This window comes from Condylostylus longicornis, unplaced genomic scaffold (genome assembly GCF_029603195.1).
Source record: "Condylostylus longicornis isolate FDR11 unplaced genomic scaffold, ASM2960319v2 ptg000010l, whole genome shotgun sequence".
Taxonomy (NCBI): domain Eukaryota; kingdom Metazoa; phylum Arthropoda; class Insecta; order Diptera; family Dolichopodidae; genus Condylostylus; species Condylostylus longicornis.
Window position 1 is genome coordinate 12,903,675 of NW_026577979.1, and position 72,089 is coordinate 12,975,763.

At 24.3% G+C, this 72,089-nt stretch overlaps 7 protein-coding genes and 1 pseudogene across 7 annotated transcripts; 3 read left to right on the forward strand and 5 right to left on the reverse strand.

The window, feature by feature from the left end:
* Positions 1–997: 997 nt before the first annotated feature.
* LOC129618702 (aminoacylase-1-like) lies at positions 998–15,933 on the reverse strand. The gene is made up of 7 exons (XM_055533634.1): positions 15,590–15,933; positions 8,851–9,195; positions 3,964–4,110; positions 3,596–3,879; positions 3,404–3,537; positions 3,281–3,341; positions 998–1,536 (listed from the first exon to the last, which is right to left on the reverse strand). Exons 1-7 carry the CDS (start codon positions 15,675–15,677, stop codon positions 1,390–1,392), a joined length of 1,206 nt encoding a protein of 401 aa, XP_055389609.1. The 5' UTR covers positions 15,678–15,933; the 3' UTR covers positions 998–1,389.
* A 9,608-nt stretch (positions 15,934–25,541) lies between these two features.
* Positions 25,542–29,158, reverse strand: LOC129618982 (DDB1- and CUL4-associated factor 7). Its single transcript, XM_055534026.1, has 7 exons — positions 28,913–29,158; positions 28,199–28,391; positions 28,053–28,138; positions 27,671–27,858; positions 27,320–27,505; positions 27,077–27,258; positions 25,542–27,014 (listed from the first exon to the last, which is right to left on the reverse strand). Exons 2-7 carry the CDS (start codon positions 28,387–28,389, stop codon positions 26,816–26,818), a joined length of 1,032 nt encoding a protein of 343 aa, XP_055390001.1. The 5' UTR covers positions 28,390–28,391; positions 28,913–29,158; the 3' UTR covers positions 25,542–26,815.
* Positions 29,159–30,674: 1,516 nt separating this feature from the next.
* LOC129619009 (uncharacterized) lies at positions 30,675–34,965 on the reverse strand (annotated as a pseudogene).
* Positions 34,966–36,979: 2,014 nt separating this feature from the next.
* Positions 36,980–38,913, forward strand: LOC129619010 (uncharacterized). The gene is made up of 4 exons (XM_055534054.1): positions 36,980–37,289; positions 38,049–38,284; positions 38,365–38,559; positions 38,627–38,913. The coding sequence occupies exons 1-4, from the start codon at positions 37,023–37,025 to the stop codon at positions 38,823–38,825; spliced, it is 897 nt and encodes a 298-aa protein (XP_055390029.1). The 5' UTR covers positions 36,980–37,022; the 3' UTR covers positions 38,826–38,913.
* A 400-nt stretch (positions 38,914–39,313) lies between these two features.
* LOC129618699 (protein disulfide-isomerase A3) lies at positions 39,314–41,269 on the forward strand. The gene has a single exon (XM_055533629.1). It carries the CDS (start codon positions 39,409–39,411, stop codon positions 40,882–40,884), a length of 1,476 nt encoding a protein of 491 aa, XP_055389604.1. The 5' UTR covers positions 39,314–39,408; the 3' UTR covers positions 40,885–41,269.
* A 1,053-nt stretch (positions 41,270–42,322) lies between these two features.
* On the reverse strand, positions 42,323–47,480 carry LOC129618816 (solute carrier family 35 member E1 homolog). The gene is made up of 6 exons (XM_055533828.1): positions 47,248–47,480; positions 46,942–47,167; positions 45,976–46,184; positions 45,783–45,908; positions 45,464–45,703; positions 42,323–44,195 (listed from the first exon to the last, which is right to left on the reverse strand). The coding sequence occupies exons 1-6, from the start codon at positions 47,347–47,349 to the stop codon at positions 43,923–43,925; spliced, it is 1,176 nt and encodes a 391-aa protein (XP_055389803.1). The 5' UTR covers positions 47,350–47,480; the 3' UTR covers positions 42,323–43,922.
* A 1,145-nt stretch (positions 47,481–48,625) lies between these two features.
* LOC129619079 (glucose-induced degradation protein 8-B homolog) lies at positions 48,626–49,893 on the forward strand. The gene is made up of 5 exons (XM_055534161.1): positions 48,626–48,829; positions 48,889–48,987; positions 49,043–49,166; positions 49,266–49,437; positions 49,504–49,893. Exons 1-5 carry the CDS (start codon positions 48,709–48,711, stop codon positions 49,675–49,677), a joined length of 690 nt encoding a protein of 229 aa, XP_055390136.1. The 5' UTR covers positions 48,626–48,708; the 3' UTR covers positions 49,678–49,893.
* A 328-nt stretch (positions 49,894–50,221) lies between these two features.
* On the reverse strand, positions 50,222–51,744 carry LOC129619088 (nucleoporin Nup35). Its single transcript, XM_055534172.1, has 5 exons — positions 51,479–51,744; positions 51,307–51,422; positions 51,083–51,246; positions 50,683–51,024; positions 50,222–50,622 (listed from the first exon to the last, which is right to left on the reverse strand). The coding sequence occupies exons 1-5, from the start codon at positions 51,627–51,629 to the stop codon at positions 50,484–50,486; spliced, it is 912 nt and encodes a 303-aa protein (XP_055390147.1). The 5' UTR covers positions 51,630–51,744; the 3' UTR covers positions 50,222–50,483.
* Between the last annotated feature and the right edge of the window lie 20,345 nt (positions 51,745–72,089).

Sequence of the window (72,089 nt, forward strand, 5' to 3'; positions counted from 1 at the left end):
TTAAATTGGTTATGATCGCGATATACAACTTCCAAATTTATTTGGCTATATCTCAGGAACTATATAAGGTGTGGTATTGAAATTTCGCACAAGCGAAAATATCAGTATGGCCAATATGTTTCATAAAAGTAATTGAAACTGTTTGGGTCCTTGTGGTAGCTGCCATGCAACTTCAAAAGTTATTTGGCATCATCTCAAAAATTACTGGAGCTATAAAATAGAAAATTCGTAAAACCAAATGTATTATTAAGGCTGTTATGTGTCATAGTCTTACGTCTTAGGACTGTTATGTGTCACAGTGTATTACGGCAACTTAAATTCATAGTATGTGCCATAGTCATGGCATATTTACTCGCACATATGATAACAAATTCGTGCAACACAAATAAAAATAAATAATTCGTTAACACAGTCAATTCTATTTTTTTTTCTTTGATTCTTAATTTCCATATAATCATTTTTAAACCACTTTCTTAAGAAGTTCTAGAAAACACCAAATTCTCTAACATAATAAAGAACAAGTTAAATGAATCAAACATATTGCAAAATCTAAAAAAAGCTATAAATTAAGAATTTTATGATTGGTCTAAGGTGTTGAATATTTTATGAATTTAGAGTTAAGTATAATTTAAATTTTTTTAAAAAAAACCTACGAGCAGTATACTTATAGGCGCAGATCTAACATGACATTAGCTTAATCCGTAATATAATTTTAAAGCCCCAGCTAAGAAAATATTATGAGATTTAATGAAAAGCAAAATATGTACATACTACCAGAATATTTAACATACCAATAAAATAAAAAATTAAAATCTAATTGATTCCTTCAAAACCAAGATTAACAACAATCAATGCCGCCATTAATTTTCCTAGTATTTCTGAATTTAATGCAACTTTATTAACACAAAAAATATCTACTTCGGCAATAAACTCTTAACGATTTTTAACATTATTCTAATTTATTTTTCTCATTTTTAAAAAATATATACATACATAGTTACATTTTTAATATATTTATTTATATTTAATAAATTCGGAATATTTGATCTAAGTTTACAAATTTTTCATTCTTTTATTCTTAAATTATTTACATAATTTTATAGTTAACAAATTACTAAAAAAAAACTATTATATTTAGTACAGGTCACAACCCATCACGAGCTAAATTCAGCTTACGTAAAAATTTATAACAATATTGTACATTTTTATTATTTTCATAAATTTTTAATAACTTTGTAATATAATTGTGTTTTTAAATTGTATACATATATTATTTGGTAACAAAATATTTGATTTTCAAATTTAACAAGGTAATTTAATTGTAAATTTTCTAAATTATTTTTTTCTATTTATATGTAATTATATAAAATGTTTTCGATTTTAAAAATATCACTCAAGATTGGCAACAGCTGGAATGAGTTTTTTATAAATTTCAATACCGTTAAGATAAGTATCAGCTTTTAAAAATTCATCATGATCATGTAATAAAATTGGTGTGTTATTCATTGGAGAAAATCCAATAGCTGGTATTCCAACCTAAAATGAAAGAAAATCGTTTGCATTAAAAAATTGTCATATTTAATTGAGCTGTAAAAATGTAAAAGTATATTTTATGAATTACACTATTATTGGGATCGCATTTATAAATTAAATTCTACATATAGTAATGTAGCGCTACTATATGATTACGAATTATGATATTAAAAAATTCCTTGATTTTTGTGTGCTCTTCATTATTTAATTCATTTTGAAATTTTTGACCCAAAAAAAACGAAGTTCGTTTCAAAATAACCAAGACTGTAACTTTCCAAAAATTTGATATTTTCAAAATTGCAATATTTGAAATAAATTTCGAATTCTTATATTTTTTACCTTTCAAATTTAATTTTTCAACATAGAAATATTCCAATTAAGGTTGGCCCGATTTTGACACAATAAAAATTGAATAATTTGCTCTCTATCAACTGAAATTGGCCTAAATTGAATTTTGAAATTTTAGCAAGATTCAATTGATGTTATCATCATATTATTGATAAGTATACTCGTAATAAAATAAGGGGTTATCATATAATTGCGTTATTTATCAGAATTTTTATACAAATATCTTAGGGAAAACTGAAAGTGCAACAGTAAGGATAAACTACTTCGTTTAGCAATTACGACATTCAACCAATTACACAAATTTGTATTTGCACCACATATAAAATTGTGGTTGAAAAGTGCAAATTTCAATTCAGTGACATCTACCATGAGAAAATAGAAATCACTCAATGACAAAGTACATTTTTTTTAAGGAAAAAGTGTGGTAAGATTTCTAAGTGTGGCTCTATATTTCTTAGAAAATATTTATTCTATTAGTTTTCGTCATAATAAATTTTTCTTATTCTAAGAAAGCCATAAAAATTAATTGTCAGATTCTTTTTTCGAAATTATTTAAATTTTTTATTTTATTTTTTTATTTTAAACAAGAAGCAGCAGGAAGGCTCATTACTAGAAATTTATGATAGTTTTTGGTTTGGCAAAAATAAAGCTAAAGAATTCTAAAACTACAAATGTAGTAGATTCTAATTTGATTAATCTTATTGCAACTGGAACGAAAATTACTATGTAAGATGATACACAGTCCTAGACTTGCAAATAATGAATTATAAGAGATAGGAGCAAATGCAATTTGTTCAAGTGAATGTATATGCAAATAAATTTAAAATGCTTGATGTGTAAAATAATGAAAAATATTTTCAGCTAATTTTGAATCCATTACGATGATCTATGAATATTGATTCACATCATGGAAATGAGGGCGGCTTGAAAAAATTTAAGGTAAGAAATAGTGTTACGTAAATTTTTTTATAAGTCAAAGTAACATAATTATATAATTTATATTTTGTGCAACACAATAACGTAATTAATACATATACTGGAAAACTGGTATATAAAGTAATGCTAATAACAACCAATCTATAGTGTGTTAGCAAATATTGTAACGAAATTTCATTAGAAATATTAGGCTCATATTTTCAGATTTTTAAAATTTGTAAACCTTTTACTACGAGTATAAATTTAATTAGCAACAAGGCAAACAAATTTCTCTTATTTCTCTTCGATTTTATGTAGGGACAAAATAGACATTTAATGTATAACAGCATGGTTTTTATATAAAAAATAATTTGACTTATTGCTTTAATATACACTTCCTATAGTCTACGGGCTATTAATTTTCAAATTTAAGGAATTAATAAATTTAACAAGCTTTAATATTTTTTTAAAGAATTGTTATTACCTCTCGAATATAACGACTGTCAGTGCCTCCAGGAAAAACTTGCGGTCTTGTTTTTAATCCACTTGAAAAAGAAATAAAATTTTATTACGATATTCACATAATTTATTTAAAAAAATAACTTACAGTTCATCAACAGTTTTTTTAAAAGCAACCCAAAATTTATTCGATGAATCTATTTTAGTTGGTTCAACACGAACTTCTTTTTGTTCATATTCTAATTCAATACCGCCACCAGCTTCTTCGCACCATTGTTTCAACTACAAATTCAATATTTATTGTGAAAAGTTTATACATAATTGATTATTTTGTATTTACTTGATTTTCAAATTTAATATGATCAACATCAATTGCAATACGAACATCAAAACAAGCAACAAATAATGGTGGTACTACATTACTTTGTACACCACCTTTTAATTGTGTCAAATTAATTGTTGTAACATCACCAATTGTTAATTCTGGATTATTTTCTAAACGTTTTACTTCATGATCACGTAAGGCAAACATTTTTTGCATAATATAATTTAATTTTTCACCAGCAGTATTTTTATGTAAAAGGGATCCATGACCGGTTGTACCAGATATTTTGAAGAAAACATCTAAAAAAATTTTTAAAATTATTTATTAAGTATAGATTTAAATTAAAAAAAAACCAGGAAATTGTAGTATCAATTATAACTTACGCCATATACTACGTTCGGCATAAAATACTGGATAAATTTCATCTGGGCCAGCAACACCTTCATCGAATGAAAAACCAGCATTTAAAGCTTTAAATTCATCTTTGTGTACAAACTTGCACATTCCCAATTTTCCTCCAATTTCTTCATCTATAAAATGTAACATAATAAAAATTAATGAATAAATTAATAATAAATACAAAATTCTTAATAATTATAACACTAAAGGATTGAGTTATTTTTTGTCACAAACATGTTCGCAGGTTGCAATGTATTATGTGAATATGAATAATATGATTTAAAGTTGCCCTTTGCAATATTTAGCTAAACCATGGAAGACCATGTTACTTTAATATATGTAAATAGAAACTTGAGGCATATTTACTTAGAACATGTTAATGCACAGGTTTTATTCCTCATTTAAGTATAGAGCATCTACCGTGAATAGAATTAAGTTCAAACTATTGATCAGTTGCGTTGTTTTTTTTCTACTTCTGAAAGTTTCGAGTGATTTGTATAAATAGTAAGTAATTATTGTTTAAATTTTAAGTAATTATATACTTCCCACAAATACTCCTCTCAACTCTTTTGTAAGGGCTGGCGAGAATCTGAGTGTTTTAAATAATTTGTCATATTTGAGTGTCATATATGTACTTTTACATATTAATCTACTTAAGTATGCATGAAGTTAATTTTTCAAATGCAAATAGGAATTCCAAATACAGTAAAACTAGATATTTTTTCTGTATTTAAAGTAAAACAAATCGCAAATTATTAGTGTATAATATTTTAATTCATGGGTCAGTTTTCCTTCTTATATATATATAATAGAAACACAATATGCTCTCAATAAATCCGGAACGTCACATACTAATAAACAGAATACTAGAAATAAGATGTATTTTTATCTACCTCTCCGGTGAGCTAGATTGTAAGCCCTGTCGTATTTCTTATCCCTTTGTCACACTGTTACTTAAAATAAGGGAACTCATCTACTCATTTTCAATTAGAATTTTAAAATTGTAAACTTTTTGAAATAAGCAAGATTTTATAAATTTTTCTAGCACTAAATTATTCATTTTATATACAGATTGCAATAAAAATTTAAATATTTATTATTTTCATAAATCAAACTGCATTAAAGTTTAATAACAATAATCTCACTATTTAAATATAAAAATGTCGCCATAAACGCTGTAAATTTTTTTACAAAAATAATTGTATGATATTGAAATAACCTCTATTATTTTGTATTGTAAATAACATAATCTTATTCTGTAGGCTTTTATATATGTATATACATATATATATATATATATAAATTTTAATAAGATAAACTCAAAACAAACAATTTAAGTTAATTTAAAAAAAACATAATGTAAAAGAGACAATAAATATTTAGATGAAAGTGTCAAGAGCCTATTTAACACCATATAATAAATATATGTACTTTAAATTATGTATATGTACATATAGTTTTTAAAACAATACTGTTAACATAATGATAAAGCTATTTTAGATATTCTACATTGCTATAATGGGCAAGTAAGAAATAACAAATATTAATGAACCTTGGGATAACTTGCACGACTACAAAATAGAATTTAGTTTTTTTAGTATCTAAAATGGAAATAAATTCAAATGTTGCAAATAGTTTACACTTTTATAAATTATCACATATACTTGCACTTAAATAAAATATTTGTCTTATATATTGTTATTTAAGGCAATAAATATAATGCACTAATATTTAATATAATAATTTAATGTTGCAAATAAATAATTATATTAAAATTAATTGAATCCTTTTTGGTTCATTACAATTGTAAAATACGTAATGTTTCAGCTTTATTCAAAACAACTACGTACTATCTATACGTGTATTTGTAGATTTCAATTTAATTTCATTAAAACATTTCATATACACCCTGTATAGCATATATTTTATACTAATGGAATCAAAATTCTAAGTAATTTATATCAATTATATACATATAAGACATAATTTTAGGCGCAATTCGTGGATTGAACACCATCTATATCTTTGTAGCAAAACTTAAACTATAATACCTATTCACATCCATACGAATGTTTGTTCATAAATTTGCAACTCCTTTTGTAAGAAATAGAATGTAAGCTAAAGAAATAATGGTTTGAGATATGGGCACAAATACATGTTTTTGATCAAAAGCCGAATGAACTAAATTTTAATTTTTATAAAATATTTATAATAATAAATGCCAAAACCCTATTTGAATTGAAAGTATTAACCTACAACTTCATAAGTGTAATATTATATGAGTTTATGGGCTAATCTTCCTTGTTTGTACAAATTAGCACTGTACATATAAAAAAACAAACGGTATATGAATCATTCTGGCAACTCTTAAAATCATTCATTTGTACGGATTAACTCTACCTAAGGGTGGCTACTCTACTTTAAGCTAACAAGGTTAACCCACCAATTATTGTGAGTTTAATTTTCAATAGTGAAAAACTAAAATGTTCCCTAGTCTCGCCTTTTGAAATATTCATTCACTCTTTTGAATGAATTTTTCTTAAATTTGTCAAATCATGTTAGAAATTACTCAAAATACCAAAATGAAAAACACTTCTAAAGACACATTTGCTTTGAAACAAAGCACACAGAATTGTGTTCATATTTAAAAAAAAATATATATATTTTTCAAATAAAATCAATAAAAATTATAAAATTTTGAATAACATTAGTTAAAAACTAAAAAAATACCACATAAGTCAAAATATTTCCAAATATATTAACCTGTAAGGGGTCCGTTATATACCGGTATATGTATGTATATGGTTTCAGTCCACTATGACGTCACTAATAATTAATATAAAATATTAAGTACATAATATGACTTGATTGCATAAATAAATATTTTAAAATATTTTATACACCTACGTAAATGTAAACTAAATAATTAAAGGGAAGCCACAAAATGTGTGAAAATCTAAATTCCACTGAATTTTGTACATAAGAAAATTCGTAATTTATATGTTTAAGTGTATATAAGTAAATAGTTTCGCTCACATTATTATTATTTTTCATCCGTAATATATTTCGTACTCATAAGTTATTGTGACCACCCATAATTATTGTTTACAAAAGGTCACTGAATTTTGCTTCCATATGTAAAGCCATAAAACTTTATAGGACCAACACATTATGATTTACGCTACACTTCTATTAACAACGTAATAACATTAACGGAAATGTAAGGAGTTCAAACAGTTTGATTTAAAGAAGACTAGATTGGAAAGTATATTGAAATTCTATGTATGACATTGTCTAATGTATTTCTTGAAACAAAAAATTTTTATATCAGAGGAGATGCGGAAAAATTTAAAAAAATTAACCGAAAACTTCGCCGGTAAAAATAATTGTTTAGGAATCTATAGGTTTATGTATGGCAAAGCGCTTTAATTCATCATTTCAAATATGTTCAAAAGTAATTAAGTATTTTGAATTACAATAATTAAATTGAATTTCTAGTTCCGACACAAAACTGCACTAAGTTTGAACTTAAAATTTTATGATACTTCCCCAACTAATCTTCCATTAAATTTACAAAAACATAATGAATTGTACGCCTACTATTTTATTTTTAACATAAACGCGTTGAAACAAAACAAAAACGATCAATATATTGTAGAAATAGAAACATAAAAAAATTCAAAGCCAAGCTCAAGACCATAAGAAAAAATCAATAGCAGCCGTTGTTATTTATAACTAGTTTGCAATAAAAATTTTAAAGTCGCAAAGTATTAAAAATAAAAATAATTTCAATTTCATAAGTTTTTATACGTTTTCTATTAAATAATAATTTTCTGGTAACAACTGAACAAAATATAATACCATTATAGCGAAAATTAAAAAATCATATTTTACTATAAATGTCATATACATAACACTTACATATTTATTACGGAGTGATTATTACAGAGTGATTCAATGCAGACAATAATATATTTTAAATAAAACTCAAAAAGCGAAATATTCAAAGCGAAAGCCGAGGCGTTTGTAATACTAAGTTTTGAGTTAAAAACTAAAAACTGCTATTAAAAAACCTTACCTTCTGAACATTTTTTACAATACCTATGTAGGTCAAATCTAATGTGCTCTGTCACAGAAACACCCTAATCTACGAAGTCTCAAACCTTAATATCAAAATTTTCTATTCTAATTGTTCATAACGAATAGTACTTTCAATTAATATGTTTCCGAAAACCGTAATTAGCTATTACTTAATTTTGCGGTTGGCGTATTTCAGTAATGACAGGAGTTCATAGTTTTAAAAAATTCAGTACCCTTCAGTATCGTATTGTTTACATATTTAATTTTAGAACTGCTAAAGGATTGTGTCCCTTTTTCTATTTTACATACATTTTCGAATGTAACCTCCAACATCGTTACTTTTAAACACGTCTGGTCTAAGTGGCAATGTAAAATATTTTATTTTTTACAAAATTACTCTATATATGCTTAATGCAACACAATATGTAAAATTAATTCACGGAAACAATAAACCTTAGAGTTCTATTCTGTGTATGCGACTTTGAAATATTCAAACGTGGGTATGAAAATTTTAAGACAATAATGTAAATGCATTGATCAGCAAAATAATTTTGCACTCAAGTTTTTCTAATAAACAATTTAAATTTCGTAATTTCAAACGAAGTGTAATTCGGATCTACTATATGTTATGATTTAGGATTTCATTGCGTAAATAATTGCCATCGCATTTTGTTTTTGTATTCACGTTGCATGACCCAATCATTTAAGTTAATTTTTCATATGTATATTTCTTTAGAAATTATAAAATAAAAGCTATAATGAACATAGAAAAGATGAAGTAAAAGTCTTACCAGGTACAAAAACAATATGAATTGTTCTTTTAAATTTGTGTCCTTCTTTTTTTAATGCTCTTATAGCTGCCAAATATTGCATTCCTACACATTTCATATCTTGTGATCCACGAGCAAATATTCTTCCTTCACTATCTATATCAGCACTGAATGGTGGATGAGTCCAATTTTCTTCAAAAACCGGTACAACATCCATATGAGAATTTAATATTATTGATGGTAATTCTGGTTTAATACCAGTCCATGTTATAATTGCAATCGGTTTCTTTGGATGAGCTGGATAATATATCTTCATTGGTAAATTTAAATTATCTGCTTGACTTTTAATAAATTTTAAACACGGATCTGAAATTAAATTTAATAAGTTTTATTAGTTGACTTAGTGATAAAAACAAACAGCTTATTATAAAAAAAGTTATAAGATATTTTGGAAATATGTAAAATTAATTCAATTAGGTTTATTTGTAGAGATTCATTTTTTTAAACATTTTAATAAAAATCTAAAAGTTGGTGACTCTGACGACACAACATGTTTCAAAATAATTTTATTGCTCTGCTTATCTATGTCCAAAGACGTAGATATAGTCATAGAGATTCTCCAGTTAATATTATAAACTGACTGCACCTTCCCTAATTTAATATCGTAATATTTTGATGAACTTTTTCAAATCTTTCGGATTGTAATCGCCAGGTTTATATTTTCTGATTTTTCCCAATTATAAATTTTCCTCACATTTTCCTTTTTCTGTTTGCCTGTATTTCTAGTTGAAATGTATGACATACAGAAAATATTTTAAAAATATCAAATTAAGTAATCAAAAATTCAAAACAAAATTCATCACCTCATAATTTTCCAAATATCTCATGTATTTTGGAATTTTATTTACAAAAAAAAATTTAAAATATTTTTAAGATGAGTTAATTTTGTGTACACCTATCCCCCATATTTAACACTCATTGACAAGTTTTGCGTTTTCAATTTTTAAAATTAAAAAATTTTTCGTTTTCAAACCAATTTTTACTTAATTTGGCCATCTTTTCTATTTGATAATAAAAATTTAACAAATGAAGCTTTTAAAATTTTCAAAGTATATGATCATATTATTTTTGACGCGTTGTTTGGAAACTATTATAGTAGCTTAACAATCAAATCCAATTTTTGTCGCAATATACTGGCTGAACTTCGAACTTATTGACATAACAGTAACATAGATATGGCTTGAAATTATTTTTGAAGTTTTTCATGAAAGCCATTTGCTCTTTCAATTAATGATAAATTAAATATGATTCGCGTGCTGTAATAAGATAACTATGTATAAATTATTTGTAAAAATTTCGATTAGCATTCTTCCCAATTTAATTGATTATACACTTTATCAACTAGCTTTAAGATTTTATTTAACTAATTTGAACAGTCTTACGCATGCGAATATTTACTTAACCAATCACAGCTTTGAAAATCACCCAACATATCATCATCTCCAAACGAGTGGTACAGGTGTGTTTATACCTCACATATATATAAACTTTTATACATATTTAATAACATATTTAATAAATGCATAAAAATACAATTTGAAAAACTTTAAAAAAATATTCAATATACCTAAAAACACACAAGGTATAGATAAAAATCTAAATTTAGGAAAGTAAAATTTAAAATTCAAAATATACCTATAGCTATAATATAACATCTTTAATATGTTGTACAATATACAATATACGTACATATGATTAAATTAGATCTATGTCACCCCCGACTATATAAGTTTTGATGACAGAGAGAGCACAATAAAAATTAAATTAAAGTTAAGTGTGGTATATTTTTTTCTTGTTTTTATTTTTATTAAATGCAATTGACCTAAGAACTCATTAAATAGATTTTACCTCACATATATATTGATCCAATTACAATTCTACATTTATATAATGTTGTGTTTTATACTAAAAGCATTGCATTGCAATATTTTTAAAAACTTAATTCTAGAACTTGAATGTATGTACTTATGTGCATTTTTGTATTTTGCTCGCATTAAATTGATTTTACAGAAAGCATTCATGGTGCATACTTTGCTATAACCTCCAAAGCATATAGATAATTAGTTTTAAATAAATTAACAAAATTAAATTTCAAGCATTATTAAATTATGAATTAAATTTTGAAAATTAATTTAAATAAAAATATTTTTAAAAATTTGAAGTATACAGGATGATTCAATAAAGCGTACAATATATAAATAAATCTTTAATTCGCAAAGTAACGGTTTTTACCAATGTCAACTGCATTAAGAATAAGTTTTATGATCAAAAATTAATAATAATTAAAAATTACAACACTTTAAATTAATAGAAATCAAAAATAACAACAATTTTTTAATTTATAAATTTTATTAATCTCTTTTAAGAACTTGGAATACAATTATGTTTTTTTTGCTGTGACTTAAATTAAAGCTTAAGAAATTGGGAAAATTCTAAAAGAAAAAGTTTTATTGATTCAAATATTTATACGAATGAAATCGGATTAGAGACAGTTATAAAAATTAAAAAAGGAAAAATTTGACTTTTCAAAATTAAAAAAATTCGGAATACCAACCATTCCAGTTTCTAAAATTAGAATGCTTGGTATTCCGAAAGAATAAAAATACATTGCCACGAAAAATGTTGCTTCCAAACTTTTTACAAGGCCTTTTAAACAAAAATGTTTTTTGTTTGAGGCTTCTATCTTTTTGGGAGTTGAAGTGACAATCTAAAAATCTTTGGTAAAAAGAATTTTTTTGAAAATTCATTTAAATGCCTATATATAGGAAATTGTTGAGTTTTGACATCTAATTACATACAAAATACCCATTTTCGATGCCTTTTCCGATGATGTATATTATGGAACTCTTTACTGAATCACCCTGTATAGAGTCAACATTGCTTATTAATTTATATAGTCAGTATATTCAGAACTATTTCTGTGTTAATATTTTTGAATTTAGATTTAACAAAAAGAAAAAATTCCCAACTTTTGCTATCTTATCTTAAATACCTCTAAGAACTCAATTTGTTGGTAACACAAAATAATATACATATTAATCAATATTTGTTAAGACATTGTTATCACATAAAATATTGTTTCATACAATTACATACTTAGGTATATTTAAGTACACTTTCATTTGTGATAATATTTATATTTTTGCCATTAAGATTAATATTTTTATTGAGAAAATTAAAATAATTAAAAATGTATAGAAAAATAAATATATACATACATGTGCAAACATATTAAGCATATTAAGACATAAATACTAAATTTCTGTTCTTAAATTATTAATATCATATTTTGCTGTAAGGTTGAAACTTTAGTCTTTCACCAGTTTAGAGATAATCTAATAACATTTTTTAAATATTTTGAATAACAGAGCTAATAAAAATTGAACGAGATTTTAGAGTTTAAAATTTCTTTATATAAATGGGAAATTAGAGATTTTTAAATAGACTTCTTAAGAAGTATATTATGGTAATTACCATAATGTGATTCCAGTAATCCATAGAGCATCAATAGTAGGTAACTAAGATATCTATTTATAGATGGCTGCTAATGTAAAGATGCTACTATATTTTAAAAAGTTTTTTCGATTTTTCAGTTTTTAGGTTGATATTTTGAAAATATTGAATTATAAAATACATATAGAATTCATCTAACGGAGTAAACGGATAACATATTTATTTCATGAACTAATTAATGGTAACATTTTTACTTAAATAACTAATCGCAGTGTTGCTTAAAGAGTTCAAAATAATGTAAGCAAAACTGGTATGCAAGAGGATGCGCGCGTATAATGTTCTTGATCAACTTTAATATATTATTTGAAATAACATTTTTTACATTTATTCACAATTTAAAAATTTACAAAAGAATCTGAAATGCTTCCCGCAAAAAAAAAATTATAAATTAAAAACAAATGTTTTCTAATAATTTATAATGAAAATTGCAATTGATGACAAAATATTGGCTTTAGTTTTTATTTTTTTCTTTTTATTTTCAATTTTTTACTGTCAATGAAATTATGAATTTGTAAAAATATAATATGTTAGATTAATTTAAAAATCAGCACCTCAAGATGCAAGTGCACAATATATTTTATTTCGATACTTAATTTTAGATCTTGTAGTATAATTAATCATAAAATGAGATAGGCATATGGAAATGAGGAAAAACAATGTTATTAATAAATTATAAGGTATACTTGCATATAATTTTTACAAAACCACAAATTGTAAATAATTTTCTTCAAATAAAAATTTATTAAATATTTGAATTTTTCTTTTTATTCAAGTAAACGATTGCCACCAGCTTATTGTTTCGAATTGAATAACTTTTCCAATTGCGAAGAAATTGATCAAGGCCATACGATAAATTGTAATTTTGAATGAACTTTTTTATAAATATAGAAAATTATTTAATTTAAAATTTTTAAAAAATTGCATTAATTTTAATTTTTTTATTAATATCTAAATTCTTTGTAAAAATTTTCGAAATGCACCTTTATGCACACCTTATATTTGAAATTGATAATAAACAAAAACTGAAGTTTCGTTTGAAATATAAATCAATATATGTATACTTATAAAGAGTGCAACAAAATAAAAATTACATTTACCTACACAGTATGTATAAGGATGTATATATAAATGGTGCTATTAAATTAAAATATTATACTATATTAGATATCTTTATTTGGTATGCGCTATTCGAAGAATTGCCTAAGCAAACAAATAATTTTACAATGTGAGCAGCACATAACAGAACTTATCATATTATGCCGGTATTATATTTGTACAGTAGAGTGAAATATTCTATATGCACTTATTTTAACCAGTAATTCCTTATTAGACCTCCTGTTGTCCCATATCTGTAGGTTTATTAAATAACTATTAATTAAATATGTCTTAAATATTATAGAAAATATAAGTAAAAAATAAAACCTAGATAAAGGCCGAATCTCAATTTTTTAAATCGTCATGGTGAATAGTTTCAGTTAAGAACCTAATAAAGTTCCATAGTTACTTAATTATTATAATTAAATTACTTAAAACCCAATTCACACAAACAGTTAACTAAATTGAAGAGTAAACAGAAATTTTTTATTTCAATGATTTTCTAAATCAATATTCATCTGACACTAGGGACAAGAGTGCATAAATAGAAAGGTCAGCAGATAGAACACTAATGATGCCCTGACGAGCACATCAAAATCTTAAACATTTAAAATGTAATTCTTTGCATTTCTCTATAACACACACTATAAAAAATGAATTTCAGTTTGGTGCAATAACAATACCTTCCTTTATTTGTATGCAATCCAGTCCAATATAAAAAAATTATTTCTCTTTCGTGATTTCGTAATTTCTTTCGTATAAATCAATATGAATTTTATAATTCAATAAATCCATTGATATAAAATGTGCAATATAAATTCAATTATAATTTGTAACTTTGTTATCTAAAAATTATTGATTTAGATTATGATTTGCAATATGAAAGGCTCTATAATCTAATTTTTTACTTACAATAATGATAAAATTTAAATTTATACCTACATATATGTATATATACATTCGTAGATTTTATACGATAGTTTTTGAATTTGGGTTCACAAAATTAAGGTCGTCTCTATGTTTAAAGAATATAATAACAAAATTAATTAACAAAACATACGTGTTTTCTACCCTACTATTAAACTCATTTTCTCTAATTCAATGCCATTTTGCAAACTTTAACTTAAACTTGACTTTTTAAAAACCATGGAATTTATTCAGAAATATTATGTTACATTCACTCAAATTACCTATTTTTTCTAGTTTTTTTTTTTATTTTAAAATCTTATTAAATAATTCATTTTATAATTTTTTTTTTATTTTTGGAATTTAGTCAAGGTTAATTGAATATTTTTATACTTTTAGTCTCTAATTTTACCATTTGATATTATTTCGAATTGAAACACAAAGTGGATATATACATATACACATTCATGTATGTTTAAAATTCAAGAATTCTGCAGTAAAATAAGAAAATTCTATAGGTCATAGTAAATAAATTGCAACATGAAAATAATCACAAAAACAAACATTTTATTCAGATTCATTTAAAATTTTCATATAAATGTAAAAAATTTCAACACTGCACTATGGAAATTTCCATAAAAATTTCCCTAACATAATAATACGAGTATACACATAATATACTATAGTATAATGGAAATTTCCTCAAGCATATCTACTTGCATATTATTATACAATTTTCATTGCAACAAGTTTACCATGTTACAAACAAAAAAAAACCTTTATTCACTTGAATTATTTCATTCAAAGTTTATTAATTACATTTCATTAATTATTATGTGCATAATATTATGATTGTATTATTTGTAACGAAAAAAAAAATTCATTCATAAAAATTTCATAAACACACAAATATTAACCTACAATTATATATTTTTTATATAAATAAAAACTGTACTCGTATATGTAATATTAGTGACGAAATTTTTCAATATCATCAAACAGAATTTCCTTAATTATAATATATACATAATTACATATGCGTATATATACAACTCACTCATAAATCAAATACACACACAAACATTTCTGTATTACATTGTATATAGTTGTTATTATGACATATTATTAATTTACGATAATGTAAACAAAAACAATATTATATCTGAAATTTTCTAATGAAACTCACCATAATCAACATCTGGATGAACACTCGGTATTCTTAAATATTCACGGAAGAATTGAATTTCTTCGTTATTTTCCCACTTGTTTGACATTATTTGAATTTTTTTTTTTAAATTATTTTAATTTTAAAATTTCTTTTTACTTAATTTAATAATTGTTTTATATAATTTTTAATATTATTTATTAATATTAATTTTTTTTAAATTTAAATTTTCTAATAAAAATTCAATATCAAAAAATAATAAATTGTTATAAATTTTGTATGTGTGGTAAATAGAAAAAAAAAATAATTCTTAAAAATTATTTTTAAAACAATAAAATAAATTTTTCCGCTAGTATGTATCTACCGTTTAGAGTCTTATACTAAAAAGTTAATTTATTTTACTGTTAGCTAGACGACTATACCGTTTTTCATTTTACTCAAAAAAAAAACAAAAAAAAAAAACAACTACAACTAAAACAAAACAACGTTTGTTTTAATTCAAAATGAGAAGCTTATCACAATTGACATTATTATAATATTATTTAAGCTTTTTATCGTTTGTTTTTATATTTTAAGAAATAGTGAAAATTTTATTGGCATTCGAAATTTGATATTTCGTTTGTCATATATTTTGCAAATTGAAATTTTTGAATAAAACAATTTTATATTCATTTAAGAATATTATAGTTTACAAATAATTTTCGAAGATGAAAATTTGTTAAGAATTAATAACGTGAATATTTAATAAATTTAATGACAAACAAACAATTATTCAAGGTTGGATTAATTTTGAAAATATTTAAAACTGGAAATAACACTTGCTTAATTTTAGAAGTTTTTGTAAGATTCTTAAAAATATTAATTTACTGCTTATCAAAAATTTAGGTTTTATGATTTTCGGAAAATTTTTTGTTTTCCGAGAATCGTGCAAACGTAAATAACAACATATTACTGATTTCAAAGAAAACTTTGCAATATCAATCTCTTAACTTCTCTAAACTTTTAAACGTTGTATATGAAACTTTGTCTTTGAAGGTTCTATTCATATAGTTTCTTATCCTATACCTAAGGCTATTAAGTCGCAAAACAGAAATCGATATCGAAAATATAGCAATACGACTTAATGGAAATGGGACGAAATCACAACTTTATTTTCTAATCTTCCAAAATAAGTGACTGATAGTACATAATTAGCAGATATTTTTGAATAAAAGCTATATTGCTATTATTATATTACTTATGATATTGTAACTAAAAAGGTATATTGTATATTGTAACTAAAATTTTCAGTATTATTGTAACTAGAAGCTGTTCCATGTAACACAAGATATTCTAACAGCCATAAAGAAAATTAGCAAAAGAATATATGAATGTAAGAAATCTGCAAATATTACTCAAGACTTATTAATTAGAACTATAATCCCCCGAAATCCATTTGAGTAACACCAAATACAAGAAGACATTGCAATGACAAATTTGATTAATTTAACAAAAAAAAAATTTAACAACAGTATAGTATCTTACAGTTAAGATGCTCAAATATTTTCACAATTTTGTTTATACATTTAAATACAAAATCGCGCTAACATTTCATTTTCAATTCATTTCTTTATTTTTTTTTTCGTTTTGTTTTGTCATTTTCACACTTTGGTTTTTATAACAAAATAACGTTACGCACACGATTTGATAATAGTTAGTACCATAAATAAGATCTTGTTTGTTCATTTGTATGTTGGTAGATTTTGTTTTTTAACATAATATGTACATATAGACTATAAATTATAATACATAGATACCTTCCCACTGATTATAGATTGTCTTTTTTATTAAAAAAAAAATAAAAAAGAAAAAACATAGATGATAAAACAAAAGAATAAATAGAAAAAAAATAATGTATAAATTAAAGAATAAAATTAATAAAAATGTATTAAAAATGTAACAATGTAAATTTAACACAACATTCTACAAAACGATGGAAATAAAATAATACAAACTCAATTTATTCTTTTGTATAATGTAAAAACAAAAAATAACTAGTGTAAATAATTTAATATGTATATTGGATACAGCAGCTTTGTACCTTATAATAGCCAATAGTTATAGTATAAACCATCCTACTTAAACTGAGATAAAAAGAATGTTTGAGTGCTTTGATAACATTATATTAAGCTTAAATCTGCCTAAGTATGTCGGTATAGCCTTGCAAATTAACTGTAATTTGAAACTGTATGCATTTAGATTTGAATAATTTTCTATAATGTTCCAACAAAGTATATGTAATGCTAAATTAAATTAAATAATATTAATTTTAGTTAAATTTCTATGATATTACTGCAAAACTCATATGTATATAGGTTACCAGGTGATACTAAAGGTCAACTTAATATAGCAATTATTGCAATCTTGAAAAGAGATTCAATTTTTTTTTTACTTACTGACTTGACTTGCTCTAAATTAAGACTTCGAATATACATAAGTAAGCTTTTTACTTCAATAAATTTTTAACAATTTTAAAAAAACTGAAGATTATTTTTCAGATTACTTGAATTACATTTTATATAAATATTCAATTTCCTTTTCAAATTTTAGCCCCCGACATGATGGCAGGCCTCTTTACTATTTTATTATGCATCTATTATAAGGTTAAGTCAAATTTAATAATATATTAGAAACCTATTTTATGATAATTGTATGGAAAAACATACAATAAATAAAAACAATAGTTTTTAAAGCAACTGACCTTTACAAATTAAAAAATAGAACAATTAAAAACTATATCTAATATCTAAGCTACGTAAAATAAATAATGAATCTTATAATAGCATTGTAAAGTCATAATTATATACGACACATTAAGATAATTTAAAATAAACCAACTTTGCTTAAGTAAAGCTTTATATGTTTCTATGATTATAAGGAATAACTGCTTAATAATAATAAACTTTTTCTAAAATCAAATTTCAAACAAAATTTTTAAAGCTAATCTAAATTTTGTAAAATTTCTTTCAAACATTTTTTGGTTCCAAAATTACGTGCTTTATTTGTGTTTATTAAATTAAGTTATAAAAAATATAATAATTCTTATGGTCAAGCTTGATTTTACTTTAAACAAGATTATTAGACTCAGAAAGTTTTCCCTTAACACCACAGATAAATCTTAATATTATATTTATATTTTATTAAATAAATTACCCTAGTTTTCAAAACAATTTTTTTTTCATATTTATCATCATTATCTAATTGGTTCTTTTAATCTATTTTTACATATTTGTTCCTTCTCTTCAAATATATTCAGAAGTATATAATATTATATAGTATAATAAGAAATATTACAAATTTTCCTTTTATAAGAAATTTATAATTAAAAGTTATAGTATTCAACTATAAAAGCTGTGGTATTGTGTGAAATTTCAATACCACAGCTTTTATAGTTTCTGAGATATAGTCAAATAAATTTTGAACTTGTATGGCTGCTACCCAAAGCAGTACCCAGATCATATCCAATTTAAATAGGGTTCTGGTATTTACTACACTGAATTATTTGTGAAAATTGGTTGAAATTCTCTCAATTAGTTTTTGAGTTATCGTTGGGACAGACTGACGGACGGACAGACAAAGCTAAGTCGACTCAGAGTTCGACGCTGATCAAAAACATACACTTGAGTCTATATCTCAGACCATTATTTCTCAGCGTTACAAACGGTAGGGCAAATTTAGTGTACCCTTCGAACATTCGCTCGTACGGGTATAAAAAGTATAGCCTACATGGATGTTACTCTTGAATATTACATTCCAAATTTCACTGTATGAAAAATTAAATGCTCATAAATAGTACCTTACTAAGAATGCAAAAAATCAACTTTTTTCGACTTCTACTTCAAATATTGAATAATTCTTACAATTTTTCTCTCATTTATAGAACCTACTGTATGTTTCAACAATTCTTGTTTAAATTAAGTAATTAAAATTGTTAAATTCTTAAGTTTTTTTTTAGAAAAAACTTTTTGAATAACAATTTTACTTTTTACCAATTTATGCATAATGTAACAAAAAAACTTGTTAAAAAACAATGCGTTAGCCTTATATTTTATAAGTTCCTTATGCTGTAACAAAAAATTTGCAATCGATTGACTTAACAAAGAAAAACATTAAATTGTTTGGTTTCTTTCAATTTCTTATTTGATTTAAAATATATATATTTACATATATTTTGATATTATTTCTTTAAGAATTTGTTGCTAAATTAGTGAAGTATAATTAAATTTTTCGTAAGTTGAAAAGTTTTTTATATTATAAAATTTAAATTCATCACAAAAATCGATTAACTTGATTTTTGCAAAAAATTTTTTGTGAAAGTGTTAAAATATGTGTATATATAGGCATATATGAAATTTATTTCCAAAAAATTAGAAATTTTGTATAGTAGGTTGAGCAAAATTCATATTACAATTTTAATTAAAGTATCTCATACTTACAAATAAAAAACTTCCAATATTTTTGTAATATTTAAACAAAGTAGTACCAATCCAACATCTCATTCCAAAGATTTTTTAAAATAATAAGAGCGGGGATTTATCAAAGCAATCAAGAGTGCAATATGAGAAACTTATTTAATTGAGAATAGCTATAATTTTATATCAAGTTAATCAAATTTTGTAGAATTTTTCATGCAAAACCAACTGTGTTTAAAAGAACATAACATAATTGTACCATTTCATATAAGTAAACATTTCAAAAAAATAAAAATCCCTAACTTAAATACTGGAATATTTATTTACTAAATAATTAAATATTGCAATATTTATATTTATATTTTACATTTTTAATAAATATTTAGTTTCCGGAATTTATTGTGCAGATTTCTAAAATTTAAATTAATTCATAATGTGTTTTTAAGATTTGTTTTAAGCTGCTAAGCACATAAAATCATTAATAGCATTTTATTTTTGCCGTAATACTATACAAGACGTTTAGTTAAATAAATTAATTTATATTTTACGAAGAAATCGAATAAAAATTCCCACTTACTATGTAAATAATTCATTTAAACGTATTATTTTGTAGTAATAAAAAATTATTTATTAGTTTGAAATAAATTATATATTTATATGAATGTAGAATGAAATCTTCATCATATAATAACGACCAGTAAAATTCAACAAATTTAATTTGCAACATAAAATTTAATTTACAAGTATGAAGTAAACTATCTGGAAACTAAGGATTATTAGTCATACAATTGTGGATTCGTTATTTAGAAATTCAGTTGTATTTAAAAAAGTCATGCTATCTAAATTTTACATAAACAACTATCACTGTTTATGTAAAATAAGTTTTGTTCATTCATCGAATGCGATTGATTACTTAATCAAATTTTCAAATACAAAGAGCCTTATTCTAGTTGTCGAAGTAGAGCGACAATTGTCGTCACGACTTGAATTTAATATTCTAAATGGCGATTAAAGTGATACGTGTAGAGTGACACATGTCGTAGTGAAACGACGTTTTTTGTCGAAAAGTATTAACAAGTGACAAGCGAGATGAATACACCAAAAATGTAAGTTTAAACAAAACAATTTAATAAAAATATAAAAAATAATAAATTTTGTAATTTAATACATAAATTAAACCAAATAATATATGGTTTGAAAGTCTGTAATAGCTTATAAATCTGTGAATAAAATAAAATGTTTGTAACTAATGTATTTGAAAAAATTATTATCTTACACTCCATTTGGCAAATCCAATGGATTAGAGCTGTCCCTAATCTTAAATCTTTTGATCCTTAATTGTTGTTTTTTTTTCAATTTCATCACTCTCGGAGTCTGATGAATCCATAAACCATAATGCAAATGACGACATTTTTTATTTCCCTCGTATTTAAAAAAATAAATATATACACCGAATTTTTTTTTTTAGTTTGAACTTTACTCGCCAAAATTTCTTTTTAAAATGTATCAATTTCACTTGAAACGTTTCATTTTCGTTTATTTCTCGCAGTCACGTCACTCGACAACTAGAATACCACATTTCAAATGATGTGACAACGACAACGACAAATGGCACGTAAGTGACGCGACAACTAGAATAAGGTTCAAAATTCCTGCTTATAGTATATAGTTCAAGATTATAGTTTAGGAACGTTGTCTGCGACAGAAATCGTATTCCGGCGTTTTGTCAAGTGACATGATTTTGTTTAATGGAGTGTTATGGAGTAAATGTTTTGAATAACATTAAAAATCTTTCACCTGATTTTAATTTTACTCATACGCTTTTAATATTCCAAATAAATTTTCAGTATTTTTAGGTGTCACACTACATTGTATAGTATAGTTACAGTACAGGGGTTGTAGTGAACTTATCTGCACGCACCATACTCACTTTTGTAGATTGTAAAAACATGAACTCAACCTTCTATTTAAGTTGAGGGCTTAAAGAATAATATTTGTTGCTGGAAAAGAATATTAAGAATACTTTAAATTTTGGTAAATAGAAAAGATTTTTGTTTATTTTCTCCTTTTTTTCCTTTTTTTTCTTGTATCTTTTTTGTTTCTTTTTTTTGTTTTAGATTACATTAAAAAATGATTTTTCTTTTTTTTTATTAATACATTATTTTGTAGCTATTTACAGGTTTGAATTTTTTTTATATTCATTTCTTTAATTTTATTTTCTTGTTTACTGTCATATTTTTTACTCATTTATTTTTTTTATTTGTTTTTATCTTCTTTTTTTTAATTTATGTTCTATATTATTTTAATCCTTATGAAATAATTTACCAATACACATCAGAAATGATAACCGATATTGATTTCTTAATATAAAAAAATTATTTAATCCAGTTCTGTTTTTTTCTATTTTTGTTTATTTTATTTTTTTTTTTAATATCTTGTAAATTAATATTTTATTTTCACTATTTTTTATGGCTATTTCCTTCCTATAATTAAAAAATATTATATTTTGTTTTTGTTTGAATTGTAGTAATATAAAAAAGAATTTGTTTTTTTTTTTATTTTATGTTTTTACCAAGACACCACTGAATGAAATTATGTTTTATGTATTTTTCTTAAGATTAAAAAATTTGAGGCAATTTATTTTACAATTTTCTGTTTCTATTTTTTCATTTATTTCTTTGTCAAAATGAATTTTGACCGAAAAATAGATGTTCTAAAATGTGATCTTAAATAAGTATATTTTAACTAATCTTTTTTCTTATTCAATATGAAAATATAAATGAAAAATAAAAAAAAATTATTCTTAATTTTATTTTCACTTTGAATAAATAAGATAAGTTAAATTATATTTAACAATTTAGAGCATTGTGAAAAAAACAAGTACAATATTGAGTAAAAAATGAAGAGAATTTTAAGAAAAATTAAACTAAAAAAACTGTTTTTATTAACTGCTATTTATAAAACCTACTTTTTTTCAATTTTAATAATTCTTATTTTTCTTCATTATTTTGTTTTTTTTTTCGAAAATATTTAAACTTTGAACAGGACTTTAATTTTTTAGTTTCTTTTGAATTTAAGCTTTATTCTATAATATAACTTATAATAAAAAAGCTAAAATCAAAAGATAAATTTTTAGATAATGCTCGTATTTTTTTAGCTTTAAGAAAAATTTTCAATTATATAAAAAAATTAATTAATTTAATATACATATATTATATTCCTTATCTGTTTATTGAACATTATTTTTAAGAATAATAAAAATTTTTATTTAATAAGCTGTAGTTTAAATTCCTGTAAAAAATTTTTAAGAATTTTAATCTGTAATCGCGATTAAGGTAAGGCATTAGATACAAAATTTTATTAGTATAAAAAAAATAAAAAAAATTGATATTTTATATTCTATAAAACTTATATAAAAAATCTACTGCAGTTTAATTATTTTCGAAAAAAATTTTCTTTTTTTTATAATTACTAGCAATTAAAATTTTATTATGAATAATAAAAGAGGACAGATATTATTTTATTTATAATTTATTTTAAATAAAAAAAAAAATATTTTGATATTTTTACAAATATAATAATAAATAATAATAAAAATAAGTTATGTACAAATTTAAAATTTTAAAATAAAAATAAGTAAATTTAATTCATATTAACATTTAAAAATTCATTAATTTGAACATAAAAAATATAACTAAATACATTTTGCTTTTTTTTTGCTTTTTGTCTTATTTTTTTTAATAAAATTTATTCCAAAATAATATTTTTCAAGTGAAAATTTCAAATAGTCAGTTGAGATTTCGTTTTTTTTTTGTATCGGTTTACACTTTCCAATCAACTTTTCTATCAATTTTTAAATTTTTTTTTTTAAATTATCTAAAACGTTCAACTACACTGAAATGTAATGAAACTAATTTCAAATTTTCGATTTCACTATTTATGACTATATAAATTTAAATTAATTTTCGAGAATTTAAAATGGTTTAAAAACATATTTCTTAAGACATAAATGAAAATTAATTTCAAAAATTTTAAAAATAACCATTTTAAATATATTTCGATCCTTCTTTTTTAAAAATTTTTTTAAATAACTCTATTTAAAAAAAAAAAAACAAAAATTGGATTTTTAAAAATATTCGAAATTTTATATGCGTTAATAAATCTTTCCAGTTTGAAAATATTTTAAAAAAGAAATCATATGTTTACAAATATATATATGTACAGATTTTGTTAGAAATCAAAAATCATCTATGTTATTAAAAATTTTTTATTAACTGTTTCAACTTCATATTAATGAAAAATTATATTATTTAAGTAAATGAAAAAATTAAATTTCTGAAATTCAAACTAAAAAAAAATACGTTCCCACTTTAAATCTACTATTTCCTTCTTAATTTCACGATAAACAAATCCATATTTAAATAATAAACAAGTTTGAATATTTCGAGCATATTTTCTCAATTGTGAAATACAAATACAGACAAGATAATTGTACATCTGCACAAATAATATTAAATCATTTTTTACTCATTTTTTGTGTCATTTTTAATACATCTTAAAGTTATTTAATAAATAATTTGGTTATTACTATTTTTTTTGTTGCATTTAAAAATAATTGTCAATATCTTCGTTTCAAAATATTATATAACATAGTAAGAAATTTAATAATGTATAATTATTTAATATTGGTTATTTTTTGATTGCTGATTATTTGAAAAAATTAATTTAAAACAAAAAATATTAAAATATTTGATCGAAAATAAGTCGCAAGTTTAAAATCGATTTAACCTTGTACCATTTTATTAGATTTTGCTTCATTAATTTATTTCTGATATATTTAAAATTCAGTTATGTATATTATATTATATTAAAAACAAAATATTCAAAAATATTTCGTAAATTGAGTAAACGTTGCTGGAATTAAAAAATATTTGATAAATTACGTTGAGAAAACAAAAAATATATAAAAAAAAAAGTTCGTTTATGCGTTTAAATAAAAATTTTACAGTAATTACTTAACTTTTTTTTAAAAATGTTGTTTTTCTTTCATAAAAAAATACTATTTTATTAAGTTTCACCTTCCGGTTTCATAAATACTTTTTATAAAGTAAAAAAATTATTCGTATTATTTTCGTCTTGTTGTTTTTTTGCTTATATATTTTGAGTCAAATATTAGTAAATTATTATTTCGTACAAAAAGAAAAATCGTTTTACATTACTTAAATTCTATTGTTTTAATTTAAGTCTTGTCTTATATGTATTTATCATAACATCTGTCTATATTTGTGTGATTTTTTCTAATTTCATTATTTAATGAAATATGTATGTGAATTTGTTTTTTTTTTATTTTTTATTCCTTAGTGAATATTAAAATAACATTTTTTTAACTTTATTTACAATGAAGAAAACCGACTTTAAGTTTTTAATGTTTATTTAAAATAAAATGTTGTTGGTTTTGTTTTTTTATATTTTAACAAATTCTAAAATTGCTTCTTCTTACTTAAGATATTTGATTTTCAATATCTTTGGTTGGTGTACTATTCTAAAAATTAAATGTATGATAGGAAATTTTATGAATAATATGTCTTTTTAATTTTTTTTTTATAAATATTTATATAAGGATAGCAATTCAATATTAAATTTAAAATGCTAATATAAGCGAATATTCGAAACATTTTTATTGAATAGTTATAGAAAACGTAAAATCTTGTTTGAAAATTAAAAAAATTCATTATGAAATTAGGAAAATTATTTAAGTACATTTGCAAGGATTTTCTGTAAAATATGGAATTCTTTAGAACTTCACATGAATATACAAAAAGTTATATATCCATTAAGAGCACACTGAAATGTTAAAGATCTCAAAAAAAACATTAAAAATTAAGAAATATCATACCGAAAAAAATATAAAAATTTGGAAAACAAAATATTTTTTGAAAATTATATTGAAAAAAATATTAAGATACATATTTTAGTATATTTAGAATGTTCTGCTTTAAATTCTGTCAAATTGACATGTACGAACGCTAATTTGGATATTATTTTCGATTTTGCTTTTATTAATTTATTAAAAAAAAAACTTTTTCTATCATTTTACATCAATTAGGAAACTAAAAATATTACAGAATATGTTATAATAATTTAATTTTATGTCTAAACATATAATATAATTATATACAAAATCATTTAAAATGTCAATTTAAGTGCATTTTATGTTTAAAAATAATCATATAGATTATATTTAATATTAAGAATTATAATGTGATAAAATATTTCTTCTAACGTTTTGAATAACAACTATGGTTAGTTGAATAGTTGCTAAACTACAGAAATATTTTGTAGCATTTTTCTATTTGTTAAATAAAATATTAAAAAATAAATTAATGGAAAACTACATTTAAAAAAAATCAACTTCCGTTTACTTAACGTACTTTTCAAAATTTCTTAAAATGTCCAAATATTAATGGTAACATTATTATTCACTATAACATGTCGCATTTCACTTTTGCATCTAAGATTAAATATGTTCTAATAATGGAAAAATTTTTTTTAAATGTGTATGATGTATGTGTAAAAAAATTTTTACAACAGTATGCATTTTTAAGCAAAATTAGAAATAAAAATATGAATTAAACTAAAATACTTATGTTATATAAATATAAGTTAGCAATGTAAACTAGAATTTTGTTACTAAATATAGTATGCTGTAAATATATACATATGTTTATATATATATATATATTATTTATTTTTTGTTGGTTTTCATATTTTGTTTTCTTTTCCTTTTAATAAAACTTTAAACTCGAAGAATTTCACACGCTTTATTATAGCAAATAGCAATCCAATCTGGTTGTGTAGCGCCCCATTGAATTTGATTAACTTCACCTTCGGCCGCTGTATAAGCTAATATTGGATCTTCAATTGCACGCGGCATTTGTTGAATATCCCATATTAGCGCTTGGTGATCATCACCGGCAGTGCATATATGACAGGAACTAAAACATAAAGTATATTTCAAATAGTAGTTATATACGTTTGCATTCATATACACTTTTACCTGTGCGGCGCCCACGCTATACCGTTAACGCACGCTCTGTGATTGCTCAGTCTTGCAACAGGTGTACAAGGAACTCGAACATCTAAAATAATAACTTCACAGGAATCCATTGCAACTGTTGCCAAATAATTCGGATCTTGTTTATTCCAAGCCAAACGTAACAATGGAGTATGTGCTGTGTCCTTTTCAAAATAGAAATATAAAAATAATATAGAAATTATTTAATAAATAAAGATTTATTACCTCATATATAATAGTAGAATGCTCTAAATGTCTTAAATCAAACATACGCACAGAACCATCTGCACCAACAGATGCAAACATATCACGACCGCCGCCAGCCCTTGAAAAAGCAATATCATAAACCTCTCTATCATGTGCTATCAGTTGAGTTTTCACATGGCCTGCTACATAAACTCGTCCATGAGGCTGTAAATATTAATTTTTTCTTTAAAAAAGAATACTTTAATTTTGTATGTAATAATATATTAATTATACAAAGTATGTGGAACTTTTTAATATTCGTTTTTTTTATAATATGTGCATACTATTTTATAACTTAGTTAAATAATTTGTATTAATAATGATATCTACTTGTCCTGTTTCTAATCCCCAAATTGTACAAGTTGTATCAATAGATGACGTTCCAACTAAATTAGGATCAACTTCATTCCAATCAAAAGACGTTAGAGGAGCACAAAAATCACTGTTTTTATTATTATTTAGAACACATTCCAGTCTTGTATCTGGTTCACCAGCACGCCAAACTCTTAAGTAATCGCCTTTCATTGAAAAAATATAATGCACAACTTAAATTCTTTTACCAATTATATCTTTGCATTTATGTATATATGTAAATATAAGTCACATATTTTAACGTAAACTAAACTCAAATTGCATTTTGAGAATTTTAATGTAATATGAAATAATATATTTACAAGGTATACCAATTTATTTTCAATTATATTAAACTTACCGCTGGTAGCTAGTAAATCTGGATAAATGCCTTTTGCATCTGGTATCCACATTATTTTAGTAGTAGGATACGGATGATCGAAAGTGCTGGTAATTAAATTTATAATGCCAAAATTTTTTTTTTTATAATTGCTTTTAAATATTCACCTTTTTGCACTAAATTCACTCGTATCCTCATCTAAACTAATTATTTGGACCTTATTATTGTACTCTTCAATAAAGCTTCCTAAGGCTAAACGAAATCTCTTGTCGGGACGTACACTCCAATTCATCGAGTACAAAGGCCATGGTGCCAAATACTTATAAATTTCTTTACGTTTGCTAGCGGTGGATGACATAACTAAAACATATGAGACTCATATTATTACAAAAAATATTTTATCTTCAACATTTTAATTCATTAATGTTATTTTTCAAACAATTCTTACTTAGTTTTCAAATTTATAGACAACTAAGTTTGAAGGGGGATGTAATTTTAGTTCAGGCGTATTAGCTGTCATTTAAAATGAGTATTAATATTAGGAGACAATTAATATTAAAAATGATACGTAATTCAAAATAAAAACTATTCCTTTTTTTCATTAATGAATGACACTAAAAATATTTTAAGGAAATTTTTTCGACACAATTTTTACTTCCTAGTTATTTTTACACATAGATATTTATAAGTATATTAGCACTTGTAGTGTTCCTAAACAAATGCAAATGTCCGGTCAATGGCATAGGTGACAAATAATTCTTACATACTTAAGTAGTAAATAACTCAAGCATCGAGACATTCCACATAATTGATTTGTTTAGAATCATAATAAAGTTTTTTTATATAAAATTTTTAATTCAAAGTGTATTTTTTTGTTTTACCTTTACTTTATGTAATATAAAGCTTAAATAATGGTTATATTTTAAACTAAAACTCCGATCGGATTTCTGGTTTTGTTTATACAAAATTTCTCACAACATGGTTTTTCTTTATAAAAATCTCATTAATATTTTGATATTTCTTTTATTTGAATAATTGTAAGTTTTCTTATAATTGTTTTACATATACTTCCTCGTTCTTTTAATCAAAAATTATAAAAAAAAATACTACGATTAAAATTAACAATCTTCTTTTATTGCAATTTCAAGTTTAGAGTAGGGATGAGTGCGGCAGGTCGCGATGTCATTTTCTTAATCATTGCCAATATCTTAAAAATAATAATATGTAGAAAAAGAGCGTGTGCTGTAAAGAAAATTTGCGTACGCAAATGCTAATAATTGCGCCGTTGCGTTAACAAAATCTAATAATGCGTAAAAAATAGAAATAAATATTGCATTAAATAAATTTGATAAAAAAAATATGTTTTACATATTTTTCTACTGTTCAATAATGTTTAGAAAAAAATTATTTTAAGGAATTCAATTTTCTTTGATACGGAACAACGAAGGAAAGGACTTGATGTATATACGAAACCAAATACTGAAGTAAGAACGTAACTGTTATGACGTTTACGCAAACTTTTTTAATTTACACTCTGTTGTACGTATTTAGTGCTAATGCAGGCTTCTGAGCAAAACATTTTTAAAAATGGTTAACAATTTTTGTACTTTATGTATAATTCTTCTTTGAAATAGGTATGAAAAATTCATTTATAAATTTGCTGTCAACCTATCAAAACACATTTAACTGTGGAACAATATCAAAAACAAGAAATTTTCTGACGGCAAATAATTGAATTTACTCTATTCTCATTAGATTTATTTTGATGGGAGTTTTGAACAGCGATCAGTTAATTTTAACTTTGTTTATAATTTTTTTGAACAAAATTGTTAAATTTTGACATCACGTCATAGCTCCATTAGATTATTTCAGTCTGATATTCTATAGAAAACTTTATCTTAGATATTATCCTGGATTTTTTCGAACATTACCTCGTATACGTACTTGCTTTGAAATCATCCCTAAACTCAAGCTGGGTTTCACGATGTCAGCTTGGATGCCCGAAAATTAGGTTTAGCTATTACATTTCAAGTCATTATTAACATTTCAAGTCAAGAAAGCAAAATTTCTTAATTAGCTTGAATGAAGCCGACTTGAAGTTAAATAACGTTTGTATAGGATTCAATTACGCCTGAAGACGCCAAATAAAAGAGGACCACAAGACAAAGATGAGACAGAAAAGTTTGATTAAGTTATATAGCTTATACATAATCCACTTCAATGCTTAAGCTGGATTCATTGGTTCTTTGTTTTTGAGCTGAGCTATTTGTAGTCGAACTATTTTTTTTCTTGATGGTTCATTGGTTCGTCTGAAAAAAGCTGATCGTTTTTTTTATTATGATGCATTTATTACTTTTTTGACAAGACTTTATGTAAATTTAATAGTTCTGTATACGTATTTTTGACGTTTTAAAAAATATCCGCACTAAAGTTGAAGTTGACTCAACTTCTTGAGAGAAAAAATGCTGCTTTAAAAATAAAGAGAATGTCAAAAATTAAAATTTTCATGCAAAACTAATCACCTCGTTGCGAAAACGACAAACCAGTGGAATCCAGCTTTAATGATATTTTTTAAATATGCTTTACATGTTTAAACATGTTTTAATCTAGTTTCATCAAATATTCGATAAATTGGTAAAAATAACATCCGATGTTTTTCCAAAATTAGTAAGCGATATTTGTCGATATCCGATAATATCGACGCATGTAGGCTAATCCTAATTTAATCTTTACAGGGTAAATTCAACGAGAATGATAATATAATAATACATGTATGTTATGTAGGTACACATGCACTCAAAGATAATTTTCTTATTTTCTTTTATGAAAAAAAAAACAGGATCTATGCGTTTAATATTTAATTTACCTATTGCTAAATGCACATGTGCATACTATAAATTTATATTTTATGTAACAATTTGTAATAAAACTAAATAAGAATATAAAAACAAAATGTTTTTGACATTAGTTTTTTTAGTGCAACTAAAGTGAAGAACAAATTTAGTCATCATGCTTTTACTTTACATCCATATTTTGTGTATTTTCTAATTGCATCCAATATGTAGACGTAACTCTGTGAAACCCAACACTTTTTAATAAATTTTGTGATTGTAAGTTATCATGAACTGTGAATGCTGAAATATCAATGTTTTCATCTGACAAAGCAATTTCTTTAATTAGCATCTGAGTTAATAGAGAAGCCAATCCTTTCCTTCGTTGTTCCGTTACAACGTGTAAAATTCTATATTAAATAAAAAATGCAATATTATTTATATGTACATAACCAAATCTGAAAATAAATACATAATTACATATGTATGTATGTTTTTACATATGCACATATTACCCTATTCCCAAAAATTCATTTTGAAAAATCCAAGCTATCAAAGTGTTTTCCAAAAAAATCCCAAAACTTTTATTTAAAAATATGAGACCAAGTAAAAAGTCAACGGATCCTTCTTTATTATTTGGCCACAAGTTATGAATTGTTTCCACATTTTCTTTTCTTATTGGTTGAACATTATACATGTCATTTATCCTAAAAAATCGGTACATACATATGTATGTACATATGTACGCAAATGATCCTTCAAATTAATTTGCAATTTTCGAATATTGAATCTACATACTTGCTTAAATTTTAATTCCTTCCTACATTATTTTCGATTAAATGAAATATACATTCTCGATTACGTTGTATAATAGATCCTTTTTCTAAAGCAATTTTTTCAACTGATTGCATAATGGAATTATGTAAACCGGCAAATAGTGGACCACATTTCCATGGTATAAGTTCAGTTTCTCTTAAACATTTTTCTAAATCACCCAGAGAGTCCTTGAAAGAATGGCACGATATAGTTATTTTCTGAAAAATAAGAAATATTGCATGATTTATAAAATTTTCTATATTAGTAGGTTAAATTATTTAAATTTATAAATTAAAAAGAAAATTTAAATAATAATTTTTAGCTGCTTGATAATTTTAACGATCTAAAGCACATTTGAAAAAGTTGCATTTCAATTTTCACCATTCTTAATTGTTTCTGTAGTTTTATCACATTTTTACAATATTGTTATATGGCTTGGAACTTAACATTGGTAAGTGTCGGGTCATGAGCTTCTCGCGTAGGAGGGAGTCTTCTACTGTCCGCCATGACTATTGCCTTGTAGGGTGGTATTGGAGAGGGTGAGCACTTTTTGTGATTGGGGTTATGCTTTTTGTGATCGCAGGCTGGATTTTGGTGCTCATTTGAATATGATCCTTGGTAGGGCTAATTCGAAGCCGGATTTCGTAATGAGGTGGGCTAGAGATCCGTTTATGGATCCGTATGTTGCGAAGCATTTGTATGTGTCCTTTGTTAGGCCAATTCTTGAGTATGCTTGTCAGGTTTGGGCGCCCTTTCGTGTTATGGATGTTTCTCGTATTCAATCTGTTCAGAAGAAATTTTTGTGTTTTGGTTTGAGGGGTTTGGGCTGGTCTGATCCTTTTAGGCTGCCGTCGTATGAGGCTAAGTTTTTTGTTAATCGTTATAGTTTTTTGTTGTTATTATTATTTTTATTATTATTGTGCTCGTCATTTATTTTACTTGCCCTTTTGCTCTTCCCCCTTTTGTCCTACATATTCCCCTTTTTTCTCCCTTCCTTTCCTGTAAATGATGACGCTGTTGCTTGATAACTGATAGTTGGATAGTTGCGACTAAATTATGTTTTTATTTGCGCCTGTTGGCGATATGCTTAATGCTTAATCTAAGCATTAATTAGTGGATGTCTGATATAAAATAAAGTCATTGTTTTTATTATTCACATTTTTGTGAAACTATCATTCATTTTTAATGTCGTCATCAAAAAAGGAACTATGTTTATATGGAAAGAATTTGGTGTCATCATTAAAAAATGATACAGCCTTCTATCGCTCATTAATTTTTCTTTTCATTCTTTTTTGTGACAATGATGATAGGGGCCAATGCCAAGTTAATTTTTAAATACGTCCATATCCACGTAATGTAATTATTTCCTATTGTACGTACAGACATATGTAGGATATAATAAAAATATGTATGTATCAATATTATAAATGTTAGAAATAAGAATCACATAATTGAAATTTGTTGATAATCCCATCATATCACTAAAAAAACCCATCGAGTATGAAATATAAAATACCATGTATAAAATATTTTTTATGATAAGTACTAATTATAAATTATAATTTTAACGAGTTTAATTAAGTATATGTATTATACAACATATTGTTAACAACATATTGATAAAAATATCAAAAAAATTGTTATTAAAACATTTATCTTTATTAAAAAGTGACGTATTAAATTTCAATTATACGATTATGATTCCGTTCAATAAGAAATTTCTTTCATTTAAAATATTTATGCATGCAACAAATTATATAAAAGGAAACGTACATAAGTACATTATGTAGATTTACGATTACGAAACTAATTGAAAAAATTTATGCAAGGTCAAAATTGTTAAAGAAATGCACTTTTTCACTTCTAGACTGTAAATTTTTCTCTACGAAATGTTTGTTGCATTTACTTAAATTAATTTTATACGATACGAAAATCTTAAGTTTACATATATTGTATAGATAGGTATGTACATATAACACAAATTAATTATACTAATTTATCAGTTTAATAGAATATGTATTTCTATATTTTGTACACAATTACTATAAAATGAGTATATATGTATGTTATATAAATTGTATGATTTTTCATAATTTCAAAATTATTAACGTAAATTCGCTAAGCTAATGAATTCTCTCGATTTATTACAAGCAGGGTTGCCGTTTTAGAATACTTCTTTGAAAACTAAATTATTTTGTTATACTCGGAAAGTCTTTCTTATTTTGTTTTATTTTGTAACTAATTTTTGTATCACATTTCATATCGTCCATTTTTAGTAATTTTTTTTAAATATTAGTAGCACAGGTATATAGTTATAACTTTTTATATATGTACTTCAAAAATGGTGTTTTTTTCATTTTCAGGACGCAACGATCAGCAGTTGTGAGCTTCTTTAATGTGACAATTAATTGTCAATCAATAGACAATGTCACTGACAAATGAATATGCTTATTCTCATAAGTTATGTACTGTAACTGTAAATTGTTTTCTTGTCAGTAGAGGTGCAGATAATTTGGAAAATATAATATGAAAAAAGCAACAGAATCGATTTTTGTTATAGGTAATATTAAAACCTTAACTTCTTGTAAAATGCATTACTTCTCGATTCGGATTAATTTTTTTTTTGGCGAAATGGTTTAAAAAGTTTTTTTTGACAAATATACTTAAAATACACATATTATATATGTATATTATTATTCTTTTGTGTGTATGTAGGTAGATCTTGTTTAAAGTTCAAAATATTCTTGATCATTCTCAATTCAATCACAATAACTCTTTTTATTAAGTATGTACATATATGCAAGTAATTAACTGTATATTATACGTTATAAAATGTATGTATACATATGTTTAAGCTATAAACAAGTACATATTTACAATTTATGTAGTTACACAATTATGTTTTTATAATTAAATCTTAAATATAAAATATATAATAAACATTTAATGAAATTTTATATAATATTTACACAATCAATAGCAAAACTAAAATATATTCCATTCATTTGAAAATTTCCATTTCGATATGTAAAAAACTTTTTACGTAAAGGTTTAAGATTAAAATCAAATTGCTTATTCTCGCTGTTCACACTTTTTCCTTTATCAATATCAATTAATTTTTTATCCCAAATTCTTTGATTATAGATTAATAGATAATGGTATTTTAAATCTTTGGATTGTTTTTTATATAAATTTTCTAATTCTAATAATTCTATTTCATTGAGCTCACGTAAAATATCATTTGTTTTTGATACGAAAATTAAATTATAATTCATCATAATTTCGCGCGCCAGTATCAAGCAGTAACTGAATGAATCTTAGAAACATAAAAACTATTATTATTATTACGATGTTTATAAATAAAAAAACTTTTTTTTTAAACTTGAAATTTTCAATATGCATATTGTATTATAACAATAATAATATAACGCTTTGTATATGTATGTACATGAGTACATACTTCATACATATATAAATATATTATAAGGCATATTATATTAAAATGTATTCCCGGGTGACAAAACTTTTAAGACTACGTGCCAATAATCTTTCAATAAATCTTTTTTTATTTAATCATAAATGTTTCAAGAGATTTTTAAAAATGCGACTTTCTTCAAACATTAGTTATTAACTACCTAAAATATTTATTTGTACTAGATACTTTTGCTATTTTCAAAAAGGGATGCGTTATTATATAAAGCGTTATTTTGAACAAAAATATTAAACTAAATAAATGCAAATTTTAGTTAAACAATTTACTAATTTAATAAATTTGCTTATTTTATATACGACTTGAATACAAAACTACCATTTATTGTGTGAACAAATCCCGCTTAGCGTAGCAAAAACTCTTTTTTTTTTAAATAAATTACAAAAGCTAAATATATATATTTTGTGGCAAGCTGTTATATGGCGCAGAATAAAAATGATTTTACCTGGTTTTGCTGTGTTAATTCAACTTTAAATTCCGTATTTTAAAAAATTATTATTACAAGAAAGGAACAATGAAATTTAAAATTTTATTCATGATATCTATTTTAAAATATAAAAAAAACGAAATGTAATTTTATACTTTATATGCCATGGATATTCTAGTTATAGATTTACTATTACTGAATGTGTCAATATGAGTATTTAAAGTAATAGAGATTTAAATGGTAATATGCGATGTTCTCATAGAAAGTAAATTCTATAAAAGATAAAATACAGAGTGTGTAACCAAATTCTTATCTAAAAAATAAAAAGCTTTAATGAAGTCGATTAAAAATAAAAAATGATTTTATGAGATCGACGATAGCAGCTTTTAGGTCGAAAAACCTTTAAAATTAAATGTAAAAAAAATTTTGAAACATATTTTTGACAATTTACAAATAAAGTGTTTTCTGATTACTAAGTTAAAGAATAATTACCTACTCCCTTAAGTCCAAAGTTTAGAATAAGTGATCATGAATTTACCACTTTTGTACTTAAACAGATTTTCATTTAAAAAATACTGGGGTTTCTGTCTACTGACGTAGACAGCGAAATTGTAAAAACAGAACCAAGGCGGTGATCGGCAACGGTGGACAATTTCCGTTATTAAGTCAGAACAACATCGGAGCGACAAAATCGTACAGTATTTTTTTTGTCGCAATACACATGCAAACAGATGATGTCAAAAAAATGGCAAGGAATAAAACAAGAATTTGGGCTATTTTATTGCCGGCGGTTACATTCACTTGATTCTAGGCAGTCGCATTTATGTATTCATGTTCTATATGAATGTCCAGATTTCGCTGTGGAAATTACTCTTGTTATAGTTTTTTCAGATGTTAACATAGGGATAGTTTTTTAAGTAGTAAACATAACGGCTTTACGTTTCTATCCGTAACTAAATTCTTACTGCTTCAACAAATTGAAATAACTTTATAAATTGTATTTGTAAGGTTTCGTGTAACTTTGCAATTCACCCTTTAGTTTAACCTTTAAATTCATAATTATTAAACTCATTTACTTCTAAAATGCAGTATTATTATTGAAACTCGTGCTAAAATGTGTATTATCTACCGAATATTCACTACCAAATTACAGGGTTATTCATATTTATGTATATTAAGAACATGTATATGAAAATGAGTATACAATTATTTATTAACAACTTGATACATAATAATATACACATTGCATCTATATCAGTATATGCACATATGTATGTCAGATATAGCTATGATGGTTAACGAAAGGCCATTCCGTTGCATATATTTTCAAAATTTATTATTTTGACGTTTTTTTTTAGATAATACGTACATACATATCTACACATTCAGGTTTTAATCCATCCAAATTAGTTCATAGGAACAGTATCATGGCTTTAGAGCCGAATACTACTGATGTACTTCAATTACTGTCGAAAAACGATTTAGAAAATATTTTTGAAATTTTAAAAGCGAATTTGCCGAGATCTATTCGGGATCATCATTATTTATTTCACTACTTAAAAAATTATAATGCTATAAAAGATCCATGTATTGCAAGGGACTTATCAGCCACTTTCAAACCTACATTTTACGGTCCTAGAAAACGTACCGTTGGAAATTGCACATTTATTGCCATTGGCGAAAAAACACCAACGGTAAGAAACATTAAAGATTATGTAACATCTTTGATTTTTAATTTATTTAAATTTTCAAATTAAAAATTCATAAAGTATAAACATTGACTTTGTAAAATTAGATGTTATAAAATTAAATCAACATTATTATTATTTATTCACAATTCATATGATTCATACTTCATACGTATCACATATACTTTATAATAAAGGGATGCACAATTTTCAATTTTTTGACGAATGTTTGACATTGGCTTGATTTATAGTTACGACATTTTAAAAGCTTCATGCATCATTCCGAAAAATTTCAAGCAAAGCATGTTCATAACGACTGTGTGATTTATTTAACCGTATTGTTATTTTACTAATATAACAAACAGAAAACAAAAATAGATGCAACAGAAATAAAGGAAAAATCGAGTAAAATTCTTATCAATAGAAAAATTGGACTATATCAATAAAAATTTATCAAGGTTGAATCTCCTCATTTGACATTTCAATCACTTTTGGATTTCGTTGAAAATAAATGTCATGAAAGCTTTACATGAGCTGCTTTTATAAAAATTTGATGAAACTTATAGTCTCGAAGAAATAAAGGTTTAAAAAAGAGTAAAAACTTATATTTTTCAAATTTTGAGTAAAACAACTTGACTAAGACTTTATAGACAAAGTAAAACAAAACAACACTTTTATTTGGTTAATGAAAATGAAAATTCGTTATAAATAAAATTCCAGTTAATAGTTAAAAATAATTTATAAAATAATCAACATTTATTTTAGGATTATTGGATATTTTTATCAACCCAGGAAGAGAATGGAGAAGAGCTTATCGACTGTTTAAAAAAAACTAAACTGATAGATTGGTTCGCTGAGCCCATATATTTTAGCTGTGATAAGAAATACTACGACAAAATCTACGAAATTTTAAAAATAAATTCCAACAAATGGATTGTTGAAGAACCTGAGGGCGTGTATTACCTGTCTAAATTTAAAGTTAATCTTTTTCCAGATGCAATGTATATACCTGTTCACAATACTATTACAATAGAGTTAGGTTGATCTATGGCAAAATAAAATTTTTATTTTTTTTTTGTAGAATTCCTAAAACTTATTGTATTAAAAAATTGAATGCAGAAAACGCAAATGTTATTGACGATAATTGGTCTGCAAAATATGCGGGATCTTTAAAACTAATAACTAGTTCAATACAGCTTAATGGTGGCTTAGGACTTTTCAATGAACGCGATGAGATGATAACATGGATGGTAACAAATGAACTGATGTGCCCAGGGTAAGAGTGATATTTATTGATAATAGTGAGATAAGATAATATTTATTAGAATAATTTGGTATCGTAGATTTTTGACAGTTATTGAAAGCGAACGGCGAAAAGGATTTGGAGAGCTAATAACTAAAGAAGAATTTAAAAGATTTGTATCGCAATACGATATTGACATATGCGTTCGCGTTCTTCGTAACAATCTGGTGTCATCCCATTTAATGCTAAAACTTGGATCTCAAAAAATTACTGAAGAAATTTGGATTGGAAAAACTTAATTTATAAATATTAGTTGTTTTAATGTATTTTTAACGGTTACAATGTCAGTTAACAAATAAAATGTTTAACAATATCCTTATTCCTAGTCCAAAACCGTTATTTTACATTAACGTTGTGACACCTTTCATTCTAGTGACATTATCACTCTAGTACTGCAATAATGATTTTATTAATTAAATATAAAAATATAAAAGAAAAAAATACCCTTTTTTATCTTTCAAGAATTTTTAATCGTTATATTTTCTTTTGAGTGGCAGGAATTTGAAGTCGGTACCTTTTTTACACTATAGTTTTCGAATAAATTTTAAAAATAATACTCAATATAACTGATTATAACGTATACTATCTTGGCTAAAACTACGAATTCACGTTTTTTTAACGCGCTTTGTGCTTCAGTTATATCAAAACCTCAATTTGCACATCGGAAAGACTTAATAATTTCATGTGTCAAAATTGAACGAAAGATCTTTATCGTCTTTCGGTTTTCGACATATTCTTGGCCACGTATTTTTTAATTCAGGTTCTCTTTTCAATTTCAAGAATTCATTCGGCGATACAAGTTTCACAATAATACATAAAAAAATGTTAAAATATTTGCTTTTGTTAAGTATATCTATATTTGCAGTTAACTCTGCAGAAAGTGATGTCCAAGAACTAGGTGATAATGATTTCGAAAGTAAAATTGCTGATCAAGAAACAACTTTGGTTATGTTTTACGCACCTTGGTGTGGTCATTGTAAAAGGCTGAAACCGGAATACGCAAAAGCTGCCGAATTATTAAAAGATAACGAAGACAAAATTATTTTGGCAAAAGTTGATTGTACTGAAGCCGGTAAAGAAACTTGTAACAAATTTTCTGTAAGTGGGTATCCAACATTGAAAATATTTCGAAATGGCGAATTTTCAAAGGACTATAATGGTCCTAGAGAAGCTGATGGAATAGTTAAATACATGAAAGCGCAGGTTGGACCCGCCTCACGGGAAATTTCTAAATTATCAGACTTCGAGAAATTCATTTCCAACAAAGAAGCTAGCATATTTGGTTTCTTTGAAAGCGATTCTGACTTGAAAAAGACTTTCTTTAAGTTTGCAGACAAAAAAAGGGAGAAACTTAGATTCGGTCACACTTCAGCTAAAGAAATTTTGGATAAACAAGGTGAAAAAGACGCTATATATATTTTCAGACCACATCATCTCAATAGTCAATTTGAGGACTCATTTGCTAAGTTTGAAGGCTCCACTTATTCTGAATTAAGCGACTTTGTAGCTGAAAAAATTCATGGTTTGGTTGGACATAGAACAAGAGAGTCAGCATCTGATTTTTCACATCCAATAATCATTGCTTATTATGAAGTAGATTATGTTAAAAACAATAAAGGAACTAATTACTGGAGAAACAGGATTTTGAAAGTAGCAAAAGAATTTGAAGAGTTAATTGATTCTAAAAAAATTAAATTTGCTATTAGTGCCAAAGCAGACTTCCAGCATGAGTTAAATGAATATGGATATGACTTTGTGGGTGTTAAGCCTGTTATCTTGGCTAGAGATGAAAAGAATCTTAAATATTCAATGAAAGAAGAATTCTCAGTAGAAAATTTACGAAACTTTGTGAACGCATTCTTAGAAGGTGAACTTGAGCCATATATAAAATCTGAACCACTTCCAGATAGTAATACCGCTCCAGTAAAAGTCGCTGTTGCTAAAAATTTCGATGAACTTGTATTAAATAATGGAAAAGATACTTTAGTTGAGTTTTACGCTCCATGGTGTGGACATTGTAAAAAATTAACTCCGATATATGAAGAAGTTGCCACAAAATTAATTGATGAAGATGTGGTTTTAGTAAAAATGGATGCAACTGCAAACGATGTCCCACCTCAGTTCGAAGTAAGTGGGTTCCCAACACTATTTTGGTTACCGAAAGATTCAAAGGACAGTCCAGTTTCTTATAGAGGAGGTCGTGAAGTTGATGATTTTATTAAATTTATTGCTAAGCACGCCACAAATGAACTTAAAGGTTTTGATCGGGATGGCAAAGCTAAAAAGACCGAGCTTTAAATTTGTTTAAAATGTGCGTTTATATTTTGCAAATAAAAAAATTTTATGTAAGAGGTTGCGAGAAAAGAAAAAAATTATTCTAAGTAGTAGTTTTTACAAATTTATTTTAAGTCATAATCAGCATTTAACAAATTGAAAAATTTGATCATTCCCCAAAAAAACAAAAACTGCTTAAATGGAAGATATTATATTTATTTTTAATTTTAAATATCAGATAAGCAGTAGATAACGTGTGCACGGAATTAAGTAAATTAAATAATTTGAGAAAATATACATAGTTAAAAGAATTCGATTTCTAAGCCTGTTTTTTTAATATTTAGAGAGTAAGCGATTCTTTTTTTATAGAAAACAGAAATATTGAATAAAACTTGAATTTTTGTCTGAATTTTATGTTTAATAATTTGAATAATTTTTGTTGGAATTTCTATTTACAGCAATTAAATTTATCATATCATAAAATCATGTGGAAAAATTGCCAATTAGAAATGGCAAATATTAGAGCTCTTGTGTTTTACCATGTATTTCATTCCTAGCTTTTAAATAGTATTAAAATCTGTATTGTGGCAAATTAAAAAAATTTTTTTTAATGACCGAATTTTATTGTTTTTTTTTTTTAATTTTATTTATTTGCAATATTTTTGCCCCTTGATAACAAGTACATAATTATGTACATACATATATTATTTCCGTTTCACTGCCTTTGGAGAATTCTTATCACTTTAATATTTGTGAATTGGCTAAAAAATTTTAGCTTAAAAGCTGTGCATAATATTTTTAAGAAATGGGGCCGGGGGGGTATTTTAGCATATATTCCATGTTGAAACATATTGTTTGTTATATAAAATGTGTAAATAAATAATATGTATGTATACTTAATTAATTTATGAATCATACAATTTTGCATGTACAATATTTGTGTAATAAAGAGATACTTATCTCAATATACTATCTCAAAAATCAATTTATTTGTTGAATTTTCACATTTAGTAAATTAGTTATCAAATTATAAAACGAAAAATAATTACACTTATTTGGGTTTAAAATTGATTCACTAATTAACAATTTTTTAATTTTTGTTGGTTTTTATTTGCTAAATCAAATAAAAAGTGACGATTTATTACTGTAAGAAATATTGAAAATGTGCTAATTTGAGAACACCATCTCCAAGAAATTTTATTTATCTCTTTTTGCTTTGTTTCTTATATTTTGTTTCCTCAACAACCCAACATTACTAGAATTTATTTAAATTCATAAAAAAATATTTCAAGAAGTTTGTTTTACCTTGATTGGCACATATTTTATTACTTATAAATTTTTATATTAATATTAATACAAATTAAAATATGTCGATATATGTAGGTATTTATATTTTTAAATACTATGTACAGGGGCAAATATTAGAAAAGCTATTTAGTTTCTATAAAATTTTCTATTATTTATTTTCTTTAAAAATAAACCTGTCCTTAAATATCTAATTTAATATTGTTTAATAAAAAGAAAAGATTTGTGATCTGATATATAAATAATTAATTTATTATGTTCTTTTTTTTATATATATATTTTGATATTGAAAATAAAAATATGTATTTTATTTAAGTTTATATTGTGAGATTTGTACAAAGAAAATTTACAAAATCAGTTTTAAAATTAAAAACAGACAACCCTAGTTAAAAACTAATTCCTTAATACATTTTAAACAATCATCATATTACTTAATCATCGTCCTATTGCACCAGCCATTTTTATTTTTGCCTTTACTTCATAACTTTTCAAAAAACTACATCTTTTATTAAAATAGTTCATCAGTCTTTCGATTGCTGGTGCAACAGAAACGCTAATTGGTCAAAAATAAAACATTGTTGGTGAAATAGGTGCCAACATAATTTATAATAACCAAATTCTAAATACAATAACGTATCATTTGTATGAATTTGCTTTTACTTTGTTCTTCTGTAACCAACAGAGTTGTCTGTCATATTTAATAATGCTATTAAAAGAATAATGTGATCAATTTTAGATATTTTTTCTTTAGCTTTTCTATAACTTCATTTTTACGTTTAAAAATCCGTTTTCTCTTTGTTATGTATTTTATGTACCACGTTTTTTATTGTTTACATAATAAAAATTTTCTAATTAAAAAAGAAAAGAATCACAGTTTGAAAGAAACCTTTACAATATTACATTAGTTATGAATTAAATTTAAAGTAAAAATAACATTCTGTAAATTAATTTATAAAAATATTTAACAATAATTTATTATATCATTTGTTTTTAACAATTAGAAGAAACGATAAATAAAATACAAATATATAATTATTTACGTAAAAAATAAAATATAGATGAAAGCTTTGTTCTAAACATATTTTATAGATTTATTCTTTGAATCAAATATAATTTGTAAACAAATTGTTAATTTTTAGCAAGTTCATTAATGAAACACAAAAAAAGTCTTCTTTGTTTTAATAGTATGGCATAAATAATTTACAGATTTTTATATAAAATCTTCCAAATCAAAACTTTATCCTGAATGAATATCATTCATAAAGTTAATATAATATGATTTATAAAACGTATTAAAAAAAATAATTTGCATTATCAACATTATAATCAAGAGAAGATAGTAGTTCTAAAATTATTTGTACACAATTAAAATTTTTATGTCTTAAGGATACTAATCCATCGACTAAAAAGTGTTTACTTCAACAAAAATAAATAAGTTTCTAAGTTATTTAGTTTTCCAAGATTAAGTTTTGATTTCAGAAGACTCAACATAATTTAACAAATTTTTTTCATTGCAAATCAATCCTCAACTTTAAAAAAATTTTCAATAAATTTAAAATAGTATTAGCTGTCTGAATCCAAGAAATAAAGGATGTTTATCATTTTAGTACAAACAATTTGTTTGGACTGTTTCGCTTTAATATTGCTTTATAATTTCTTTTTCATTTCAAAATCTATTTAGTTTTCGGTTTTTTTTTTGTTTCTTTATAAAATACTGTATCAAATTTCTGTATATTTTTTCTAATAATTATTTTGCATTAAACAAAAAATAATTTATTTGCTGGAGCTGTATTATTATTTAAATTCAATAGGATATTATTATTTCCAGATTCTGTTTTTGTTTTACTATGTTCATTTATTCCAATATTATTATAATAGCCATTTGAAATTTTTCCATTTACATTATTATGATTTATTTTATCATGATAATTTGGATCAATATTTTCCTGTAGTGGTGAATATTTTGTCCATGGTGAATTTGTAGCATATGGTAATATAGTTTCTTCGGTAAACCTTGATATATGTTTTGCCTGAAATAAATTTGATTGATTAAAGAAAATTATGAAAAATTTTATCTTTTACAATAAAATTATTTTTGAATTTTGTTTAAAAATTTAATTAAAATCTATAAACATATTTGACTGTGTAAAGTAAAAAAAAATGTTTTGTTATTAATTTTTTAACCTTCAATCGAAATTTACAATCAATTTTTTAATTTTAAAATTAATTAAAGTGATAGCAATAAGGAAGAGATAACAAAGTCTAATAATACTATACATTTATACATAAATAGTATAATATTTAAAGAAAAATAATTAACATTTTTTAATTTGCTGACAAAAAATGTGAAAGCAATTATATTTTTCATCTTCTTATATGATCATTTTTCAATAAAATTTTTTTTTCGAAATTTCGGCTTATCATTAAAATTTTATTACATACCTTTTAGCTTCTATATTTAATCTTTTTTTTTTAAAAACCAGTAAATTTGTGTACAATGATAAATGGAAATAATTGTATTGTTATAATATTTGAAAAATAATATTTACTTTTCTAATTCTTGAGCCTTTAATATTGTTAAATAATTTCTTTCAATTTTGATTAGGCGGCTATAAGGAATATTACAACCTAAACAATAATTAAAAAATGCAATTTTAAATATTATTTTCTGTTGTGGAAAGCACATACTTTTGAAGCAATTAAAGCAACAAGTACCTATATAAATAAAACTTTTACGATAAATATTTTAAATATTAAAGCTTACAAATATCTGATTTTTATTTTTTATATAAATCGAAGTCTTAAAATAATATTGTTGTAAAATGTAGATGAAAATAATTGATTTTATTTATTTAAAATGCAACACATTTACATTTTTAAGCACAAACAACGGATTAGCAGCACTTTCTGATTAGTTACATTAAAATCAATCGTTGCATTTTCTTTAATATATGTAATATATAAACTTTCTTTGTTTTACAATAATTGATAAAAATTGTGAGAAAACATATGTTTGTAATTATTTCCGGAAATCATTCAATTACAATATTTGAAAAAATTAACTTATTTTGGTATCAAAGTTACCTATACCGTGGGAAAACATTGCGATGGGTTTATAAGATAAATTTAGTTAAAAGATTAAAGTTTTATTATATAAAGTTAAATATAAATTTAGATCGATATTAAAGAACGATTAAAACAGAAGTGCATACATACATTATATTATCACACATAAAATAAATGTTAGGAATTTTTAAAAATAACATTGAATATATTTTTAGTAAATGTTTTCACTCACTCTATTATAGCATAGTACTCCTAAAATCGCTAATGTCATTCCAAAAACATTAATCCACGTTACAGGGTTGCCTAAAATGAATAGCGAAAGTGCAATAACAAATATTCGTTTAGAAGCACTTGCTACAGCATATGTTAAAGGTGTAACTAAAGACAACACACTAAACGCTATAATATTTTGTAGCCAATTTAGTATTCCATCAGTAAAGAGAAGCAAAATTGTTTTACTGTCAAGATTTGTCTAAAATATAAATAATTATAGAAATCATGTTTTCAACCTTTATATAAATAATAAAATTTGTAAATTGCTGTTTACTTACAATTACAGGATGGTGAAATATTGAAAAGGCATCAAAATAAAGCCAAATAGGTAAAAATATAAATAATGCTAACCGGCCTAATAAATAAAGAAGCCGTAAATGATGTATTCCCGTATCTTTAAGTACCTAAAATTAAAAAAAACTTCTTTTTATAAACCCTTAAACCGGCATAATATAATAAACAATTGTTTACCTTTTTTGAATATATATTTTGTAGAGAGAAACCCATTGTTGAAATAAGTGCTGCTATTAAACCAACTAAATCAAAAGATAATTCGGTCATTGTTGCAATTCCTACGCCACATATGATAGGTATTAAACTAAGATACACAAGTAATGATTGTTTCTCTTTGAAGAGTAAACGTGTCAAACAAACCGTAAAAAGCGGCATTGTAGCTTTTACTAGGAAAGAAAATTTGAAAAATAGAAAAAACAAATTATAAATTTAGAATATTTTCCAACTTTTTTATATAACATGCAACATCTAATAATGATTTAAGGCAATTAAATATCTATGTTAAAAATTTAATAAGAATAGAATACTGATTTTTAACAGGTTTTCCTCAAAAAACGATAATTAGATTAAATTTATGAAACCAGTCTATGAAATTAATGTATTTTAAAGCAAAATACATATATTTTTATAAGTTAAAATACATATATATTATCATTTGAAATAATAGCTAATTTTTAATTTCCAAGTACTTCTAATTTTCAAGTATGTACCTACTTAGGTAAATAGCTACCGAAGCTCTTAAAAAATATAGTGTTCTTTCATAGTGATTCATGTACACTTGTTTAAATAACATGAATACGAAGCGAACACAGAAGTTATATTAGACAAAAGCTATTACTGAAAATCTCTTACAAAAAATATTAAAGAAGTTTTTAAAATTATCTTAAACCTTATTAAGTGTTATCAAGTTTTATACCTAATAAGTTTTACGTAGGTATTTTTTAAAAGCTACTTTTTTTTTATAAACAAAACAGCTTTACGTTTGTCTGTTAGAGAACTTCAATTTCACTTCAACACTTATACGATTCTTCACCTATGCAAATTAGATATCGTAGATTAAGAATTTTAAAATGCCATGTGGACATTTATTATGATTACTTTTTATCAATTTTTTTCTTTTCTAATGTATAGAAATTTATTTACCTGTATGAGCATATGATACGGGAACTTTATAGATGCTTATATGAGATGTTAATGATGCTAAGAACTTCCCAAATGCCAAAGGTATAATGAATTTCAAGTAGTATGGCCAAGGAATGTCGGAAAACTTTCGTATGCCCCATAGATTAAAAAATGGTCCACTAAGGACTGTTATGCTTGTTAGTTGAACCATCGTTACCGTCATTGGATATGGAAAGTTATTTAGCACCTTGAAATTTAATTAAATAACAAATATATTTTTAGTGGATTCTTTTTATATGGAAAAACTTTTTAAAAATAGACACTTACCATTTTACCAACTACGTTATTACTTGATGACACAATATACCACAAAATACATAAGAAAAATACAACTAAAACTCCTCCGGAGCCTTTATTTGTTACAGCCATACTTATAAATTTTTAATTAATTATTAATTTACTAAAAAATTAAATTTTCCTAAAATATATGAATTTTTTTGCTTTTTTTTTTTGGGGTGAAAGTATTTCAGCCCCTCTTTATTAATAGCCAATTCCTTGAAACGTCATATCACTACTAGCACTCCAAGTTTATTTTTCTTATAGTTTTCTTGCTATTTGGAAATATTTTTTTTTTTTTTATTTTTATCTAAAAACAAAACAAGTCAAATGTCAAAAAAATAAATTCAGGTAGCGTTTTGTATTATGAAGTATTGAAAATTTAAAATGGACTTGCCACAATATTTTTTGTAGTATACAATTTTATATGCCAAAATTTTGTCTCATTTTAAAGGAGCAGAATTTAGTCGTTTTTATTTATTGTTTTCCTAATCACTGTGGAAGATGGCCTGTGGAAAATATGCCATATTATTTTATCTGTGACACGTTTACTCAAGATAAAAAAGGATTATTAGATTTTTAAAGCAGATAAAATAAAATATATATTTAATCGACTTGCAACTTAGTTTTTGACGTGTACAACTTTTTGTTTTGGTTCACTGATTTGTTGTTCGATACGAATGTTCATAATCGTCAAAAATTTCATTCGCTTCGCCAATCACAATAAGGACCTAAAATGTTTTTGTGTTATTTTTGTTGGCAATAAGTCATGTATAATTTTGTTTTCATATTGTTAGGTTTTTATTTCGACTCAAAATAAATTGTAACAAAATTAGGTGAAGTAATTCTGTACGAGAAAATTCTAAGCGACCTGCTTGGTTTTAAAAATTGTTGTAGTATTTGTAAAAGATTAGTTATTAGATAAACTTGTTATTCTTATAAATTTAGAGATATCGCAACACACCTAAAGTTACTTTATGTTCTATTTGATGATATTTTTTTTGCGTGTTTTGTTTTATTTTTTATTTAATGAAATCATATATTTTTACATACATATACTATTTGTGTAATTTGAAATGTCTAACTTGATAAGTTGATTGTATAACTTATTTTAAAGATTATCTTGAACAAATACTAATTATATTATTTAGAACGAAAATTTTCTCGAAAATATTTAACAATTTTCTTGATTCTTTTGAAATATTTCGAAATTTTGAAATTGCATTAAAAATATATTGATAAAGTTTAGTGATTTTCTCACTCTAAAGAGAATTCTTATTTACTGGCATTACGTTTGCGACATAGAAGACTTGGAGAAAGTTCTCTTTAATTGTCACTGTCAAAAATAAAATATTTCCAGACGAAAATTTGCTCACTTTGTTTTATGTATTCATTCTGGTTTTGCTTTTCTCAATAGTGTAATTTTTGAAAAGTTCAAGTTAAAGAATAACAATGAGTTTTAACAATGACAAAAATGAAAGCATTTCTGTGGACGATTGGAAAAGTCGTCTAGAAGAATTTCCATTTAAACATTCAGACATGAACAAATTAATAATGAATTATTTAGTAACAGGTAAATTGTTTATTTTCTTTTATGAGACATGATTAAGAGAAATACTTCTACTATTTTAGAGGGCTTTAAAGAGGCTGCAGAAAAATTTCAACAAGAAGCAGGATTGGAACCTTCTGTTGAGTTAAGTTCTTTAGATGATAGAATATTAATCCGTTCAGGTAAGTTAATTAATTTTTTGATAGACACATTATTATTGCCTACTATTGAACTTAGCGGTACAAAGTGGACGAGTTCAAGAAGCAACGCATTTAGTAAACCAGTTACATCCTGAATTACTTGATAACGACAGATACTTGTTTTTCCATCTGCAGCAATTGCAATTAATCGAACTAATAAGGTAAACCACTTACTGTTTTATGATACATAAAATAATATTAAATTGATACAATATGCTAATATTTTATACGCATTAATGTGCTCATATTTTTGATTTTAGAGCGGGAAAAGTTGAAGAAGCATTGACATTTGCTCAAACAAAACTTTCAGAAGCTGGAGAAAACATACCTGAAGCATTATCTGAATTAGAAAGAACTATTGCGCTACTAGCTTTTGAAAAACCTCAAAGCAGTCCATTTGCAGATCTATTAGAGCAATCTCACAGGCAAAAAGTATGTACACATTCTTATATAAAAATTTAATTTCATATTTAATTTTTTTGATTGTAAATTGCAAAGGTGGCAAGTGAGTTAAATGCTGCTATTCTCAAAGCCGAACATCAAGAAGAGTCCACACCAAAATTAATGTATCTTTTAAAAATGATATTGTGGGCTCAAAGCAAACTGGATCATCGTGATATAAGTTATCCAAAAATGAAAGATTTGGCAACGGCTCATATCGAACCGAAGTAAAATTTTGAAATTTATATGAAATATACTTTATTATTTTATAATAAATGATGTTCTGTTTAAGTAGTTTGCTTTTAAATTATTTTTAGTTATATTAATACAAATAAAAATAAATGTAACTATTATTTTCGATTATTTGATAAAATTAAATTAATATTTAAAAGATTGTATGTATATATAAGAGTTTATTAAATATTAGCGTTGAAAATTTTAAACAAATCTCAATTTTTATTATGCAAAAAACAAAAATATGATATGTAGACGGTGAAATTTCTTAATATTGGAAATATACGACCTACTTTTGCCACCCTTATTTCGAAAATCTCCTGCAAAATATTTCCTAAATTTAAGACAGTTTGGTAAGCTTACTTCCAAATTTTATCAATTGGACAACTATGGTCAGAGTATGGTAGAATTACCTATATAGTGACAATAAGCTTGTTTCTAAAATGTTATCAAAATCAGCAATAATTACAAATTTTTGGAATTGGAATTAATATAAATTTAGATTTTTTTTTAAATGATACGAAAAATTTAATTTTGATAATCAAAAAATTTTATTTTTGTTACAATATTGGTACTGTTTGTATATTGTGTATTCTATTGTCAAAATTATGTTTAAAAACTTTGAACCAACCTAAGAGTTTCATAATAATGTTTGTTTTTCAAAATTAATTTACTTAAAATTTTTTCAATACAATTACTTAATATAGAATAAGTTCCCTTACAAAAATCATATTCAGCTTCCTATTATTTATTTTACAGTTTCTCATTCATTTACGCTGATGTGCAATTTGATTTTTTTTTTATTACCATCCAAAGAGTAGGTCCATTGCTTTATTTACTAAACCTGTACTTCTTTGGGGAGCATTTGGACTAGTAATTACAGCAGATTCATTTTGCGCACTATTATAAGCTAATTGCGAAAGCGGCCGCACTTTTGTGGATCTAAAAATAAATAATTTATTTCAAACAAAAATGCTTTGAATTTTAAATTCTTTTTCTTACTGGTGATTTTCACTATAATTTTCTTTGTCAATTACATTTGAATCTTTACATCTGGTTACTCCTATCATAATATTATTTGCAAGAATTTTTTCATTATAATTTAAAGCTCGATCGGCTTCTAAGCAAGAAGAAAACTTTAAATGCACCCAGTTCCCGTTTTGTGATGGGAACACTTTATCAACTATACTACCGCACTGAGCAAAATGTGTTAATATCAAAGAAGTTGCACTTTGTGGGAAGCCATAAACTGTGACCCAGAAGTCAGAATAATTTTGTGGTGGTTGGCATTGATTTAAAAAATTTGTAGGACTTTTGTATTCATATACATTAGGTGAAATAATTCTGTATGAGAAAATGAAAAAAAATTAAAAACAATTTTATCTCAATACCTTTTCATTACCTTGAATTACTGAAGCTCCCTGAACTTAAGTAAGAATCGTTACATACGGACTGATTGACTGATTGGTTGTTTATTGGATATTGATAAGACTGGTTTTGTTGATAGTTATTTCGTATTGGTGTTTGAATTTGATTTTGTTCATTGTGAAGAGAGTCAAATAAACCCTGTATACATATATGCGATTAAATTTAATATCTTTTAAATGCATTTCATATTACACGTACCTGAATCGGCGGCCCAGATATACTAGCATTATGAGAAAATATTGATTTCTGCCCTAAAGTAGATCGATTAAATTCTGGAGCGGGAGATGTTACTGTAGGTGATGTTGGAGACTGAGCTACGGAAACATTTATACATAAATTACTTATAAAATAATGTTTTGTTTCTACATACCAAAAGTTAATGAACGCTTTTTAGGTGAATAGGATGAAATGTTTCTGGGGCTTGGCGAACTTGGATTGTCACCCATTAGGAATGATGGAAGATATGGGTTATTTCCTGCCGCAGGACTATTATTTGGACTGCCTAAACTCATTGGTTCCATTCTTGTTTATACAGTAAAAAATAATATTTTTTATTGAAGAAAATTTGCAAATTTTCCACTTTAAAATTAAACCACACTTTAAAATTTCTAACCCGGCACATCCAAACTATTACTATACTAGTTATTGATGATTACTGGTAGTTTTTGTCAAAATTGACATATTTCAAAAGCAAAAAATTTAGTTATAGATTAAAGTTTTGCGCCATCTATTATAATAAATTTCATTCATTTTGAATGAAAACACATTTCATTCAAAAAATTGACATTTTGCGTCAAAATTTATTTATGCTTATTTTGAGATAAAATAATTAAAAATAGTAAAAAGTACTACTTTTCTCAATGTAGTAATATTAGTATTACACTCTACATATTTGAAAATTGTACTTCAATTCAATAAATAGACAACAAAGGTTATATAAAACAATGTATGTTAGGTCTATAAAACATGGTTCGTCAATCGGAACTGCTTTTATTTTTTCCACTATGACGACTAACTAACAAAAACCTCAAAAAAAGTTTGATGCAAAGGTATAATGTGTGAATTGATCCTACAAAATGCAGCTTGTGTACTAAATTTTATGAAAATCTATAATTATTATTTGTTACTAAAATAGTAAATTTGTATAAATTAAAATTTGGAATCATATTTGATATGAAAACTACTGTGGAAGAAAATAAAAAATTTCAAAATTATTTAATTAATTACCCAGTTATTTCGTTAAAATATTTATCAATGTTATTAGATTTAAAATTTTTCTTTTTTCTATTATTACCACTAATTAAAATTAATTTGAAAATGAAAAGTAGTACTAAAAATCTTACACAATAATTTGTGAAAATAATTCGAGCATCAAATGATCGAGTATCACTATTACCTTTAATAGAGAATCAAATTGTCATGTAACAAAAATAATATGATCTTTTGTTAATGAAATCTTGAGCACGAAAATTTTATAAAATATTAATGGAAAATAATAAATATTTAATCAAAAATCTGTCATGAAAACATTTCAAAAATAATAGAATGCACAATTTTATATCTAAAATATTTGATTTGTAATCTTTCTTGAATAAATAATCGAACACTTTGATAATTGTTTATTACTTTCATCAAATCATTTTCCGTCTCAAACTTTCTACAGAAGTATATAAAATTAGGGTCGCAGTAATAAGTAAATTTTAATAATTATGCTTTTACTAGAAATAAGATTTAAATATTAATTATGTGAAAATTTCATATTGTTCAACCAGATCAGTAATAATGTAATAAAGAGTCGTTATTGAAGAAAAAGTAGTTTTATTTTATTTCAAATCTTTAATTTTCGAGTTCCTAAATATATGCAATTTTAAGTTTCCTAAAATTGCAAATTTTTGGTTTTTTAGTTAATGATTGATTATTGACTAATTAGTTTTGCACTGTGCTATTGCACATTGCATAACTACTGCACATTTGAGTACTATGTACGTATTGTAAAATTATCTATAGCTTCTATGTTTTAACACAAAAAAATTCTTTATTAATATATCAGATAACATCAATACAATTTTAATTAACGTAACGATTTTTTTTTATTGAATTCTCAAGAAAAACATTCCTTAATCCACTATTTTGCAGAAACCGATGCAAAAGTTGTACAGACATCACTCTTATACATAATGTAGGTATACAAGAATGTTCAATATTACATTGTATGCAAAATATAAATCATTCCGTTTATTTTAATATTATAAACTTGGTTGGAATTTATTTGGTTAATTTTTTAAAATTTAATAATAATAAAAAAATTGATGTAACTGTAAAATAAAATACCTGATCAGATTTATTTAACGGTTATGTCATGAAAAACAAAAAAAAAACAATGATAAAGCAGCTGATTAATATTTTTATATTACTTTCGTTTTCTGGTATTTCTTTTGTTACCTTGGCCGCACTATTGCAAGAAACAGAATAAAAATTTACCTCATATGTGAATTTTTACTGAATACTATCAGATATACTATTTACGCATTATCTTTACGTGATGTGAAAACAAGTACATATGTACCTAAGTATTTTGAGGGTTGGAGAAAAGATTTTTAATTGTTGGATTTTATAATACACATCTATTTATTTTTTTTTTTTATTAATAATAATGAATTTTAGAAATGAAGTAGTTCATGTGGTTATTTGTTTGTGTTAATTATTACCCTTGAAATTAAACCAGCCCGCCTCAAAAGCAAATCGCTTTCATAAGGAAAAAGTTATATAAGATTATGGTAAAGAAGTAATATATGGTAGGGAAAGGAGTGTTGGGGGGCTACAAATTGTTAATGTTTTAAAAACATGTTAAAAAAAGCACAATAATCGAAAAGATTAAAATATAATTGAAAAGGATTGAAATTATAAACCACAAACATCAGATTAATTCTATGTTTTTGGACAAAAAAAAACAATAAATGTTCTATAGGACGGAGACGAAATCTTATAGAAGAAATCGTTATTTGAATAATACAGAAAGAAAAGTGTGTCAATTTTGTAATATTATAACTTCTATATAAATACTAAACAACATTTAAAGTCATAAAACTTTGTGGAAGTATATTTTTGTTATATAGGATGACCTAATCTCATTTGGAATAGGTACAATCTGTGTTTTAAAGAGCGTCATTCTAAATATAATTGTTATCACAGTAATTTCTAAAAATAGGTAAAAAATAGATATTTCAATACCAATAAAACTACCAGCTTATACCTTTTATAACAATAACGGTAATCAACACCACATAGAAATTGAGAACGTGTTAATACAAAATAGAAGTTGAGGAACCAAAATTATCCTCTCAAATGGCTTTAAATATTTTTATATGAAAAATAAATTTAAAATTTTTGATATATAAATTTCTATATAACAGAATTTACATATAAGAAACCGTTCTTCCTATTAACTGCGGTAGTAATTTGAAGAAACGTTGAAACAAAACCATAATACCCAACATTTTAATGAAAATTTTGTTTATTATTGTAAAAAAAAAAAAGAAAATGGCAAAATGTTAAGTTCAATTAATGTGTTGTATGTATGTACGCGTATATTATTTTGTTTATGTTACATATATAGCAAAATACTTGTAGGTATGTACTGAATTTCTTACTTCTTTTTTTTTTTCTTTTGAAAAGGTACCTACCATGCATTTTAGCTGGATGAATTGCAAAATATTTACATATTTATAATAATAATCATAAAAATAAAAATAAAAAGAGAAGCGTACACTAAAAAATTAATAAAATTGTCAAAAAATAAAATTGGATCATGGTCAAGCATGTTAATATATCTGAAATGTAAGTATATATACATAATATATATATATATATATATATATATATGAATATACTTAATTAATGTATATAGAAATAGAATTTTGCTTAAGATTAAGCGTATTTTTGCACATTTTATATTTTTTGTGTGGTTTTGTTATAAACTTACACAATATCTCGTAGTTTAATTGAACTTACGTTATAAATAATTTTAACATGGTCAAATAAATAGTACAGGTATTGTTATGAAAAATAAATTTTATGCACATGAGGAATATTAACATGTACATATATGTATATGTAGTTACACATGTTATATAAATTTCAACCAAATTTTATAGTTTTATTTAAAAAACTCTTAATTATTTCTCATACATACACATATATATGTATTCACATCAACTATGTTATACAACATGTGTGTTTTAGTATAGGGAATCATATACAAGTAGGTGTATGAAAGTTTTATATATTAGTCATAAATATTTATTTATACACAAAAGGTACTTGTAAAAAATGTAAACAAATTTTAAGGACAAATTTGAAAATATTTAAGTATTTTATTATATAGTATAAAAGTTTTAAGTAATTAATTTACCTTCAGTTATTTTATTTACTATACGAATAAAATATCATTTAAAATTATATTACGAAAACAATTTGATAATTTATGTATTTATGTAGGTAAATAAAGAAATTGTCAAAATATTTTCATTGCATATTGCAAGGGGAATTTGTTTTTATTTGAAAAATCTTAATCTGGAATTTCGACATAATAGCGTGACAATTATTGACACCCCAATTGCTATAGCGATTTTCGGGTATTTATAATTTATTAGACACAAAAATTATTTATGAATTCTTATTTGACCTTTTTAATTTTATTACTTAATTAATTTATTTAATTGGTAAAAATTAGTGAAAATCATTAAGAACTTCAATATGTAAATTTAGTAATTTTTAAGGTTCCTGTAATATTTGTAATGTAATTGTTGCATCTTTTGAATAAATATACTCGTATGTGTGTCTAATTTTATACTTGTGAAATAAAAATTAAAAAAAAAATATTAATCAATTGAACAAAGGAGTTAACTTACATTTGCGTCTTAACACATTTTTTAATTAACAAATTATAAAAATATTAATTTTTTTGTTACTTAACTCTTATGTACACTGTCAATCTCGTCTTCTATTAAGTTTCTAACTATAAGAGTAATTCTATTAAGTTTCTATATCTGAAAAGCTCGATTTTCGTAAAAATGTTAGTTAACCCTTTAATCCACTTACCTCTACAATTGTCAATAATGACTAAATGGGGGTGTTAATAAATGACCAAATTTTCGATGAATTCCTATTATTAAATTGGAAAAGTACAATTATTGACACCACCACATTTTGTAAATTTTTTAAGAAAAAGTAACTGGGCAAAGACTAAAGGGCTACAAAGAAACTTTATTTTATTAAAATACTTACACAATTTAATATCAATACTTGAAATTTCCTTCAATATTAAAAAATATTTTCTATTAATTTCATCATCAATTTCTTGGTAAATTCTAATATTTAATGAGGATCAAGCATCCAAAAAAGACTCTTTTTTTTGATATTTTTTCTTTCTTTTTCTTCTTTTTTTTTTCTTCTATTATTAAAATATACTTGCATGTCTATACATGTTTTACTTTAGTTTGTTAAGAATAAAATTGCTTATTTCATAATTTTAGATAAAAATTTCAAATGTTATTTTTTGGTTTTGTTTTCAACGCACCTGCCTTCTTACTCATACGGTACAATTGAACGCCATAAGACCACATAATATCGTATGTACATATGTATATAGAGTGTCACTGTCAATATTAATTTGTTTTATTATAAGGGATCAAGTTACATATTTTAATAGGTAGGTAGAGTAGCGTCTCTTTTTGTCCGACATTTATGTATGGAAGCATATTTTATATGTTTATGAATGCATAGCTAAATCTATATACATAAAATTGAGTATAAACACAAACATATACAATGATATTGTAATTTGGATGCTACGTGCATTTACCAAAAAATTTTATTTTAATATTTGAAATTAGAAATTCTTTTTTTTAAATTTTAACTGAAAAATAGGATTTCAAACGATTTATAATGTGTATATATGTATATGTAAGTATATGTATAAACAATTGAAACCATTTAAGAACAAAAAACTACAAGTTCATTGAACATCTAAGAATATCACTTTTCCCGCTCAAAATAATGTAGGTCCAAATATTATTAACGAAATAAAAATGAAAACAACTAAAATATACAAGAACATAACACCAACAAAAGTCTTAAATATAAAAATATCGATAAAACGGGAAACCGACCTAAATGTTTTTTTTCTTTTGTTTGTTTTTTCTTTTATTTTGTATTATTCAAGGATGATAAACTGTTTCAATGACAGTGATGATTTTGATGATGATGATGGTGATTATAATGATGCTCTGATATGATGCTCTAACCATTTCTAGGTAAAACAATATATATAGGTATTATTTTAGGATTCAAACGCCGCACGAACATCATAAATTTCGAGAATAGAAATTGAATGCATTTTTCAAAATATTTTTCTTGCTTTTATTTTTTTTTTTGTTATTCTTCTAAATTCATTCACATGAGGAAGGTCATTGATCTATTCAAAGGTTCAATGTAACTATTCTTGGAAATTTAAAATATTCACATACATACATACAAAATATGTGTATACAGCTATATATATGGCGGCAGTAGCAGCAATAGCAACAATTAATGATAAACAGTAAAAGGTTATTGAATTTTTCAAAAAAAAAGGAATAAACGAATCCAAAGAGAGACAGAAGATATTTAAAAATGAAGAAAAAAAAATATATGAAAAAAGGACCGATCGGAAAGTAACAAAACTAATAAAAAACAAAAAATGAGTTCAGACAACAGATGCGATATTGTTGCTAACTTATACACACATTAAAAACAAAAATAACAGAAACAGAAATGCACTCATCGCTTCTTCTACTATATTGAATTTTATTGATTGGAATTTGTATTTTTCCATTTAAAAAAAAAAAAATAAATAAGAAAACTGTGACACCCAACAAATACGGTAACCTATTAGGATAAGGGGTCAATAATTTATTAGTTCAAGAAAAAGAATATTTCATTTTTATATAAGACGTAACAAATAGACATGTGAGACACCAAGTGCTTTAATGCAAAGGAATTATGTATAAAGAAGAGTTTATGTGTTGCGGGCTCATAAAAAAATGGAAACCTTTAAGCAAAATTTATTTATATACATAGACATGCGTATGCATTTCTATGGAATTTTTTTTAACCTAGATTACTAGAAATTTATAATAGATTTAAAAAATTCTGAGAAATTTTAGTCGATATTTTAGTACTTATTATCGAATTTAAAGATGTCACAAACGAACAATTTATTTTTCATATTTATATTAAAAACACAAAATAATTGTATATGTATAACAATTTCTTATATAATTGCATTCATAACCTAAAATAAAAGCATTTATAAAATTTAGTCGACATTCAAAAAGGATCCCACAATGATAATTCTCGTTCACATCAATAACAGTTAAGAAATTAAGGTAATCAAGAATTGTACAAGTTTTAGATTGAATTGTAAACTACTGTTAGTTAAAGTAATTACCTTTGAATTTGATTAGCTAGTAAATTTGATTCAGATATGAAAATTTGAGGGCATTTAATTTAAATGGTTGGGGTGATTTTCGCGTGTTTTTTCAACACATTTAATATGTAAAACTATGAGAGTAAGAGTAAAATGTTTTAGATCTCGTTGCAACGTAACGGAAAAAAAACAAAAAAAAATAAAAAGAAAAGTTTTCGAAAATTCTAGTTTTTAAAAAAATTTCAAAGAAAAAACAAAAATTCTAACTTTGACGAGATCTACCTGGAAAACTATGGCACAGATCAAATTGATTGTTACACCGAAAATTAAAGAATAATTAGTTGCTCTGTATTGTGTAGTTCCGAAGTCATATACATTTATTTATATTCAGGAAAAATCTTGTATTCTTTTTTTTCAACTGACTGTAGCTCGAAAACGTATATTTGCACTCTCCTCCTACGCACCCCCTTCCCCCTGCAGGTTCATACATTTTTTTATTGGAAATTGATCAATGAATCATCCCTGAAATTATTTGTCACCTTATGAGAAACATCCTGTATAAATTTAAAAATTGAATGTTTGATGGTAATTTTCCATATAGAAATTCGAAGCCATTTATTGCAATAGATGTGCGTAACTATTTTCGAGTATTCTTTTGTACAGTTTGGTACAAAGGTTCTAAGAATGTCTTACTATTATATTATTTTTAATAAATTTGAAAGTATGTCCTAAATATACATTTTTTAGATAATTTCGCTAGAACGATCCAAGTATTTCATTTTAAATGCCCTAGAACGCTGTAAGTATTCCATTTTTTATTATATTTTATAAATATATATACACATATTTATACTTACAGAAATTTATATTTAAAATTTCTGTATAGGTTTTTTTTTGAATTTCAAATACAGATATAAAAAAATCACCATCCACAAATTATTCATAATATTTGTAAAAATTTGAAATGTAGACAATATAAAAAATATAGTTTCTATTCATATGAGAGAGGCAAAAATGTAAAAGGATATTTATTTTTAAAATTAAGTACGCACAAAATTTTTAAAGTCGAAACCTTCTATAAATGCGAATTAAATGTTAAGGTCTATTGTGATTTGTGGAACTCTCTTCTTTGACATTAAAATGTTAAATGAAAAATTTTGAATAATTTTGAATTATTGTGAGCAATTAGAGCTTGGAATATTATAAATTTTTGTCACATTAGTATATGTATACTTAAATTCGAAGTAAAAAAGCACTAGGATAAAATAATTTAGAATTAGTGTGCTATAAAATTACGAATACGTGAATTGTTAATTTACAGAAATCTGTTCAAAGTAATTATAGCTCTGTGGAAAATTAGCAAAACACGGTAAGATAAAAATTTGGTCTACTAGAGCGATTTAAATATTTTGGGATTCGGTTAAATCTAATAAATAAGCTTTATTGGGTTTTGAATTTTATAACTAATTAAATTTTAATATTTACTGATGATTAGTTTTGCTTGTTAAGTGCTATATATGCAAATTAAAAATTATAAATGGTTTACCGCAAATAGTAGTGACTACAATGAATAAATATTTTAAAATATTTCGAAATATTTTCTTTACAAGAATTGAATAAATTATCACAGGATACAATATTTGATTATATTGAATTTAAGCAACCAGTTCCAGTACACAATTCGCAAATATGATTATTTCATTATAAGAGTAAAGTGAGTATAGAGAATAAGACCATGTAATAATTAACAAATAACGGCAATATAACTCTCATGAAAATTATTATTATCTATACAATCTAAAATGTTCCCTAACTTTCGGTTAAATAATACCAAAACTAGAAAATATCAGAAGATAGTTTAAGTATGTATGTTACAACAAGTATTATGATGTGTTATTGATCCTTATATAAATTACAACACTTTCCATTAAAATATAATGAAAATTAAATTTGACTGATAATAATGTAATGTAAAACAAAACTATATATATAATATATATGTATATATATATATATACATATATGCTTACATAAGAATATGCATAAAATTGAATGATGAATAATGAAGGTCATTGCTTCTCATTTTTTGTTACAATTGGATAATATTTTTGTTTATCTGTTTGTTTTTGAAATCGCGTCCACGTTCTTTTAATTTCATCATTCATATTTTCTTATACGTATATACGTTCTTATGCATTAGCTTACGATATCATTCTTGTTTACAGAGGAAAAACAAGAAGAAAATGAAACATCAGATCATTAGCATCTCATTCAAAACATTTTACAAATTAATGAAAACTAAAGTAAAGCAAAAGCATCAGAGGATAAGAACTTTGACCTTTATTTTGATTTCGTTCTTAATTTTTTTGTTTTGTTTTTCGCTACAATATTTAGGATATGATTTGGTTTAATATACGGAAGATGGTATAATGCATGGTATTATACAAGACTGAGGAGAACAGAAAAAGTGAAAAAAAAATAAAAAATAAAAAGTACAGGTCGTTAATTTTTTTATGCTTCCATAAGATTCTAGAGTATAGCTAACACGTGTGTCAACTTATTTTTGTTTTCGTTTTGAGTTCTGAGAAAATTGGTTAAAAGGTGATATTAATCTAGATTTTTAGTGAAATAAGAAGAGCTGTGTTTCATATTTTTATTTATAATATCTAAGATACGAAATTTGTGTTTTGTTTTCAAATATTTTTTAATAAAGAAAAATAAATTTTTGTTAATAAACTAGGAAATGCGGTTTTTCCGGCTTCATAAGGTGCTCGAGTTCATCAGAAGGGTGGGTTTCAAGTGTATATTGTAATGTATCTCAAGTGTATATTACTTGGTCGAGATACATTTGGTAGTACAAATTTACAATCTACAACACCGGATATTCTGCCTACATGGTTTTCTCTTCCATTTTCGCTCAATGTCAAAAATATTATAAATTAATTTATATTAATTGCATTTCTACAGTTGGATTAATTGTAACCATATAAGATTATCTCAATTATACTGGTTTCAAATCCCACACCTATGAATATCTAAGAAATTAAATGTAAGACTAAAAGAACTAATCTTTTTGGAATTATTAGCTGAAATGATTAGCAACATTATGAGGTACATATTGTGTCCTTTAAAGACCGATAACGATAACGACTTAATCTCAATGAATTAATATTGAAATCCATATAACAAAAATTATATTTTTAGAAATTAAAAGATTTATTCAAACTTTGAATATGTATACAAAAAATAACAAAAACATTCAAGGATTTTCAATTTTGCATTTAAGTATTAAATATTATTAAATTTGGTATGTATACGAATTGCATATCATAAGGCGAAAACAAGATTAGTAATACGAGTAATAATGAAATTGTCGCAATATTATATTATTTTTAATAAAATTGAAAGTATGACCAAAATTAATGTCTTCTACCTAATTAAATATTGCAACGTGTGCGTTTTTAGTGTATAATGTAGAATGATTTGCTTAAATGATTCATAGACATCCTGTTAGTCGCATCACTTAACCTGATGAGTTGTTATTAAAAAATTTTAAGATTTTCAGAATAATATCAATTAAGAAACTTAAAATTCTACGCTGAAAACCGCAGAATAATTTTCAATAATACCCCATCACTTCAAGTGATGCCACTAACAGAATATTGGTGAATATAATTTCGTGTGTACACAACATATTTTTCCATTCATTCAACTATTAACATTACCATTCCTGTGAAAATAAAAGAATTTCGAGATGGCAAGTGGATACTTAAATCATTTTCAAAATAAACGATTTAATTAATCCTTATAATTTCAGTATTATGTACGAATACTTTCTATTACTGGGACGCTGGGACCAAATCATAAATTGAAAAACAAAATTAAATAAAAGCTAAAAATTTTCAATAGTTCTGAATTTTATTTTACTTTTTTTTTCTAATTTTTCTAAATAAAAATTATTTCATAAATTAATTTTATATATTGTGTATGTATGTATGTATTTGTATGTAAATCAATGGTTATATTATCAAATATAAAATGGTTTGTATTTGGAAACGGCGTAGTTTTTCACTTTTTTTCTTATTTTTATTTTAAATAATTTTTTTTTGTTTTTTTTTCAAAATTTTCTCAAGAATTTTATTTTATTTTTTACTTTTCACACAAATACACAAACATTTATTTTTAATCATAATATAGCAATATGTATTTTCATTTGTATGTGTGTATATTAATAATATTTGTTAAATAGATATTCTCCGGTGAAGGCCACTCTATGGAGATGGTTACTGACCTATGATTTCTATAGAATATAAATGAAACAAAATCACTTATGTACCTAGCTATATATTTTTATATATACATAGGTGTTTGTTTTAAAACTATTTAGAAATAAAAACAAATTAAAAAAATAAAACAATACAAGACAAAAAAAGAAGGAAAAAAGAAAAATAACTAGCTTATAATATTTGAATTTCTTCTTAAATCAGTGCCAAATAAATTCAAATGGAGTAGATTAAAAAAAAAATATGTACAAAGCTTTAAATTTAAAATAGGTGTATTGTAAAAAAAAAACTGGGTGAAGTTACTCCCCACGGCAAAATTTGGAATTAACAAAAAAATGTTTTTATATTTTTGTTTTATTATCACATACAGAACAATTAATAAAAGAAAAAAAAACAGAGGGAAATTAATCTTCGACTTTGCGAGCCGGGAAATCTTACTATCAAAACAGAATTTTTTTTTTTCGTTTTATTGCTATTGTAACAAATATTCAGTACTTACTTCTATTGTTAATTTAGTATTAAGAAAAAAATATATTAATATGTGTACATATGTGTATGTATGTTATATAACAAGTGCTAAAATATTTAAGCTTTGTTTTCTTGTTATCTTCAAACAGTAAACTAAAAAAACAAATTGTTTTAACATTGTCGCCTTTACTAATGTTTTTAGCTTTAGAACATTCTTTAAGTATTGCAAAATAAAATGTTCTCAGATTTTTTTTTACTTGAAGTATTGTAGAATGTCAAAATAAATAATTTTAGAATTCTATAAATTTTTTTATTTGAAATAATTTTAAATTAAAAATTAATTTTTAATTCATCGAATTGAACAAAAAATACTCAGAATATATAAAAATAAAAAGCAAGTAAAAACGTTTCAGTTATACCGAACTATACACTGTCACTCGAACCTTCCATAGAAATTTCACGGATTTGACTGACCAACACGATTATCAAGTTTCATGAATCTCACTTCATTTTTTTTTCCAAATATTTAAAATTTGCTTTTGGAGTTGTATGATAGCTACTCGAATCTGTTAGGTGATTCTAACAAAACTTTAGGACCTACAATTAGACCTACAATTGGACACATGACTGCCAAGTTTTCTCATTGTAGCTTTATTACTCTTCCGAATATATAGAATTAGCATTTGGAGTTGTATGGCAGCTACCCGAACCCGCTGTCCGAATTTGTTCAATTACAGTCGTTCTTGGCAGGAAAGAAACAACTTATGAAAGTGTGGTGTCGATTGCATTATTCGTTTTTGAGTTATACTGCGATTGGATGGACGGACAGACTAACGTATCTGTCTAAATCAATGCAGAATTTTACGCTGAGCAAGAATATTTATGTATATATGTCAACATCATAAACGTTCCTTTAAGTGGTTAAAAACTCCATACGAAAGAGACTATACCCTTCATGAAGGTGCAGGACGCTGGGTATAATAAAGTTTATTGACTTTTCTTCAAAATATTTGAAAATTTTTAAAGGGGCAGTCCAAAAAATCTCAATATTTTCGACTCTAAAGGCAATTATTTAAATCGGCGCCATTTTTATAAAAATATAGTAATTAAATCAGAATTTTTTGTAGTTTTCCTAGTCGTATTTAAAAATTAATTTGCTGTTTTACTTCCTTTTCTCAATCATTCTTAAGAAAAAGATTTCTGTTTTGTTCCTATTCTATTTCTTTTCCAGAAATTTCTATGCTTACTCACTTCATATGAATTTAATACCTTTTTACTATAACATTATATTTTTAGTGAAAAATCAAAATTTTAAAATGATAAAAAAAAGGGATCATATTTTACTGCAAGAACTATAATTCATATATGTATATGTACAAGAAATCTTCAAATACATACAAATTTACAAAAATAATAGCCGATGAAAATATATACATAGAAACGTTTATGGTAGGAATGTGCAATAAACAAAAAGTAAATAAAAAATTGAAAAATTCTTATGACGTAATTAAGGAATTTTTTGTTTGTTATTCATGTTGCAAATACTTGTTTCCATATAATATAAAAATGTTTATCAACATTCATAGGCATAGGAACTTGTTTTCAATAGGTATACAATATGTAGCTATGTAATTTAATTTTAATCCTGCTTGTAAATATTATGGTTAAGAATTTTGCTGAAGATAAAAATGAATCATGAATTTTCCTTTAAAATAGGGACCCGTATAATAGTTAATGTTAACTGATGAGTAATATTGTTTTAATGATTTCTGATTAAAATTTGTTTGTTAATTTTAGTTTTTTCGCTATTTGAAGTTTCCAAAGGGTATATGAGTCATTATATATGAAGGGAAATAAAACTATATAGTATTTTTTAAAGTAATGTGAGAGAAATACATATAAATTTAAAATTCATGATATGGTGACTACTCCAGAAATGCTCAAAAATATAGGAAAGTAAGGCTAATAAAATATGTTATGAAAAAGATAATTTCATGTCTTACAGGGTTGAAACTCTTTCGGAAACACAATCCTTTGTTACTTGTGGCACGACAAAATGTAAGGATCCTCCCTACTCGTTGTCGTTCAAGTGCCTCAAATCCAACCAAAGTTTTTTTTCAAAACTTTTCTCGCAAATACTCCCACGTTGAGCTCTAAAATTCAGAACATTTTGAAATTCAAAACATAATATAACAGATATTATGTATGATCCTGAACAGATAATATAACAGATTGTTTAAAATACTCGTATACGATTGGTTGTTTCGAGAAAGATACACGTACACATGCACACAATATACGCACACATAAACTTTATTATATTTATCCTTATCTAATTCTATTTTATTTATTTATTATTTTTTTAATATTTTAAATAAATTAATAAAATAAATTTTGTGTGTGATTATTGTTATACAAAATATTATTATTGCGAACAAAATTATATTCCATTTTAGAGATACGAATTTTTTTTTAAGTGTGTTTATCATTATAAGAAAAAATATATATGAATGTATATAACTGGGCTCGTGTCTGCTCTAGACTCGTTTTATATCAACTTTAATCATAATTCTTATAATTAAAATATAATTATTGTAATTTTTGTTTATTATTATATTATTAATTCTTTAATAAAAGCTTAATGACTTTTTAATATGAATTTAAATAATATTTTTTCTTTTACTATGTATAAGAGATTCTGAGTGTATATTAATTAAACGAATAAATTATTTACTTGTGTTTGTAATAAAATGTAAACGAAGTTTTTTTAATAAAAAAAATTATTATATTTTGCGAAATTATTCATATTTAAGGGTACTTTTTTTTTAAACATTACGATATAATTAAAATGTACGAAACTCGTGTAGAAAACTATTAAAGTAGTTGAGTTTTACAAAAGGTGAACTTAATGGTTGATATTTTCAGTGGAAGTAGAAATAATATTGTAGTAGAAAATATTTTTTTTTTTAAATGCAAAACTAATTCATTATTTCGCATAATAAAATTATCTAAATCTCTTGTTAGAGCAGTTGCTGTTTACAGAATTTTTATGCTCGTATACAGCTATATTTAATGTACTCGTAATATATAAATTTTTGTATGCAATCTAGCTTGGGATTTTCTTATCTTTTCAATGTCAGACGAAATTATTAGTGAAGGAGACTCTTTAAGTTAGCTCAAGTCCAAAGACTTTTAGTGTTTTGTGAGTTGCTTATTAATTTTTCTCATTCTATTTATATGTAAAACGAATTATCCTTTAAAGTGCTCAATAAAATTAATCAACAATTGTTAAAATTTTGTTAAGCCTGTTGCTTCAACGTTTGAATCTCAAGCAATGGTTTGCTAATTAATTCAGCTTGTTAAATTAACCATTACAACTTGGCAGTGGGATGATTCTAAGGAAACCTCTGAATTCGTTGGAACAATTAGAATTTTAAATATTTTATATATGTTTATAATTACCGATTCGCAAACTACGAAGTAATTATTTGTAAGATTTGATCGCTTTGTAATAAATTGAATTCGATGTAAAATATTTTTATAGGTTCCAGTGATTTCATTTATATATTTCCAATTTATATACACAAGTTAAAATACATTTTATATTCTTAATCAATATTTGATTATAAAATTAATATAGAAAAGTGGAAAAATTTTAATCATATTTAAAAATTAAGAAGAATCCTATATATTTAAAATTGGTAAACAAAAACAAATGAGGTCAGGTGAATTGTAAAATAAAAATGAAATGAGAGTTTTTATTTTTTATTTTAGATCAAGGCCTTTTCTTTTCTTAAAAAATTTTGTAAAAAATAAAATTTTTGTGTGTGTGTGTATGCTTTTTTTATTACTAGACTAGTATGATCTATTTTTTGTTTATTTAAATCCAGTTTATATGGAAAAAAAAGGAAAATGTGTGTCGATGACCTGAATTTTATATTTTACAGGCATTTAAAAGTATACGAGTTCTGGGGGTGAAAAAATAATATGCAAAAATTTAGTTCAGATTTTCTCATTTCAGATTGAATTCAGATTTTAGTTCAATTTTTCATTTTCAATAATATTATCAATTAATTTTTAATGTTCAATAAATTAATTTTGTGTTGTTAATTTTCCAATTTCTTTTTATTGTGAATTAAATTTTATTATTGATAAAAATTGAAACATGTAATTAAGAGTTAAATATTATGCTGGTGTATAAATTTGAGTCTGTCATATTATAGTGTAATAATAAAATATTTTGTGTCTCAAATCATTTTATGTTCAAAAGATTATCGGTGGTTATCAGACTTTAATAGTGTATCAGAATTATGGTTTCAATTTTTTTTTTGTATTACGACTAGTATTAGTGTTGAATCACTATAATATTGTTCCTGTTAAACTCAAATCCAATTTTTTGTTCTTAGAAAGACTCATACTCAATCACTTGGATATTAGCTTTCATCTTTTAAAAGTAAAAAAAATTATTAGAATTTTTATGAGAATTTTATGAAATTTCATATTTTACACTTATCTGACCATTAGTGCAGTGGTTATGGCATCGGTCCTTTAACCGAAGAGTTTCGAGTTCAAACCCCGGCCAGGTCAATATAAAAATTATATTCAATATTATATAACTATATGGAATACTAATAAATATTATATAAGTAATTTGACTTTGCTACCCAAAATAAATGTACTAAAAAATAATAGGTCATTTTATAAGTCACATATAACTCGATATTCTTAATCCAGTTTGTTCATCAATATTATGTTAAATTATCAGCAATATAGTGAAATTGTAATGAGAAGGAACAGTTAAATGATATCATATGATTTAACTTTGCTTTTGAAGAGCAATTTCATATTGCATATCCATTATGTTATGTTTTTGCAGTAATGGGTTAATGAAAATCTTTAGTGTGCAACAAAAATTTCAAATTTTCATTTTTATTCGTTATTTGCTTTATTTTGAATTTTAGAATTTTATAAATTCATTAGTCGATGACGAATTGAAGTTCAGTATCGTTATGCCCAATGATATTCCTCTTTTCTATATAAGGTTTTCGGTGTCAATTATTACATATAAACAATTAGTTCTATAATAATAATATGTTTACTATATTTAATAATCAAAATAAAAAATACGTGCAAAATAATATTTTCATTCCAAAGCTGTTAAAACTTTCTAGAAATTTTATTTAAAACCATTAATTTGTTTTTATTCAGGTAACACAATCAAAAAAAAAAAATTTTATAGTTTTTATTAAAATTTTTTTTTGTTTTCAAAAATTCTTGACACGAAAAATTTCAAAATTAAGTCAAGGAATGTTTACCGATTTCATTTGTTTAAATGCGTACAAATTATTTTTATTTATTTATTTTACCAAAAATTATACCCTTCTAGGCAAGAGTAGTGAGTACTTTATCACCTTTACGCAATTATCATTATGACAGTATAATAATATAAAAATGACGTATAATAAAAAAATTTTGAAGCCGCAAAAAAAAAGAATAATAAATTTTATAAGTTCAATAACTCTACAAAAGCTCGTTTTTTAAAGACAACAACAAACACAAGAAAAATAACTTATTTATTTACAATATTTTCGTAGTTAAATTCAAAATAATAAAGAAAAAAAAAAGAAAACAAAAATGTTATGATCTCATATAGTGTTTTTATTCTGATAATATTTTTACGCAATCATCCAACTTATTATTAAAATTGTGATCATTTTGTCAAATATAAAATTTGACGTGTTCCTTAATTCCTTTTAAATTCTTTAACGAAAGCGAAAAAAAAAACTTCATTTATGCTTTTTCATCTTCATCATCACTATGGGGCAATCATTATTCAAATGTTTAGGTGTGTTTATTCATGACAGTACTTTGTCATTTTATGTGAAATAGAACAATATTAAGTTTTATAATGAAAAAAACCAGGTAGTTTTGATTCCAATTGCATATGCTTAAAATACTCAAGATTTAAGCTACATAAAATTCAGGAAGTTGTAATCTTAAAATTATAATATTATTTTTTAAAATAATTTAAAAATAAAAATTATCTGTGCCGTTTTTATTGATTTAGACATAAAATAGAATCAAAAACAAAAGCATTTCCACAAATATAAAAAATTATTTTGGAAATTTTTAATTAATTTTGTAACAGTGTCCAGTATAAAATATTAAATGTTAAGTTTTTCTATGACGTTCATGAAAACAATGTAAAAACGCAATTGATCAAAGGTTGCCTTTTAATTTTAGCGAGTTCGTAAATGTCAAATCGAAACTTTTGCTTTCCATTGAATAAAGTTATTTTCAATCTAAGGTCAAATTCAATTCATTTCAGTGAAATGTTTCTAAAACATGTGTTTTATTAAAAATTAACTTTTTTTTTCGGAAAAGTGATTATGGCTCTTAGACGTCTCTGTCTGTGAAATGATGTGCGACATATAGAAGTTGCTTCCTGTTCAGTCATATAACAAATGACTTGAATGACATTTTTTTTCTATTTCTATATTTTGGATCCAAATTTAGGATTTTTAAACTTATTTTTTTGATTTTGAGAAAAAATTTATAGAATATACTCTTTTTTTTTTTAATTTCCATTCAAAACTATAATATGTACTTAGTTTTCAATTCAAATTTAATAAAATTAATATAATATTAAAAATAAATTAATTATAAACAAAATTTTTCCAATAACAAAGTGAAATGGGAAGAAGTGAAGCATATTTATCATTAGAAAAATTGCGTTATGTCAAATTAAGGAATTGATTAACGAGTCAATGAGCTGGTCAGGGAAATGATTTCTAATTCGAAAAATATTCAAATTAATTTTTTTTGACACTGTACGTATCTTATATATATATATATATATATATATATATATGTGTATTGTGTATAAAATTTAAGAATTTCTGGAAAAATTTTTCCTAATACAGAAATTATTTTATATAGATAAAGTAGTATTTAGTCCTAAGTCGCCAATTAATGAAATTACGATAATAAAAAACTATTTTAAGAGTTGGAAATTATCAATTAAATTATTGTTAATTTGTAATTTAATAAAATTTATAATGTCATATTTTGTAATACTTACTTATTAGAAAATATGACATGAGCACCATATAATATCCCTCACCGCATGCAATTCGGTTGGCAATAGGTTGGGGCAACAGAATTTTTTATTATTTTAAGACATTTTAAACTTTCTTAATTTGTTCAGTTTTTATTTGAATTTCTTATTTATTTTTTATTTATTTTTAATATGTTATTTAAGATTTCTCTTTGAGTTTTTATCAAGTCAGTAGAATATTCATCTTAGCAAAATTTTCTATCAATATTATAAAATTTTCCTTTTCTCAAATAAAAGAAATTATTAATTTTAATTGTCAAATCAAATATCAATAATGATCACCCCATGTAAACCAAAATTTTGATTTTATACTCAACTTGAAATCGAGAGTTTTACGTGTTTAGATTCTTGATGTTTTTTGTTCATGCATATACGTACCTATACATAGATACACATAAATTAAAGGAAAAAAACTTTCACATGATTTGCAAAATAACAAAATTTGCAAAATTTATTTTTTTGATTTCTTTTTTTTAAAAAACACAATAATAGTATGGCCATTTCTTATTTAAATTTTCCATAATATTCTCATAAATATTGTTATTTGTTTTTATTCTTATTTGAAATTTTTTTTTAATTTATTCGTATACGCAAGGTTTTGTTTACGACATAAGTTTGAAATTAGTTGTAAAAAAGTTTTTTTCTTGGGAACGTTTTGTCTTTTAGTTCAAAAAACTTCTTCTTTTTTGTTCTTTCGTAGTTCTTTCAAAATATTGATATAGGCATGAAGAATTATTTTGTTTCAAACAAAACATAATTACAAAAGTGAAAAAAAGAATAAAATTCGTTTTCTAGTAAAAATATTTAGCATGAAATCGAAATTTAAACAAAGCTAACCACGCGAATAACTTGTAAATCAAGTTTATAAATTTATCTATATAATATTATTCAAATATTTTAAATATATTAATAAAATAATCTTGTATTAATAAACACATAATTGTATAGAATATTTGAATTTTGCTTATCAAAACAAAAATATCATAAATAATCAGATTTTTTTTTGTTTTTTTTTTTGGAAATAATTAAATATTTATAATTTAATTTGAATTTGAAAAAAGGATAATTTATTAGTGATTAAGGAAGCTTTAAAGTGGTGTGATATTTGGTATATGACAATTTTGTAAAATGATGAAATACTATCTAAAATTTTCTGTATCACACAACATACGCAATAGAAAAAACTGTTTTATGGGATTTGTAAATTTTTATTTCAGTTTTAGAATTTATTTATTAAATAACTACTTTGTTAAAAATTATACGTTTATAGTTGTAATAATATTAAACATATTTAAAAATTTTCCCATTTTGAAGTTCTTACGAGCATAATATGTCCGTTTTTGCTAGGTCTGAAAATTAATCAAATTCCCGCAAAAAAAATATGTTCGTTAATTGAGATGATTAAAGTGTAGTCTACAAAGTTGCTCAAAAACAAACAAAATAAAACAACAGAAATGAGTAATAGGCGGTTCTATTTTTAAAATCATTTCCACCATTATTTAAAAAAAAAATTTTTGGCTTTAAATATTTATTAAAATTGGCTTATTTTACTCTTTTATTTTATTGATGTTTTTCCTCGACCATGTCAGATTTTTTAAATTTTTCGAATCAAAAAACAGCAAACGATATACAAGAATTTTTTTTA

Excerpts from the sequence above, each read along its gene's own strand:
- LOC129618702 (XM_055533634.1), bottom strand. The coding sequence starts at position 15,677 with ATGTCAAACAAGTGGGAAAATAACGAAGAAATTCAATTCTTCCGTGAA. Across the intron at positions 4,111-8,850 it reads TCATATTGTTTTTGTACCTG|ATGAAGAAATTGGAGGAAAA; the intron begins GTAAGACTTTTA and ends TACATTTTATAG. Across the intron at positions 1,537-3,280 it reads ACAGTCGTTATATTCGAGAG|GTTGGAATACCAGCTATTGG; the intron begins GTAATAACAATT and ends CTTTCATTTTAG.
- LOC129618982 (XM_055534026.1), bottom strand. The coding sequence starts at position 28,389 with ATGTCATCCACCGCTAGCAAACGTAAAGAAATTTATAAGTATTTGGCA. Across the intron at positions 28,139-28,198 it reads AGTGAATTTAGTGCAAAAAG|CACTTTCGATCATCCGTATC; the intron begins GTGAATATTTAA and ends TTTAATTACCAG. Across the intron at positions 27,859-28,052 it reads AGATTTACTAGCTACCAGCG|GCGATTACTTAAGAGTTTGG; the intron begins GTAAGTTTAATA and ends TTTCAATGAAAG.
- LOC129619010 (XM_055534054.1), top strand. The coding sequence starts at position 37,023 with ATGGCTTTAGAGCCGAATACTACTGATGTACTTCAATTACTGTCGAAA. Across the intron at positions 38,285-38,364 it reads AATCTTTTTCCAGATGCAAT|AATTCCTAAAACTTATTGTA; the intron begins GTATATACCTGT and ends TTTTTTTTGTAG. Across the intron at positions 38,560-38,626 it reads AATGAACTGATGTGCCCAGG|ATTTTTGACAGTTATTGAAA; the intron begins GTAAGAGTGATA and ends TTGGTATCGTAG.
- LOC129618699 (XM_055533629.1), top strand. The coding sequence starts at position 39,409 with ATGTTAAAATATTTGCTTTTGTTAAGTATATCTATATTTGCAGTTAAC.
- LOC129618816 (XM_055533828.1), bottom strand. The coding sequence starts at position 47,349 with ATGGCTGTAACAAATAAAGGCTCCGGAGGAGTTTTAGTTGTATTTTTC. Across the intron at positions 47,168-47,247 it reads ATAACGTAGTTGGTAAAATG|GTGCTAAATAACTTTCCATA; the intron begins GTAAGTGTCTAT and ends TTAAATTTCAAG. Across the intron at positions 44,196-45,463 it reads GAGTACTATGCTATAATAGA|GCAAAACATATATCAAGGTT; the intron begins GTGAGTGAAAAC and ends AATTTATTTCAG.
- LOC129619079 (XM_055534161.1), top strand. The coding sequence starts at position 48,709 with ATGAGTTTTAACAATGACAAAAATGAAAGCATTTCTGTGGACGATTGG. Across the intron at positions 48,830-48,888 it reads AATGAATTATTTAGTAACAG|AGGGCTTTAAAGAGGCTGCA; the intron begins GTAAATTGTTTA and ends CTACTATTTTAG. Across the intron at positions 49,167-49,265 it reads CAATTAATCGAACTAATAAG|AGCGGGAAAAGTTGAAGAAG; the intron begins GTAAACCACTTA and ends TTTTGATTTTAG.
- LOC129619088 (XM_055534172.1), bottom strand. The coding sequence starts at position 51,629 with ATGGAACCAATGAGTTTAGGCAGTCCAAATAATAGTCCTGCGGCAGGA. Across the intron at positions 51,423-51,478 it reads AAAGCGTTCATTAACTTTTG|CTCAGTCTCCAACATCACCT; the intron begins GTATGTAGAAAC and ends ATGTTTCCGTAG. Across the intron at positions 51,247-51,306 it reads TATCTGGGCCGCCGATTCAG|GGTTTATTTGACTCTCTTCA; the intron begins GTACGTGTAATA and ends ATATGTATACAG.